Source organism: Pelodiscus sinensis, chromosome 22 (assembly GCF_052426305.1).
Source record: "Pelodiscus sinensis isolate ZL-2025 chromosome 22, ASM5242630v1, whole genome shotgun sequence".
Lineage (NCBI taxonomy): Eukaryota > Metazoa > Chordata > Testudines > Trionychidae > Pelodiscus > Pelodiscus sinensis.
Window position 1 is genome coordinate 885,833 of NC_143073.1, and position 70,296 is coordinate 956,128.

Consider the following 70,296-nt stretch of genomic DNA (forward strand, 5'->3'; position numbering starts at 1 on the left):
TCTAAACCTCCCCTGCTGCACTTTAAGCCCATTACTCCTTGTCCTGTCCTCAGAAACCAAGAGGAACAAATTTTCGCCTTCCTCCTTGTGACACCCTTTTAGATATTTGAAAACCGCTATCATGTCCCCCCTTAATCTTCTTTTTTCCAAACTAAACAAGCCCAGTTCATGAAGCCTGGCTTCATAGGTCATGTTCTCTAGACCTTTAATCATTCTTGTCGCTCTTCTCTGTACCCTTTCCAATTTCTCCACATCTTTCTTGAAATGTGGAGCCCAGAACTGGACACAGTACTCCAGCTGAGGCCTAACTAGTGCAGATATTCTCCGTCTTATTCCCTATCAGGTGCATCAGCTCCTTAGGAACTGAATTTCCCTTTGTTCTGATGGCATTGCCATGAATTCAGCAGGCCAAGGGAGTACCTGTCTTGGCTTGCCTCTCATCGCCAGTCACGGGGCTCAGTCATGCAGCCCTGATCTGCGCTGGGCAGAAGACCTGACTGGTGGTCAGAAGTGTCTCTTCTTGTCTTAAAAATCTGTGCCTCCTGGTCGTCCTTTCTCACTTAAAAAATCAAACAGTATTTCAAGAGTCACTTCTCTTAGGGATTGAGAATCCCGTTTAATTAACTGAACATCTGGTGCCACCGGTTAGCTAATCGATTAAATGGGAGCAGGAAGGGGCTGCTCTGGCCACACTGGAGGGCCCCCACCCCCAGCAGGCCCTCTGGGGCTGGAGCCATAACTGGTAAGGGTGATGTATACCAGTAAACTGCTTAACCATTTACATCCCTCATTTCTTTTTCTACTTTAAAGATTTTGTCCAGAGAATTATTTTAATAAAGGACTTGTCCATAACTGATTATTGTTTTCTATTTTATTATTGTTGAAATTCACAGAGCAAGGAATTACGCATGCAATGCCAGCAACATACACCGAATAACTATAGCTAAGTACAGAGTACATCAACAGCATCACTGTTCCAGTGTATGGTAAAATCCATCCGAGGATATAACTCATGCAGTACAGCATATATGCTTCATTCATTCTCTGCACAATTAATAAGGGAAAGGCACGCATGAAGGTTGATTCTTCTAGAATGAATATGGGTTGGAGTTAATAATCAAGGTCTTTCCCATTATTGCTTGCTGGCTGTGTTTGATTTTTCCAAGATACCAAAACACCATGTAAGTTATTTGTGGACAAAAGGCTCTCTAAAGCTATTTTAGTGGAGAGGGCTTGTAATTCAGTATAGCAGATTTCTAATGGGACTGTAGATATTATAGGAATCTTTGCATCTTCTATACTCTGGGGTAATTGCCAAATGATGAGAAATTTTGGACCATGATTTTGTGGTGTCTGGAAAACCTCTTCTAGTCCACGGAATCATTATCACCCATTATTTGTGTTTCTGTAACACCTGGGTGCCTTAGCCAATGGCTCTAGGCACTGTACAAACATAGAATTAAACCCAGCCTCTGTCCCAAGGAGCTTACAGTCTAAGTAGCTAACAAAGTGCAGGCTGCAGATCCAGAGAGACAGACGTTGGAGCACAAGGTAATGACATCATCATGCTGGACAACAGTCTTGACTTTCATGGTAAAGCCTGAGCATCATTTGGGCATTCCTGGTCCTGCAGCATCACCTGCTCTAGCTCTGGGAGGTTCAAAAGAACTAGGAGAGTGCAATTAAATTAGCACATCAGAGCATCTTTGGTACAATTTCTATCCAATCCAGCATTTTCGAGCAGTGCATGCAAATATATATAACAGAGCCAGAAACACCATGTCACTTATTAACAGAACTATCCTACCATATTGAACCATGGATTGAACAAAGGGGTGGGAAGCTGTGCACCCGTAAGGAGAGAAGGGGATGAGGTAAGATGGCCGATGAGACGCCACAGAAGTGGGCGCTCCGATTTGGCTCACCGCTCTTCCTTCCATGGCACCCATTGTTAGTTGCAGGTTACTTCCTTTTGGGTGGCAGCTGGCCGGGCTGCTTGCTGTGTGGCTGTTCGGTTGACGGGCATGTCTTCACACAAGGGGGGGCTTTCACCGATGAATCCTTGCATGTTGGCTCCCCTGGAACACATGGGGTTGGCTTAGGGCCTCCAGGAGGAATGGTGACTGGTGGTTCCTTGCATGGCCCCTTCCCTGGAGGACATGGGGTTGGAGAAGGAATAGAGATTGGTGGCAACTGGCACTGTTGCTTCCCTTGACAACACGGTGCTGGCTCAGGGAATGCTGGAGGACCAGTGACAGGTGGTTCCTTGCATGGCCTCTTCCCTGCAGGGCATGGTGTTGGTGTAGGAGTTGTAGAAGAAGTGGTGGTTGGTGTTGAGGTAGAGGTCGTAGAAGGAGCGGTGGTTCTTCTTGGTGCAGGGTCTGGAGAAGGACCAGGGACTGGTTTTGGCTCAGGGACTGGAGGAGTAACAGGGACTGGTTTTGGCTCAGGGACTGGAGAAGTAACAGGGACTGGTTTTGGCTCAGGGACTGGAGGAGTAACAGGGACTGGTTTTGGCTCAGGGACTGGAGGAGTAACAGGGACTGGTTTTGGCTCAGGGACTGGAGGAGTAACAGGGACTGGTTTTGGCTCAGGAACTGGAGGAGTAACAGGGACTGGTTTTGGCTCAGGGACTGGAGGAGTAACAGGGACTGGTTTTGGCTCAGGGACTGGAGGAGTAACAGGGACTGGTTTTGGCTCAGGAACTGGAGGAGTAACAGGGACTGGTTTTGGCTCAGGGACTGGAGGAGTAACAGGGACTGGTTTTGGCTCAGGGACTGGAGGAGTAACTGGGACTGGTTTTGGCTCAGGAACTGGAGGAGTAACAGGGACTGGTTTTGGCTCAGGGACTGGAGGAGTAACAGGGACTGGTTTTGGCTCAGGGACTGGAGGAGTAACAGGGACTGGTTTTGGCTCAGGGACTGGAGGAGTAACAGGGACTGGTTTTGGCTCAGGGACTGGTTTTGGCTCAGGGACTGGAGGAGTAACAGGGACTGGTTTTGGCTCAGGGACTGGAGGAGTAACAGGGACTGGTTTTGGCTCAGGGACTGGAGGAGTAACAGGGACTGGTTTTGGCTCAGGGACTGGAGGAGTAACAGGGACTGGTTTTGGCTCAGGGACTGGAGGAGTAACAGGGACTGGTTTTGGCTCAGGGACTGGAGGAGTAACAGGGACTGGTTTTGGCGCAGGGGCTGGAGGAGGATCAGGGTCTCCTCTTGGCGCCGGGGCTGGAGCAGGACCGACGACTGGGGGCCCGGCGCATAGCGGGTTCCCTGAAGGACATGGTGCCGTCTCAGGGCATGTCACTGGCTCTGGACATGCGGCGGTTCCTGGGACGTTTTTCGGCCCCTTGCAGAGTGCCGGCGGCAGCGTGATGCCTTGCTTGCATTGCTGCTGGTCATGGGGATAAGGCATCTTTGTGCAAGACAGGGTAGTCTAAAAGAAGCACCAAAGTGTTATGGAACACGCAATGGAAACGCAGTGCGACCAGAGCCAACCCGCCTGTGTCTTGGGAGACCAATGGTCTCTCAGAACGCACGTCGCTTTACCCTCTCTTCCGCCTTGGGATGCCAACCCACTGCTCATGTCACCTCTGCATCCTGCCTTCTGAGCCCCTCTCTCATCTGCCTCCTCTCTGTTCCGTGCTTCCCGCACAGGCCTTGGCCAGCTCCCACACAGACGCCTCCCAACGAGAGACGATCAAATTGTTTCGGACAAAATTGCCTTTTGTGCCCCCTCCCTAGCGCCGTCTCCAGAAGCATCACTCTGCCCTTTATCTAGTGTCTTCCCGCCAGCACCTTCCCTGTGAAGCTGCTCGTCTCGGTATCTGCCTCTCGCTGCCAACGTCCCGCTGGCGTATTCTAAAGCCCAGGGGAAAGGAGGCTCAGACACTAGAGGGAAATGTCCAGCCCCCGTAATACCGAGTGTCTCCACGGCAAACACGGAGCCCGATGGTTCTCTGATTCTGGGCTGACATCAGTCTCACTCTGTCGGTGCCCCCCAGGATTCCAGATGGTGTTGGTGAAAGGAGAATAGTGCCCATTATATTCACAAGCTGTTGTGCGAAGAATAAGCAACAGCAAGCATGGCGCCATTCGTTCTTGCACTCACCGTGACATGTGCCGGCAGCAGCCTCCCAACGAGATGGCTAATCTTACACTCACTAATAACGCGGCGGCTGGAGGAAGCTAAACTGAATGCGCTCGCCCCTTGTGCTGTAAGGAGCACGGCATACCCAGCCCAGGGGTAGGCGATAAACCAGAGGTGGTTCACCAGGGGTGGCCTCTGGCGCTTTATTTAGTTGCGCGGTGTCTGTAGATAGAGCTGCTCGAAGCACCCGTTGGCTGTGGATCACTGTGCCCAGCCAATGGGAGCTGTGGGAAGCGGCGTGGGCCAGGACACCACTTCCTGCAGATGCCAGTGGCCGGGAGGAGCGATCTGTAGCCAACGGGAGCTGTACCTGGAGACATGCAGATAAATAAAGCGCCAGCAGCCCCCCAGGGCTAACACCGGTGAACCGCGTAGGCCTGTGGGCCACTCATTGCTCACCCCTGCCCTAGTCAAAGCAGACTAGAAGGAAGTTCTCATATAGCCCCCAAGTGTTGCAGTAGGCAACTGCACAGATGGATTATGGGAGATTTCCTGCAACCTATGAAGCATCAAGACCTTCCACCTACAGAAGTTGGGATCCAACAAAAGAAATTCCCTCTCCCACCTGGTCTCTGCCTTATCCTGGGGCCAATAAGGCTGCAACATTGCAAATAATGACAAACTTAGCTAAATCTGTTATCTGCACCAATGGCAAGTCCAGTGTCCATATATTGCTAGGAACAAGCTACACATACCTAGGGAATTGTCATGTATGTAGCAGCTCAGGGTATATTAACACCTAAAGCCAACATTCGTTGGCAGGCGTGAAGTTGGCTTTATCAAGGATATTTTTACTCTTTCTTCTATTCACTACCACCAACATCCACAAATGTCTTTAAAAGTGGCCTCAAGACTCCTTCAGATCGCCAGCCTGCGCTAACCTGAGCGCCCACGGAAAGCAAAGCACAGCTCCAGGACCAGACTTACCCAACTGCCCAAGAAGAAGGACCATGCAGAAGTCAAGCGGCTAGTGGTGCTCGGAGGCGAGAGAACTTTTATATAGTCTGCAAGCCCTGCCTTCTGGAAATGAGACAAGCCCCAGGTATGATGAGCTCACCCTTTGCATCCCACGAGACTCACGTATTTCCTCAGCTGACCTGTTTCTACACTGGCCTGGTAGGACACTCCCTCATGTACCGATGGGTGTTGTATAATTTAGCCTGATCTCCTCCCTGACTAATTGGAATGGCAAAAGTCACCAAAGTGATGAAAACAAGTGATACGTGGGCAGACCCCACCCTCACCCCAGCTGCAGTCCAGTCCTGCTGCAGTCAATGGCCAAGGACATCAACGGGTTTAAATGGACATTCGTTCACTGGAGTCAATGGAGCCAGGTCCCTTGGCCACAGAGCAGGACCTGTCTGGAGTTGTTTAAATGTGGCTGCATTTAGAAGTCTGGGGATTGATTGGGACTCCACTTAGGCCAACCTTCCAGGTGTAGTGCAGACCTGGCCTAAGCTACTAAGCTCGAGTTACATAAATAACGTCTCTGGAGCCGATTTACCATAAGCAGAGCTTGGCACTGTCTCCACAGCAGGAGGTTGATGGGAGAAAATGCTCCCCTCGACTTCCCTTCCTTGTGAATCGAGGAGTACTGGCATAGACCAGGGGCAACTTCAGCGTTTGATTTAGCAGGTCCTTACTAGACCCACTAAATCGAATGCCAGAAGATCGATCTGCAACACGGCACATGGAGAGGTGGCCTTAGCTGGGCCATTTCCCAGTGAATTCATTGAAGAGACTCCTGATTTGGCTCCAACATAAGTGAGAGGAGAATTTTTGTCCTTGGTCTTTTGAGACTGGTCCAAGGAATAGAAGAGTTTGTGAAGTTGAAACGTCCTGCGAAATGCGGCAAAACGGATTGGACGTCAAATAGATGCAAAGGTCTCTGGTTAAGTTATTGGACTGTGAGCCAGGATTCCTGGGTTCATTCCTGCCAAAGGAGCCCCAGGGTTCTGCCAAAGTCTCGCCGAGTGACCTTGGGCATGTCCCATTGCCTGTCTGTTCCTCAGTTTTCCTATATGTAAAATATGAGCACTGGTACTTCTCTGTTTCACAACAGTGGTGCGAGGCTAGGTCATTCATGTCCATGGGCCGGTCAGTTGTTAGGGTGATGATGGAGCATAGAAGTGCCTGGCTAGAATGGAGCTCCCTATAACCGTGTGGATTGATATCACCTTGCACCTGAGAGAAGGGGGCAGAATTCTACCTGTGGAGATGAGAAATTAATTTTCAGAATCTAAAATATAATTTTCCCTTTTTTATAAAGAGGAAGACTATCCTGAAGTCAGATGCTCTTGTGTGCCAGTGATGAACCATCGCATGTTATCTCTCGTTTCCTAAGAAAATCTGTCACGTTAGCCAATCCATTTCTCTTTCTAGACAAGAGTTACATTGGTGCTGATCAGAGCATAAAAGGCCAGATTCTGCTCCTATTTGTAGAGGTAACAATCAATGTTCCTTTGATTGTCTCCGGTGTGATTTGGGGGGGGGGGGGGGAGCGCTGGGTCAGGGCATAGAGCTAATCATGGGCAAAGTGCTGTCAGCTCGTTTGTTTGAGTGTTCACCGGGCAGATGCTTTGAAAATTGTGGCAACGCAACAGGAATTCAGTGGGGGGAGGGGAGGGCATGCAACACGGGAGCAGACTCGGTCAATGGTTTCTTGGCTGGAATGTTTTATCTGTGGAAAACAGCGTCTTGGCACAACGGCAGCGTTCCCTGCAGCACTGCAGGTTCCCACCACAAAATAGGGGTTTTTAAAAGAAAAACGTTTGATGAAAATGAAACATTGTTCATTGGCAGAGCGATATTTTTCACGGTTGGGTGGAAGGGGAGGGACGATTATTTCCCCACCTGCCCTGGAGAAGAGGGATTAATTTCACCATAACTGATCGTCGTATGATAACCACTCCCATCAGTCTTAATCGTTTGATGCAGAGATTCTTATTTGGGCTGCAAGGCCTCCGTGAAGCAATGCTGCGTACTCAAGATGCAATGCCAGCATGGCGGCATTCTTGAGGCATGTGGCAGGAACGGCAGCTCCTAGCGATGGTGTAATTTCCTGTTTGCAATCCTTGTTTTTCTGTTTGTGGGTGGGACCTCTGGGTGGGATGCTGGTTGTTGGGGCTCCTGCAGCTTCCTGGTTTATTTCATCTGCAGGTGAGGCCCTCTCGTTACCTCCCCAGCCCCAGTGGGACAGGAGCAGCTGCTTGGTCTACCCACCTCTGACCTGAAGGGGTGAACGTCAGGTGCCCATCTCCAGGCCTCTGTGCCATTTAAGTCTTATGGGGCAGCCCCTCAGCTGGCAGGGAATGTCACAACCCCACTGGTCAGCAGACACCGGCTCAGCAGTGGCCTTTGGGGAGTTACTGGAAGATTTACCTGGCCTTTCAGTTTGTGTTTTTCTTCATTTCGATCTTTGCTCTGGGGCGGGGCTGCGGAGCGGGGTGCTCAGGATGCAGGAGGGAGGACGACCCCCGCCCTCTGTCACTGCAGCAGCACCTCGCTTTGGCCACTGCAGCTTCATCAGGCACAGCCGGGGGCGGGGTGTATGTTCTCTGGCTGGGGCAGATCCAGATTCATCTTCTTCCTGGGGTCCCCAGCCAGAGTGAGGAATGCAGCAAACTGGGCACTTTCCCCTCGCTCCCTGACAACGGGGGGCAGCCAGCAATGTTCAGCTCCCCCCACCATGAGCACTGGCGGGGGAGACTCAGGGCTGGAACATACCCCAATGGGGGGTGGGATGCACACTCCCACCCAACCCCTGGCACCTGACTGGTGATTCTCTCTCTTTTCTATAAGGTTTCATGAGAAGCAATCCCATTCCAGGCCCATCCCATTGTCCGGCACAGCCAACCCCCTCTCCTTGGGGGGGGGAGCGTATCCAAGGAGGGGGGCGTATCCAAGCTCTTATCATGTAGGAGGAGTTCTTGAATAAACAGCCAGGCAGATGGACAGCAGACAGACAGACAGACAAACTCTCAAAGGGTACGTCTAGACTACAGGCTTTTGTCGACAGAAGTTTTGTCAACAGATACTGTCAACAAAGCTTCTGTCGACAAAGAGTGTCTAGACGACATCCAGTTCTGTCGACAAAGCAAGCCGCTTTGTCGACATGACAGTGTAGATGCAAAGGACAGTGTCGATGCAATAACGCCTTCTGGCGACAGAGCTCTGTTGACAAAAGGCGTTATTCCTCGTAGAATGAGATTAACCGTCGTCGACAAAACTGCCGAGTTCTGTCAACGTTATGTCGACAGAACTCGGCGGTAGTGTAGATGCAGGTATAGTTTTGTTGACAAAAGTCCACTTTTGTCAACAAAACCCTGTAGTCTAGACACACCCAAATATATACACGAGAATTCTGGAATCCTGGCTCATCATCAACAATAATCCTGGCTGGCTTATGGAAAATCTTTCTTGTAAGCAGAGATGCTGGAAAATGTTCCAACCCAAAGTAAGTGTGTGCGTGTGTGTGCATGTGTGTGTGCGTGTGCGTGCGCGCGCGTGTGTGTGCGTGTGTGTGTGCGTGTGCGTGTGCGTGTGCGTGTGCGTGTGCGCGTGTGTGTGCGTGTGCGTGTGTGTGTGTGTGTGCGCGTGTGCGTGTGCGTGTGCGTGTGTGTGTGAAGAGCAGGTTGAGTGGTGCTTCAAAAAAGAGCTAGAGAGATTCATGGAGGTTAGGTCCATCGATGGCTGTTAGCCAGGCTGGGTAGGGATGGTGACCCTACCTCTGTTTGCCGGGAAATGGGTGACAGAAGAAGGATCACATGAGGATTCCCTGGCCACTGTGGGCAGACAGGACACTGGGTTGGATGGACCGTTGGTCTGACCCAGCCTGGTCGCTCTTATGTTCGCGGCCTGCCATATACAAGAGGTCAAGCTACAAGCACTGGTGTCCTTCGTTTCTCTACCTGCAAAGTGAAGATTTTTAAGCTGCCCTCTCCTAGAACAGGCTGTGAGCAGAACGGATTGAAAAACCGGGCCCATTTTTGGGTGAAAACGTTTCAGAAATGGAGTCAAATTTTTAAAAAGTGGTGAACTCTACCAAGAAACCACATGTTGGGGGTTACAGTTTTGGATAATTTTGACCCAGTCAAGCTGTGGGTCTTAATTAATTAGTTACAGTTTTATGACATGCTTTGCCGATGAACAGTAACATCAGAATAAAAGAAACAAAAACAACTGCTTTTCTCTGTTTGGGGATTTAGTTACCTTGTGAGGGATATTTTTCCTTAGACTAAAAAAAAAAACCAAACAAACCCCCAACCCTCCTCCCAAAAAACCCCACTCAACCCAAAAAAACCTCCAAAAACTAAAACCCTTTCCTCTAAGGTGTAAGTACTTTCCCCTCATCTGTAAATTGCATTAATAATAATTTGGCAGCTCTGTGTGGTGAAACTTGTCTTAATCATTATTCAAGGAGCTGTGAAAAACAGCTGGTGGAGTCAAGCTGACGGCCTAAAGAAGTTAATGCCTCAGTTCATCTGGTGATAGTTTGTGGCATCTTTTAGGCAGGGGCTTGGTTCTAGCAATAGATATCAGTTCCATGCCACTGTGATTCCATCAAATCCAATTCGGAGTTACCCTTGCGAATGCAGAATCAAGCCTGGGAGTTGCTGACTGAGAGATGAACCCTTTACGATAATGATTATTAATTATTTGGGACCTGGGCCCCAATGTGGCAGGAGCAGCTCAAAGAGCTAGTGAGAGTCTGTGCATCCTCCCGAGAGTTCACAATCTGCACAAGCAAAGGTTGGGAAATAGATCAGAGATTAGAATATTTGGACCAAGTTCACTCAGGAAGCCTGTGGGGGCTCATGGATTCTGCCTCTAGCCCCTAAATCCCACGTGGACTGAAACATCTCCTGCATAGGAAGGGAAGGGTGAACTTGTGGTTGCCTCTTTTTTTCACCTGGGACAGAGGACCTTGTGTTTTTTCAGCGTAATCCCTTAAGCTCTGTGTTTCATCAAGCACCTGACACTCCTCGAGCTCACACAAACATGCTTGCAAACTGGAACGGCTTCTCCAGACCAACACCTCGCGCTGCAATGTGCCCTGAGCAGTCCTGTAACTCGCTGTGATCATTCCCACCCCAGATAACATCTCCGCTTCCATGGAAGCCTCATCCTGCGCATCGCTTGGGTTGTGTTGTTCCAGCTCAGACATCAATCCATACTGACCAATCCATACCCATTCCTGGTGCTTCCTTCCTCGTCCTGCTCTGACTCCTCATCCCCTGCCATTCAGCCTCCCTCCCCAGACACATCTCCGGACACAATCCTTATCAGGTGCCGATGCTTCAAGGGTCCACAATGATAGACCCAGGCCCCAGGGTTGTCTATGCTCCCACCAGCACCTGCTGAAATTAATGGGCTTCCTGTTCCAGCCCTTATGGAAATCAGAAAATGTGAATTTGACTGAATTATTCCAAGGTGAAAGACTGAAAACTGTGGGGCAGGGTCTCAGCTAGTATAAATCAGCCTTGCTCAATGAATCCTATGAAGGATCTGGCTTTGCATCTGTCAACCTCCCTTCCTGGTCCATCTGAGCCCCTTTTGGCACTCATCCTGCTATGAGCAGACACGCCAAGACTCAGGCCTGGTCTGCACGAAAAGGAAGATCACCGCTGCTGCGACTGATCTTCCGGAGTTTGATTTAGTGAGTCTAGTTAAGACTCGCTAAATCGAACTCAGAGGGCACCTCCACTGGTATCGGCTACTCCTCCTTTTGTGAGGAGTAAAGGAAGCAGCCAGGAGTTTGCTCCCATTGTCCTCCCGCTGTAGGGATGCTGCCACGCTTAGCTTAAGGGAAGTCGACTCCAGCTAAGTACTGTACATTGCTGGCGCTGTGTACCATAGGCCGAACTGCTGGGTCTAATTTAGACCTGACCTCAATAACAAAGTGTGACATCCTTGCTGGAGCTCTTCTGTTTGCCAGCACAATGCAAAGTGAGCGCCATTGCAGTGTTTCCTATGCAGGGTTGAATGAATTCTGCCCATCAGAACATGCCTGCCGCTCGTTACAGGAATGCACCACAGTCATGCGGAAAGATCTCCATTTGGAGGGAACCAGTATTTACTAATCACGCTCAGAACCTGAGAAGCCTTTCTCAGTGACGGCGCGAACATTGACTAGATAGTACTCACTACTCAAGGCAAGAGAAGTAATGGCAGGAGGTATTATTGCCCCCATGTAACAGGTGGGGAAGCTGAGTCAGAGAGAAGTGACCTGCCCAAGATCATGGAGAAAGCCAGTGTCAGAGCTAGAATTACAGCTCAAGAGTTCTTGGGTGCCAGTCCTGTACTCTCTCCTATAGACCATGCACCCTGTGGCATTCAAATTGGTTCAGAAAGGGGCAACCAAAATTATTAGGATTTTGGAACATGTCCCATCTGAAGAGAGATTAAAAAGACTGGGACTTTTCAGCTTAGAAAAGAGGAGACTAAGGGGGGATATGACAGAGGTCTATAAAATCATGACTGGTGTGGAAAAAGTGACTAAGGAAAAGTTACTTTCATATTCCCACAATAAAAGAACTAGGGGTCACCAAATGAAATTAATAGGCAGCAGGTTTAAAACAAACAAAAGGAAGTATTTCTTCATTCAGTGCACAGTCAACTTGTGGAACTCCTTGCCAGAGGATGCGGTGAAGGCTAGAACTTTAACAGAGTTCAAAAAAGAGCTAGAGATTCATGGAGGTTAGGTCCATCCATGGCTATTAGCCAGGTTGGGTAGGAATGGTGTCCCTAGCCTCTGTTTCTCTGGAGGTGGGTGAAAGGGGAGGAATCATGTAAGAATTACCTGTTGTGATCCCTCCCTCTGGGGCATCTGGTGCTGGCCACTGTCGGCAGACAGGACACTGGGCTAGATGGACCTTTGGTCTGACCCAGCCTGGCCGTTCTTATGTTCTTATGTTCTCCTCCGCTGCTCAGTGACCACAGTTTGGAAAAAGCCACGGTTAGCGGTACAGCCCTGAGCAGATGCAACGTTTGTATCCACCTCCACATCTTTATCTTCAAAAATGAGCCACAGATATCTGCATTGGTATCCGCAGATGCGGGTACCTGTGAATAATGGGGCAGATATCTGCAAATTTGCAGGGTCCTAGGTACAAAATGTGCATCCATGGTCTGGCAGGATTTTACTTAGCCAGGTGTCCACTTATCGGGGGCATGGACAAGTTTCCCGTGGTCCTATGTGGTTTGTTTACAGCCAACAGTCCTGGCTCTCGGTGTTCTGCGCGGCTATTTAGCTCTAATTGACCCTAAATGTCTTCTAACAGCCCAGAAAGCCCTGGCAGTATTGGTGATGCTGCCAGACTATATGGACCTCCCATGGTCCAGCAAATTCTCTGGGTCGGCACTGGCCAGGTCCCGAGGGTGCCTGGCTAGAGAGGTTCAACTTGTAGTTATTTGTGCTTCCTTGGGTGCCTGGCAAAGTGGGGGGCTGGAGTGAGGAGAGGGGATGCTGGAGACGAGAGAGAAGGGAAAGTGGCAGACAAGAGGACAGAGAAGCCGGGAGGGGGAAAGATGGCCCCCAAGAAGGGGAGGAAGGGCGGAGAGAAGTGGCAGAGGAGAGGAAGGGATTGTCGATGTTCTGTGGGAACGGTTCATCTCTTCCGATAGGAACACCCTGATCACCTGAGGCCGGCTTTTCAGAGGTGTTGATGCGTTGCTCGGCTCAGCGCTGCCAGGCCTACATGACCCACATGGCCACGCCCCGTTTCCAGGAGGGACCTGGGCACTTGGGAGTTTCATTGACATCTGGAAGGATTCAGGCTGCTGGGTGACGTAGCTGCCTTTGGAAACTTTGCCCCCAGGCTCTGCAATTCCGAGCCTGGCAACATCGAAATGCCTCTAAATATCCCTGTGTTGTGTGCTAGGCATCACAAACGGCGGAAACCAGCCACGCCGGCCCCTGGGCCAGGTGCGGGGAGGACAGCTCTGTGCTGGGACCCTGGGCAGAAGGGGCGAGGCAGCCAGCCCTCCTCACCATCTAGAGGGCCCCATCCGTCCCCCCAGCCCTTGGAGCCCCCGTGAGTGTGACATGCAGCACTTCCGTGGTGATTTAACCGGCCCAGGGATCCAGGTGCCATGGTGGCGAGGAGCCCTGGGCCCCTTAGAATCACTCGACTCTGGGGCAACTGGCCCCCACCCGTCGACAGGCCCGGTGGACGCTAGAGGGTGCCCGGTCTCCTGTAGTCTGAGGACACTGAGCTAGACTGAGGGCTGATTTACTCCCGCGAGGAATGGGCAGCAAACAACGATTCCAAGCTCTAGTCCTGGGGGAGGTGAGCACCACATTTGCTAAAGAATTCTGCACCAAAAAATGAAAAATGCCTCCCGCCGTGGTGTAACGTTCTGCATATCTTGGTTGTGCACGACACAGTAGAACCCACCAGTTCCCACTAGGTTGCTAAGGTATCCGAATGCCCATCCTCAAGTACGTCTGTGACAGCCCTCGACTTCTGGGGGGAACGTTTTGGTGCCGGAATTAAGACAACCCGCTCCGTTTTCCTGGCATGCTTTGGCTGCATGCCTCCGTCAGCGTATGTCACACACGCCAGCTGGGCCCGTCCTGGGGAAAACTGCCCCTCCAGTCTAAGACACCCTGGAGACCAGCTCTGGGACAGCTGCCCAGCCTAGACACCACAGTCCTGACTCCTCAGATCCCTGCCATGGGGCACCTGCATCCCCTGCCCCTCAGAGTCCCGAGAGCTAGAGAGAGAAACAGCCTGAGCCTGGGTCCCAGGCCTGTACAGAGTTTCCTGCATGTTGCCTCCTTCCTACAGGATGTGCTGGGAATTGCAGTTTCCCAGAGCCCCCAGCTCTCACTCGCCGTCCCCTCCTGCGATATCCTGTTTTTGCGAGCTGGGGAGCTGGGCTCCTCTGGATCCAGCAACCCCTCGCGGTGGCCATCAGCTCCGCAGCACCGGTTCTGCGGGGGAAAATGGAATGCTGCACAGCACGGTAATTCCGCGCAAATTCTGCAGTGGTGCAGCCTTCCCCCAGGTGTAAAGACCAGTGTTGAAAGATTAATTGATTAAGCTTCACAAACCATGGAGCAGAGTAACTTGCCGAAGTTCCCACGATGCATTGGGAACAGAATCCAGGATTTCTGGCTCCGAGTTCTGCACCTGAGTCACCAATGCAATCCTTCCCTTGAGGAAAAGCAGGTTTTCATGACGAGTTTGCAAGGAACGCTCTTTTCCAGCACGCAGCGATGTGATTGCAAGATACTTAGTCAACCTTGCTGGAGTCCTTTAAGAAATCAATCTGGTGCTGGGTCAGATAATGGGAGTGTGGCAGGGCAGGCTGACGGGGGAAAGCTTCCGATGGATTTGGTCTGCTCCAGCAGGTAGCGTGATTGCAGGGTTGTCTTTCGGCCTCTTGCCATTTCATCTTGTGTCATTTCCACGTAGGGAGAAAACTCTGGATTTGGAGGAAGCCATCGCCCCTTAGATTTAGTTTTGGCACATTCAGCAGAAGTGGTTGAACCAGCTCCCCAAAGGCCTGGCTCACCACCTCCCGCCCCATGCTTGTTCGCACTCGTCTGTCATTAGTGGGGGCAGACACACCTGGATTCCACACGAGGCGGCTCACCCTGAAAAGCGATGAAAGAGAGAACTGCACAGCTTGAATTTTCTGGGATCGTTCTGCCTGCGCGCCAGTCGAATCTGCCTCATATGTTCACAAGCCCCGTTACTGTCGCATCCCGGGGCTAATTCTACACACTTGTTTTGCACTGGTGTGAAGGATGGCACAGGGGTACAGGGCCACGGAGAATTCGGCCCGTCCGCCACAGAGCAGGAAGGGCAGGTGGAATGCGATTCAGCCTCGACACCCCACATAGCTACGGCCACATGACAGTGAAAGGGTTATTCCCCCGCAGTGGCCATGCGAAACGACAGCGCGACTTTGCATTCCAAGCTTCAAAGTTCATCCCTCATAGTTTTCTTACATTTTCTCTCCTGGTGAGCCTTGAACACAAAGGTTAGCTTCCCTGGGGAAAAGCCCCCACAGGCCGCCCGTGTGCAGAGGTCCCTTCTGCTGACGCCCATCGGCTTTGTGTGATCCATCCCAACGTGATTTTAATGGCTGAGGGGGAACCCTGCTGAGGGGGCATTTCACGTTTTCCCCTCACAAGCGTGGAATGAATTTTTCTTCGTGCACCACCACAGAGGTGACAAAATGCATGTGGTGGGGTGGGGCCAAGGGGGGTCAGCGTGTGTGTGTGTGGGGGGGGGGGGCTCAGGGCTGAGGCAAGGTGTTGGCATGTAGGAGTGTGAGAGCTTCAGCCAGGGGTCCCGGCTCAGGGCTGGGGCAGAGGGTTAGGAGTTGTGCTGGGGGGGAGGTGCAGAAGTGGGGCCAGAATGAGGGATTTGGGGTGCAGGCTTCCTGGGGGGGAAGCCTCCCCCCCTTTCTCTTTTCCCACAGCAGCACCTGGGCTGGGGGTGGGGGGAGGCACCAGGACCAGGCTCAGTTCAGGGCAGGGAAGGGGTGTCCCTCCCCCAGCCATGGCGAGGGTTCATGGGGGTCTGGATGGCGTTTCCCAGGCTGCTGTGGAACTCACTGCCCTGTGACCTGACAAGGGGGTGAAATGAAAGGATGCGGGAGCCTGTTTCTTCTCGGGCCCTCTTGGCGACGCACCCTGCGTTACCGTGACGATGCCTCGTGGGGTTTTGCATGCGATTCGGAGCAGCAGGCAAGCAGGGCCGTGGCCGTAGGACGTGGGAGACGGAACGGGCCCCCGGGGCCTGCCAGGCTAGTCCAACGGAAAGGGCCTTGCAACAGCGCCTAATTGAGCCATCGAGCAAAGCGGCTCTTAGCTCAACGAGGGCGTCAGTGCAGAGCCACACAGGGTGACGCAGCTGCTGTCGGGCTCCCCAGAGGAAGACGTCAGCCACTCCCGAACTCTCCTGCCTCCACACCTGCCGACGGAGCCGGCCAGGCCCGGGGCTCACGCAGCCAGCCCCCACTTTAGTTTCAAGGGCTTAGCATTCAAGTGTCACTTGAAGATTTGGGACCAGCCTTCCCCAGTGGCACTGGGACTGGTTTTGGGGTGGGGGTGCTGAGCTGTGTGCACCCCCTTACTCCTGTCTGTGCCCCTTTCCCCCCTAGAGCCAGGGCTGGCAGCAGGGATCCCACATGCGGGACACAGAGGTGGAGACCCTGGCCATGGGACTGTCAGCTGGGCTGAGTGAGGGGCCACGGCCCGGCGGAAGGGCTGAGTGAGGGGCCATGGGACTGTCAGCAGGGCTGAGTGAGGGGCCACGGGCTGGCGGAAGGGCTGAGTGAGGGGCCACGGGCCGGCGGAAGGGCTGAGTGAGGGGCCACAGGCTGACAGCAGGGCTGAGTGAGGGGCCACAGGCCAGCGGAAGGGCTGAGAGAGGGGCCACGGGCCGGCGGAAGGGCTGAGTGAGGGGCCACGGGCCGGCGGAAGGGCTGAGTGAGGGGCCACAGGCCGGCGGAAGGGCTGAGAGAGGGGCCACGGGCCGGCGGAAGGGCTGAGTGAGGGGCCACAGGCTGACAGCAGGGCTGAGTGAGGGGCCACGGGCTGGTGCAAGGGCTGAGTGAGGGGCCATGGGCCGGTGGAAGGGCTGAGAGAGGGGCCATGGGCCGGTGGAAGGGCTGAGAGAGGGGCCATGGGCCGGTGGAAGGGCTGAGAGAGGGGCCATGGGCCGGCGGAAGGGCTGAGTGAGGGGCCACGGGCCAGCGGAAGGGCTGAGAGAGGGGCCACGGGCCGGTGGAAGGGCTGAGAGAGGGGCCATGGGCCGGTGGAAGGGCTGAGAGAGGGGCCACGGGCCGGTGGAAGGGCTGAGAGAGGGGCCACGGGCCGGTGGAAGGGCTGAGAGAGGGGCCACGGGCCAGTGGAAGGGCTGAGTGAGGGGCCACGGGCCGGTGGAAGGGCTGAGAGAGGGGCCACGGGCCGGCGGAAGGGCTGAGAGGGGGGCCACGGGCCGGCGGAAGGGCTGAGTGAGGGGCCACGGGCCGGCGGAAGGGCTGAGTGAGGGGCCACGGGCCGGCGGAAGGGCTGAGTGAGGGGCTATAGGCTGGTGGTAGAGCCAAGTGGGGTGGGGGAAGCTGGCAGCAGGGCTGGGTAGGGGCCAGTAGCTGAGCCCCCAGGCTGCAGGGGTGGGGGCCAGTGGACAGGACCCTGGGCAGTAGGGGCATGGAGCTGGGATGCCCTAATACTTGGGGGTGCTGAGAACCCCCTGCACTCCTACATCCTGTGCCCCCCCCCCCCCATTGCTAGTAGCTTAAATCTTCCTGCTCCTTTCCCCGGACCTGTGCTACATTTTTTGTTCGCCCAGGGAACCTCTATGTGACACTTATTCCATTCAGGGCCCAGGTCTGCGACATGCACTGGAGGGGGTGTCAGATCCGGCAGGAGACCTAAACAATTCCTTGGAACGAGGGTCCCTCGGCTCCCGACCCCAAGTGCCCCTCCTCCACTCGCGCTACATCGAGGGCATCTTCGCTAGCTGGACTCCCGGGAAGGAGGCCCTTGCAGAATTCCAGCCCCTTCCGCCCCACCATCTACCTCGGCCTGGGCCAGTCCACACAAGAGCCCACTTCCTGGACATGACAGTGGGCACATAGACACCATCCTGTCCTGGAACCCTACAGACTTTCCTCCAGAACACGACACCCGCTCCATCGCCTGCAGCCAAGCCCTGCTCCGGTCCCTCGGGAAGAAACACCCACAGGATCGCTACCAAGCATCCACTACAGTGCCCACCTGGGGAAGTGAGGAGACAGCATGACAGAGCCAGGCGGGAACCCAGAATTCATCCTCTACAGGGCAGAGCCAACAAAGGAAGGAACAGAATGTCACTGGCCCCAGCTGGGACTTCTCCAACCCATCATCACAGATCCCCCCTTTCCCTAGAGGACGTTCCCTCATTCTCACAGGCCGTGGGGCGCCAATCAGCCCCCACTTACCGACAGCCCCCCAGCCGCCAACTACACCCCCAATAGAAACACCCACCCCAGAGCCAATCCCCGCAACAAACCCCATTGCCAGCTCTGCCCACACGTCTACCCTCGTGACCCCATCCTACGACCTAACCACATCAGCTGCATCACCACGGGCGTGTTCTCCTGCATTGGGCAAACAGGCCCTTTGTGCAAAAGAAGAAGCGGACACCAGCCACCGTACAGAAGCCAGAGGAGAGCACCGCCGTCTCCTGGACACACCGACAGACCTGAAAGCTGCCATTCTCGATTGCCGAATGAATGAATTCAAGACCAGACTGCAGCGCGTGAAACCTCGGAGCTGGAATTCACAGGCTAATGTGACGCCATCAGATCAGGGCTGACGAGAGGCTGGGAACGGCTCGCTCATTACAATAAGCCATTTTCCCACCTTCCTATCACTGTTGGAAATGGCCACATCCACTCCCATTAACACTGCAGTAACACTCCCACGGGTACGTCTGTGTACGTATTTCCCGCCGGCTGCCTTTTCACCTCGCGCAGCTGATGCAGTGGGCTGCAGCCCACGAAAGCTCATGCCCTGGCACACTTGTTAGTCATGGCTGGACTCCTCGCTCATTTTGTGGAAACACACTAACGCGGGTGCCTCTCAGAAGCGTGTCAATGGCCCGACGGTGCGTCGGCTTCTCCGCGTGCAGGGGTGGGGCGGGGCCCCGGGCCCTAGCAATTCTCACCTCCTTCTTCTGAGTCACAGAACAATGAATAACAAATGTAAGGAGAAGTGATTTTGATAGGCACATCGGGGCCTGCTCCTCAGTCATGCCCTGAGATCAATGGTGTCCGTGGGTTGGGTCAGTCTAGGGCAGTGTTTCTCAACCTTTTTATGTAAAGTATCCCTTTAAAAATATATACAAGTACCCTCAGCACCTGCAGTTTTCAGACACGCACAATTTTTCTTCCACCATTGCAACAAATTTGTTTAAACAACTTCATCGTAGCCAGGCGGGCGATTATTATGTTTGGACTTTTTACACCCCAAAATGTCAGGTGCTGTAACATTTAACACAAAAATTCAGTTTTCTCCATGTCAGCTGTGTTGACCTGCCCCCCGCACTTCACTGGCTGAGAGGCACTGCTCTCGGGCATTGCCTGGCTCCTGGTGTAGTCAGGGCACCCCCAGCCTGCCCTTTCCCCGCTCCACGATGTCTGGGGGCTCCCTCCACAGTGGGGAACGCTGCACGGAGCCTTCCCGGCCTCTCGAAGGCTCTTCACACTGGAGAAGTGTAACTTGCAATTGTCCTCGGAATCCAGCCCCGGCTCCATTCTCCAGGAGCGAACGCACCTCTCTGCCTACGTGGCCAAGAATGCCATTGCTCGCCCACCCCTCTATTTTTAGAGCACATGCTGCAAGCCGGGAATGTGAGGAATGCTTCCCGAGGAGGGACCGTCGTGCGTCAGGCAGGGCTGACACCCAAATCACCAGGTGCTGACACAAAAAAATGCCCCAGAAAAGGGAGTTTTCTCCCCCAGAGGACACTCAACCCAGTAATTTATCCTTGGGAGGTTGTGAAAGAACAAGGGCCCCAGACCTAGAAATGTCTCGCTTGGCGGGGCCGGGCTTAGGGACCATATAAAGTTTCTTCCATCCCCAAGGGCCTCATCCCCGTCGCACGGAGCCGCTCGCTCTCACCGCTGAACTGGGTAAGTGGGCTGCTCCTGCACCTGCCGGGGTGGGGTGACAGGGCCAGGCCTTGTGCGGGTCGCTCGCTCTGCTCCTGGCCGTCTGCCCTGGCGTCACTCTGATCCCAGCGAGGCAGATTAAGCAGAGGTGGCTGCAAGCTTTAGAAGGGAAGGAGTTTGCTTTCCTCCCGCTGGCCACCTGCCATTAGCTGGCTGGAGTTACTCCTGGCTGGCAAATCAGCTGAGGTGTCTGTGTTCTTTCTGCGGACGATGCCGGTTCTATTGCCTCCGCCGGCATTACCCCGCCTTACGCCCACGTCAGCGAGCAGGGGCAGCCCGGCGGCCGCACCACCCGGCTTTGCAGGCTTAGATGACAAGCAAGCGCCGGCCCCAGCATGCAAAGCGGCGTCATGCGCTGCCATCGCCACAGGACGGCACAAAGCGCCCGGGGTCAGGTGGTGCAGGAGGGCCACGCGGCCCAAAGGTGCTGGGCAAGGCCTTTGGTGTTATGGGAGTATTTGGCCTCGCACAATGGGGCCGTCGTCCGAGGCGAAGGCGCCACATCGTGCGTCCGCAGTGCAAACGCTGACAGTGATGAGCAGGGTCTAGGAGCTGGCAGGGGCAGGGCCCAAAGGAGAGAGCTCTGACGGAAGGAAGGAAGCGCAGAAGGAGGGATGGGCCGGAGGAATCAAAAGGGAAAAGGCAATTGGCAGGGAGGGAATTATTTTGGACCTTGGGCTAGCGATTTAAATCCTGCCTTGACGTCAGCCATTGACAGCCACCTTGTGAACTAGGGCGGGTGGGAAAATGGGTTCTTGACCAAGCCCTTGTCTTAGTTAGGCTACTTTCTTAAAAAAATGGAGAGGGAGAGAGAGCGAGAGAGAGAGCGAGAGAGAGAGCGAGAGAGAGAGAGAGAGATCCTACCCAACAGCCAAAGCCGGGACATTTTCAGCAAAATGCAGATTATAATAATTATTTTTAAAATTGAGAAATTCTGACTTCTGGGGCTGGAAATGTTCAGGTGAGTCCTCGGGTTTCCATTTTCGACCTGCTCCAATGTGAATGCCTGTCCAAGGGGTGGGTCGGCGCAGATGCAGGGCCAGCAGGTTTTCAGCCAGCGTTTAGGACCCGACACTGAACCCACCTCCCATTGCATTGGCATTTGTCTCGCAAAGGTAAAAACCATCCCACATTTCTCCCAGGTCACCTGACTGCAGCAGATGGCTTCGCCGCAGAACCAGCAGCAACGCAGGCAAAGTCTCCCCTTGCCCCCAGCACTGAGCAATGCCGCTCCAGAACCAGAACCCAGCCCAGGTCCAAGAACAGTCAAAGAACCTGAAAATGCACCCCGGGAAGAAGAGAAGCCCCAGAAGGAGCCACTGAAGCAGCCTCTTGGCCCAGTCCCGGAACTGGAACCAGAACCAGAGCCAGAGCCAGAGCCAGCACCAGAACCAAATCCACCAGAAGCTGAAGAAGCAGGATATTTACAGCCAGAGCAGCAGCAATACAAGCAGCCACCCGCCCTACCACCTGCACCGGGAGCAGAAACATCCACGGAATGTGAGGAAGCAAAACCGGAACCAGAACCAGAGCCAGGCCGATGCCCCCCACCCATCAGCGAGCCAGAAGGTCCTGGCCCTGTGCAACCATCCCCACCGGGGGAAGAGAAGCAACAGAAACAACCGTGCCGCTGGCCCCCGGCACGGAAGTAGCTCCCAGCTCCCGAAGGGAGCCCACGCCACGCACGCGAGGCAGGATAGTGACCAAGTCTCTTCCTGGTCCTGTCCGCGGGGGTTAGAAGGCTTTACTGTAGCAGCTTCAGAGCTTTGTCCTGTACGTGTCGGGGCCTGTTCTCCATTAGTATCCTTAACCTGCCACCAGGCTGGTTCCCGCCAGCTTGTCCCTTCTCCTCTGTCGCTCTTCTCCAGGAAACGATTCGCGGCCGGCGCGGCGAGGCTCTGAGCACACGCTCGCACCCGCGGGGGCCCTGCTTCTGAAACCTGCCCAGGCCAGAGTGAGAACTGGGCCGTCTCTGCGTACGCCCAAACTCTACAGCCCTGGGCACGGATTCCGAGGAGAGACGAGACGCCGCAGCCCCCTCGCGAGCACAGACAAGTGGTGCCCACTCTGGCCAGGATGTCCAGCCGCAGGGACGGCTCTTCGCCTGGGTGCGTGAGGGCCTGAACGAGAGAACGACGCGGCTCGGCTGTAGCATGGAATTGCCTGGCCCCCCCGTGCCTGTGCTCCGCGCTCTCGCTGTACGCGACACAATAAAATCTCCAGTTCATGGATGGGCACACCCGCCTGCTGGGATTCTTTGCTCCTCTGCCGGTCCCTCCACCTGGTCCACTGACGGGAGAGCGGGGAGCAACTGCCCTGGGGTCTGCCGGACCCGCCACGTGGCGATGGCGGGAGCCTGGGCCCTTTAAACAGCCCCCGGAGCGGCGGGCAGCGCTCGGGGTGGCACAGTCCCAGCTGCTCCGAGCCCCGCCCCTTCCTCTCTAAGCCCCGCCCCTTCCTCTCTAAGCCCCGCCCTTTCCAGGAGCTCAGAGCCAGCTCCCCCCATCTTGCCCAGAGGCGATTCTATTGGCTGCCCTGCCATCCACCCTGACACACGCTGACTTACGCACGTTATTTGTTCTAGGGGGTTGCAAGAATAATTCTGGCTCGATGCCGTTTGGGGCAGAAGGTGCTTTCCCCTCCAAACATTTCACCAGCCTGCTAACCCTCAGTGCCCCGCGGCGCCTTTGCGCATGCGCCAGTGCAGAACCAGAGCCCCTTCGTCTCTGGGTTGAAAGGCTCCTGGAAATAAAATCATTTGGGACCAGACTGTGGCATCTCGCCCCAGCTCGGGGGCGGGGGGGGCACAGTGCACTTTGGGAGCACCTGAGTGCAGGGGGCAAGCAGTTACCCCCATAGGAGACACAGGGTAACCCACCCACCCCTGCAGTCAGACGTGCTCCGTGTGCACCCAGTACTTGAGGTTGGGGCAGTGGGCGAACTTACGGCTGGGGGAGGCAAGCCCCCCGCCCCACTCTGCCACCCCCACTGCCCACGGCCCCCTGTGGGAGTCAAGCCTCCCCCAGCTGTAGGGCCAGGCCACCCCCCAATGGGAGGCAGGCAGCCCCAGCCTTCCCTGGGCCTGGGAGCACGGGAGGGTGGTAGGGGGTGGCCTCCGTCTCCCCAGCCCCAGGAGGACTGGCAGCACAGCCCTAGCCTTGGCAGGACTGAAGGCCAGGCAGACCCAGGAGATGAAGGGGAGACTCTGGGGGCGGAGTGTGGTGGGGCCAGCCAGGCAGGTTGGGAAGGGAGTGCCTCCCCCGGCCTCTGAGACCCACCCCCCATGCCTGGGGTTCTCCGTTAGAGAGTGCAGACCCATCAGAGCCTCCAGCCTTGCATGCACGTTGGAGACACGTGGAGAGGGGGGCGCATGGCCCGGCCCAGGAGTGTCGCTACCCAGCGTCGAGGTGTCCAGGCCCAGGATGGTCAGCAGAGCGAGGGAGGGAGGGAACCTGTTTCAGGGATCCCAGCAGGTACAACCTGCTTAAAGGCCATCGCTGGAGACGCTGAGCAGGCAATGCTGCCCCCTGGTGGCGTGTCCACCGAAAGGATGAGCCTACACGAACGGGGAAAGTCGAATCACGACCTGCAACTCAGCTAGGTAATTACGCAGCTGGAGTCAACATACCTGGATTCAAGTTTCCCTGCAGCAGGAGGCCCATGGGAGCAAATGCTTCCCTTACTTCTCGCAGGAGCAGGAATACTGGCCGCCGGGGGGGGGGGGGGGGGGGGGGGGAGCACCCTCTGAGTTCGATTTAGCGGGTCTTTGCTAGACCCACTAAATTGAATTCTGGGAGATCAATTGCAACAGTGAAGACCAGGCCTTATACTCCAGGCAGAGGAGGATTTGAATCCCAGCTGTCTGTGTACCTGTGCACACACAGGCATGAGTGTGTGTATTGATTTACAGTTCAAGTGGGAGAATACACAGAGAAGCTGATCAGAACTTCGCTGCAAGGAAACGGAAGCAGTAACTTGTCTAAGGCCACCCTCTCTCCTATGGGCAGGGCTCCTCTCTACAAACCCCACATCTTTTCAAACTTCCTTCCTCTCGGAATCGCTCCGTGTCCTTCATCGCTCTTGCTGCCCACCTGGAAAGCCCAGCAGGGCCTCGTTGTGGCAGGTGCCAAAAGCAGTGTGAGAGCCGGTCCTTGCCTCGTGTTTAGCGCACTGCTGTGGTAGGCAGCAGGGCTTTGGGAACCTGGAGTTCCCCAGTCCAGGTCCAAGAGATGTGGAGTCTACCATGGCTGGGCCTGAGTCTCGCAGCCGTGCTCCTGTGTCCACATCCTGGCCCACACACCCGTAAGTCCCCAGCTGACAGATTCCCTATCCGCTGGGTAAGGACAGATCTCCCGTTCCCTCCATCCCACGGTTCTGTAGCTCCCTCCTGTGGTTAAACGTCATGTGTCATGCCAGGCAGAGATGGATTCTTGAGGCTTTGGCTCACGCGCCTGCATTTCGTTTGCAGTGTCCGTGCTCTTTCCAGTTCCTGTGCGCTTAGCTGGTGGATTCCACAGAGCAGGCTGCCGGGACAGTCGATATCAGGGACCGGCCCGGATCCCAGTGTCATGGGTCTGGTTTTGGTTCTTTGTCATCGGAGGATTCAGCTGCCTACTTAAATCCTGCCCCATTGAGTTTACAGGCTAAGAGCATCTCCTTAGCTTCTAACTTGTCCAGGGATATATGTCTCCCTCTGTGTGTGTCTGTGTCCTTGGGCAACACCCCATGGGGGTAGCAAGATACTTATACATACGAATAGAAGCAAAAAAAAAAAATCTTGGCATTGGAAAAGGTTCAGAAAAAGGCAACAAAATGAAGAGGGGTTCGGAATGGGTGCCATATGAAGAGAGATCAATAACACTGAGACTTTTCAGCTTAGAAAAGAGGAGACAAAAGGGGGATATGAAAATGGTCTATAAAATCATGAGAGGTGTGGAGAAAGTGAACAAGGAAAAGTTATTTACTTGTTCCCATAACTAGAACTAGGGGGTCGCCAAATGAAATTAATAGGAAGCAGGTTTAAAACATACAAAAGGAAGTTTTTCTTCACACAATGTACGGTCAACTTGTGGAACTCCTTGCCAGAGGATGTTGTGAAGACCAGGCCTTTAATAGGCATTGATTAACCTGTCCTCCATGAATTTATCTAGTTCATTTTTGAGCCCCGTTAGTCAGGATGGGTAGAAATAGTGTCCTTTGCCTCTGTTTGTCAGAGGCTGGGAATGTGTGACAGGAAAGATCATTTGATGGTTCCCTGTTCTGTTCACTCCCTTCACGTGTAAATGACAGAGCCGCCGGGGCCCGTACCCCAAGTGCTGAATCTGTGGGAGCTGTGGGGCAGAAGCACCCCTGGAAAAATACAGTGAGTGTGCTGCACCTTCCACTCAGGCTATCTCTACTCAGGCGCAGAATACGCAGCTGCATAGGGCACCTGAAAATGTGGGGCACCGCTGGGTCTTAATGCCCACCCACCCCCCTCTTCCTCCCCCCGTCCTGTGGCCCTGCTCCCTCCGGGGAGGAGCTAGTGAACTGAACAGTGGCACAACCTGCCCGAGCCATGAGCAGCCCCCGAACCTGTGACAGAGCCAGTCACGGTGGAATGAAGCCATGTAACAGGCACGTGCCAGCCCCAGGTACGGCCTGTCGGTTTCTGAATGTACAGGCCTCAAGTTTAACGTTTGTTTTACACGTATGTCATTAGTGTGTCGCTAAAGATGATAAATCACGTCTCTAAAAAACATCCCTCCCCTGGCCACCATTGGGCACAGGGGCACCAGTTTCATAGCACTGCCTAGGGCCCCGTTCGTCCTCAGGACGGCCCTGCCCACCAGACTCAGCTGCTTGGCAGCTCCCCCGAGCAGCTAACGAGGGCACTGGCCCAGTGGGTTACAGCTGCCCCAATCCCCATCTCTGGCCCCTGGCTGCGCCCGTGGCCATTCCACAGCATAACGCCCTCCTACCAGATGCCTCCCTTTCCATGTGATGAGAAACAATCCAATTCCAGGCACGTCCCATTGTCCTGGAACAGCCAAGCCCCGACCTGGCTTTGGGCTCGTCTACACTGGCCCCTTTTCCGGAAGGGGCATGTTAATTTCAGCTATCGTAGTAGGGAAATCCGCGGGGGATTTAAATATCCCCCACGGCATTTAAATAAAAATGTCCGCCGCTTTTTTCCGGCTTTTAGAAAAGCCGGAAAAGAGCGTCTACACTGGCCCCGATCCTCCGGAAAAAGCGCCCTTTTCCGGAGGCTCTTATTCCTACTAGGAATAAGAGTAGGAATAAGAGCCTCCGGAAAAGGGCACTTTTTCCGGAGGATCGGGGCCAGTGTAGATGCTCTTTTCCGGCTTTTCTAAAAGCCGGAAAAAAGCGGCGGACATTTTTATTTAAATGCCGCGGGGGATATTTAAATCCCCCGCGGATTTCCCTACTACGATAGCTGAAATTAACATGCCCCTTCCGGAAAAGGGGCCAGTGTAGACGTAGCCTTTATGTTTGGATTAGAGAAAGCTGCTCCTGAATTTGGTGGCCGTTGCTGTTACTGTTTAGACGGACAGACAGACACATTTCTAAATTCATAGTCAGATAGCTGGTGAGAGCATGTGAGGCTGGCTTGCGCCAGCCGTCCCCAGGCATCGGTGGCAGGGTGCTAGCAATATTGCGCATGGAGCTAAGTCTGGATGGCAGCAAGCAAGGCTGACATTTGTGCTGGGTGTCTCATCCCCTCACATCAGCATGTTCTCTCCACTCAGGCGCTTTAGCCCCCATCAGGGAGCTGGGTAACGCGGCTTTGAACTGAGTCTCTTGAAAGCTATTCCAACGTCCCTGGCTTGCGGGTTTTGCATGAACGATCGGGTCCTGCCCAGCTCTTCGGTGGCCAGGATTTCCTAGCGATTCTTGGGTTTGTCCGCACAGAAAACAAGGCCCCGTGGTGGGAACTGAGTCTCAGAGCTCTGGTCCACAGCCTGCAGCTCCTGTTATGGGGCTAAAAATAGCCACGTGGCCGTTCCAGCTCAGGCTCCGAAGTGATTTTAGGTGTGAGCAGAGTGCAAGTTCTGCAGCCCTGGACACTTTGAGCCATTGGCTTATATGGAAAACAAAACACAACTAAACAAAACAGCCCCCCCAAAAAACTGGGCAGCCAAAATCTCTAGCCACTTGTGAAGCCCTTGGTGCTGCTATGGAAGGGCCTTGTTGCTACTGCCTTGGAGGCCTCGGTGATCACAGGCCTTGAAACCCGAAGGACTCTGACGGAAGGCAGAGCTGCGCTGGCCTTTGGGGCAGGGTGCCACGTACTACAGAGACTGTCTGGGCCGAATTAGCAACATTCCCCACATCCTGCTCAGAGCAACAGACGCTCTACAGGAATAGCCCACAGTGCGACTTTGCTTGCCCTGTAGTGTGCACACACGGTCAGGGAGTGAAGGACAAATCGATAACAAGCTCAAGCTCGGGGTGCTGAATTGTCTTGTGGATAATAAGGCCTAGGAAGGCTTGAGTCTGCCACTGAATTGAAATAGGCATATTTGTGTCTCTCCTGTGCCTTGGTTTCCACATTTGTACATTGGGGATAATAATAGGCAGATGAATTAAAGCTGCAGAGAGATGTGGGGGACGAAAAGATCGACTGTGTCAGAGGACATAAAGCAGATAAGTGAGAAGATGGCACTTGGAAAGGGAATTAGATAGAAGACCAAAAAGCTCTCATGGATGTGGATAACGGAGAAGTGGTGGATGTGATAAACCTAGACATTAGTAAGGCATCTGACACGGTCTCGCATACGGCATGACCTTCTTATCAATAAACTAGGCAAATACAACCTAGATGGGGCTCCTATAAGGTGGGTGCAGAACTGGCTGGATAACCGTACTCAGGGTATGTCTACACTACCCTCCTAGTTCGAACTAGGAGGGTAATGTAGGCATACCGCACTTGCAAATGAAGCCTGGGATTTGAATTTCCCGGGCTTCATTTGCATAAGCGGGGAGCCGCCATTTTTAAAACCCCGCTGGTTCGAACCCCGTGTAGCCGTGGAACGAGGTGTACCGGTAGTTCAGAATAGGAAGCCTAGTTCGAACTACCTAGTTCGAGCCCCGTGTAGCCATGCTGCATGGGGTTCGAACCAGCGGGGTTTTAAAAATGGCGGCTCCCCGCTTATGCAAATGAAGCCTGGGAAATTCAAATCCCGGGCTTCATTTGCAAGTGCGGTATGCCTACATTACCCCGCTAGTTCGAACTAGGAGGGTAGTGTAGACATACCCTCAGAGAGTAGTTATTAATGGTCACTGTCATGCTGGAAGGGCAGAACAAGTGGGGTTCCGCAGGGTCTGTTTTGGGGCCAGTTCTGTTCAGTATCTTCATCAGCGACTTAGCTATCGGCATAGAGAGGACGCTTCTTAAGTCTGCAGGTGATCCCAAGCCGGGAGGGGGTGCGAGTGCTTAGGAGGCTGGGTCAGAATTCAGAATGATCTGGACACACTGGAGAAATGGTCGGAGGGAAACAGGATGAAGTTTCATAAGGACCAATGCAAAGTGCTCCACTGAGGAAGGACCAATCCGTGTCACACGCACGGAAGGGGAAGCGACTGCCTAGGCAGGAGTCCTGCCGAAAGGGATCTAGGGGCCAGAGTGGACCGCAAATTCAAATGAGTCAACAGTGCCACACTGGTGCAAAAAAAGCCAGCATGCCGGGATCAGGAGCATCCATCCTGAGTTCGTTGCACACGTTGCACACGCTGCCACCTAGTGGCTGACGAGCCACATTCCATCACTGCCCCGAGCACCAGTGGGAAGTTCGAGTTGCAGCAGCTCCCCCACCACCGATGTAGTCGCTCTGAGTCGCTTCCGCGCCGTTGCAGAGTGCGGCTGCTCTCTTTCCGGGCAGGCTCCTTTGCACGGCGTCACACGAGCGATTTACAGCGAGCTCATTTGTGCAAGAAACACTTTGAAACGGGTCTTAGGCACCTCCCTGCGACTTTGCACACTCAGGGGTCAGCGGAAGTTTTATTTAAACTCCCCACTGCAGGCTGGACCTCCCTGGGCCGGCACCTGGCTGGTCCCAAATGAGAGAGCTTCAATTCCCTCCCCCTGCCGGTGGGACTCCAGGCTGTCCTAGCGGTGCGCCTCTGCCCCCAGATCGCCACCTACTGGTTGCGCTGGCCCGTCCCGCCGCCACAGCTCTGCTGCCCCAGGGCCACTGGGGCTGCCACGGCCTTTGGGCACCGGACTGCCACAGCTCCGGGGTGCAGGAGCTGCTGTGGTTCTGGGGCCACTGAGACGCTGCTCCCCAGGGATGCTGAGGTCAACCCCGTGGCACCCAGCTCTCTGGACCAGGGGCTGTAAATCGTGGTTCTGCTGGACCAGAGTGTCCCAGAGTGTCACAGGGCAGGCGACGAAGCTCTCCCGATCGGTACCAGCCGCATTCCTGTCTCGGCTGAACGCTGGCTTTGTCATCCCAGCATGCATGAGGTGAGAAAATGACGTCAGAGCTTTGCGTACTAATGTCCTGCAGCACCGAATGACAGGATACACAGGCTGGAGAGGCAGGAATTCTGGGTTCTATTTCTGGCTCTGATGCTGACTCAGTGTGCGTACTTGAGCAAACTACCGCACCTCTGTGTGCCTCAGTTTCCCCATGTTTATAACATGGGATCATAATACATCCCTGCTCCATGAGACATGTAAGACTTTCTCAGGTGAATAGATAGCAAAGCTCTTTACTAATGTTAATTAAAATATCGGAATGACAAATCACAATCCTATCTTGCCAATGTTTTGCTATGCTAGTTGGAAATGGCAGCCTAAGTGTGAGCATCACATTAAGAACATTTCAGTCTGGAGTGGAATCCACAGTGCTATTTCCTCTGGTCATCTCACACCGCAGAGTGAAATACAGCTCAATTATCAAATCCCCAGAGGAAAACAACCGGGCTTTTTAAATACACAGAAAACAGTCTTTAACAGAAATCATTCTTTCCCCAGTTCATTGCCTCTTGGGAAAAAATTACACCTCACCAGGCAATGAATATCTGGTCCTATGACAAATTCTCATTTTAGTAAGATAAAGATGTATTTGAAAAGTTTCAGATTTCATAAAATATTTATTTTATTTTATTATATTTCAAAACTCTGCTTAGATGAAAACAGATTATTTTCTGGCAAAAATTCCATTTAGTTTCCATTTTCTGCCACATTTCAAGCATTTTCTTTCACCATCGGTCATGCCTCTCCAATCTGTTTACATGATACTCTTACGAGCTGTCACCACGCTGAAGGACAGAGGGGTTCCAACATCTCTTTTCTCTAATCAAATAATATTTCCCAAATAATCCCTAAATTCCAATTTAAATTCCCGAATTTAAAAAGTAGCTGTGCCCTGTCCTTGAATACTTATAGGTGAACACATGGACTTGAAATAACATTTTCCAGCTAGTTACAGTGCTCCGGGGCAGCCTGTGAACAGGATCCGGTTCCCCACGGTCAGTCCGTGGTGGGCGGCTGCCTCTGCAGGTACGGGAGTTTGCTGCTCCCATGGGGTGCGGATCGCTGTTCCGAGCCAACGGGCTCTGCAGGGGGCAGTATCCCAGTCTGCATCGCTTCCCGCAGCTTCCATTGGCTCAGTTCCGCTCTCTCTGTAACGGCCGGTGACATTCCTTTGTAGCGGAACGGCTGCTTCCGAACCCGTGGCTGAGGACCCCGGCCGGTGCCAACTGTCTCGGTGTTTCCATTTCTGATGTCTGACGTGTGCCCGTTTATTCTTCGTGGCAGAGACCGGCCAGTTTGGCCAATACCCATTGACATGGTTTCCAGTGGCTTGAATAATGACCCGAATCGGATGGCCCATTATAAAACCTGGTTTCCTTACACTGGCATCAAGAGCTAAGCATGGGCCCTTCCAGGCCTCGCCATGAGCCTCACTAGCACTGGCCCTACAATGGACAGGTACCTGCCCCTCATTTCGCGCCGCTCTGCTCCTCTGAGCCGTGGGTTTGAGCTGAGTGGTCCCGCGGCTGCTCGGAGACAGACAGGGGCCAGCAAACGCCGGTGAAACAGCCTCATTGCCACTCGAAAGGCTCTGCCCCAGGGCCAGGGCTGCCCATGGCTCTGGCACCGGCTTGTCACTACCTCCTCTCCGGAGGCCGCAGGGCCACACAGCACGGGCAGGAAGAGGCGGGCGGGTGGACGTTCAGACCGAGCGGTGCCCCGAGTTTGCGGGTGCCCTATGCAGCGGCGTATCCTGCGCATAGCTACAGGGGCTCTGTAGGTGGCATAGAAGCGCATTAGCCACAACACCAGCCACCCCGAGCCCCCGGTGAACCAGCGGTTTCCCTTTTGCGGTGTGGCGATGGCACCTCTTGCCCACGGTTCCCTGATCTTCCAGCACTGGCCACCCTCCTGGGAGCTGAGCTGTAATCAGCCCATCAAAGGGGTGCGGGGTGATGGCAGATAAGGGAGTGGGACGGGGAGAATACACTTCCCAAGAGTCCTCCCCCGGCTGTGATTTTCTAAGTCACTGAAGGGATTTAGACACAAGGTTCCCATTGAAATGCATGGGATTTAGGCAGCTAAATCCCTTTTCCAACCTCCCCGGACTTGAGAGGGTGGCTGCCCTTAGGGTCTCCCTGAGCTGTGGATTGGGGCGCAGTCACTCGCAGTGGGGTTTGGAGGCTACGTTCATGTCTGTGTGGCCCTTGCTCCCTTGGCATTGGTATACAGAGCTCCCCCCAAATTGCCCCCTTGCTTGTCAAGTGGGAGAACCCGAGGAGGGGGCATTTAGATTCGCTGCCCCTCCACTTCCATGCCAGCTCCTGGAGCGTTGGGGACCAGCGTGCCGTGGGGTGTGGCTGGCTCCGAGCTGACCACAGCCGGACCGAAGCGAACCCTGGTCCTGAGCACATGCTAGTGGCTGTCACCAGCGCCGCACGTGGTCTTGGGAAGGACCATGGAGAGGTTCTCGGTACGTCGCTGTTCCGGCCGCAGCAAGGAGGGTGCTAACAACTGGTGAGGGTGAGTAAAACAGTCAGTCACGGAGTGGCATGTGACTCAGGCTGTGATTGGTGGGTAATTATACCATCATGCAGCAGAGATGCAGTCACCCCTGAGGGCAGCTCCCAGGAGTATAAGTGCTCTGCACAGCAGCGCCACTCTACCGACTGCCATCCAGTTGTGCCCACTCGTGAACCGGGTAAGTCTGATTTCATGGCGCTATTGGAAAGTCACTTCATTGCTGGGTTGCTCAGGTCGGGTTGTATCCTTCCCGGCTATTGGCTGGGAGAAAACTTGTTGTCATTAGCCCAGCTAGGATCCATCCGAGTCTTTGGAACCGCAAGAGGGAAGTGTTTCTAGCTGGACTGAAAATTCCCCAGGGCCGGGGCTGTCTTGTTTCAGGATAACACGGTCACAGTCGCCAAGGAGATGTGGGCGGTAGCTCAGACTAACCACTCCAGTTCAATTCTGTCCTAAACCCTAGGTAAATATTTGGGAAGCCAGCTGGAGTCTCTGTGGTCACACTGTATTTTTATCCTGCCAACGCCATCAGAGCTAATCCTCTGACAGGATAACAAGTCTTGTGGATAAGGGAGAAGCAGTGGACATGGTCTAGACTTTAGTAAGGCATTTGCCATGGTCTCGCATGATCTTCTTATCAATAAACTAGGCAAATGCAACTTAGATGGGGCTACTGTAAAGTGGGTGCACAGCTGGCTGGCTAACCGTTCTCAGAGAGTAGTTATTAACGGTTCAGAGTCATGCTGGAAGGGCAGGACAAGCGGGGTTCCACAGGAGTCTGTTTTGGGACAAGTTCTGTTCCCAACGATTTAGATGATGGCATAGGGAGAACGCTTATTAAGTTGCAGGTGATACCAAGCTGGGAAGGGGTGCGAGTGCTTTGGAGCATGGGTCCTAATTCAAAATGATCTGGACAAACTGGAGAAATGGTCTGAAGTCAATGGGTCTGTCTACACTAGTTCGAACTAGAGGGGTAATGTAGGCATACCGCACTTGCAAATGAAGCCCGGGATTTGAATTTCCCGGGCTTCATTTGCCTAAGCCGGGCGCCGCCATTTTTAAATCCCAGCTAGTTCGAACCCCGTGCAGCGCGGCTACACACGGCACGGAGTAGCTAGTTCGGATTAGGCTTCCTAATCCGAACTAGCTGTACTCCTCATGGAATACATGGAATGAGGAGTACAGCTAATTCGGATTAGGAAGCCTAATCTGAACTAACTACTCTGTGCCGCGTGTAGCTGCGCGGCACGGGGTTCGAACTAGCAGGGATTTAAAAATGGAGGCGCCCGGCTTATGCAAATGAAGCCCGGGAAATTCAAATCCCGGGCTTCATTTGCAAGTGCGGTATGCCTACATTACCCCTCTAGTTCGAACTAGCGGGGTAGTGTAGACATACCCAATAGGATGAAGTTCAATAAGGACAATTGCAAAGTGCTCCGCTTAGAAGGACCAATCCGTGTCACACACACAGGACGGGAAGCGACTGTCTAGGAACGAGTCCTGCCAAAAGGGATCTAGGGATCAGAGTGGACCACCAGTTGGTGTCATCTCGCTCCCTGATGTGGCTATTACACCATTGTCCATTGGCTTGGTAGAATTGATTTTTGGATTTTATCGTTTCAATGGATAATATCAGTGTTTACCTTTACGCAGTTTTGGATATTATTTCTGTATTTAGTCATGTAAATTGTCACAAATGCAGGGAATTGGGGAGGAGTCTGACAACGAGGGGATGATTTAACAACAGTAGACACTGATATTCCAAAAGCTAAGACTTTCTAACCCTTCAGATACATATGGCCAAGGTCACGTGTAAACATCCTCACATCAGATGTTTCTCCAGCAGCATTTTTCTTACTTTGCCCACATGCACCTTTCTGTTACACAGGAGGAATGACTATTTCCTCTGACACTGTGTGTGTTTGGTGCCATTGACATTTGGCAACATTTGCCGATACAAGTGTCATCCTTCCGGCTCTGGTGATGCTCTGTGACCTCTGGGTGGGATTATGGCCGTGGGATTGTTTGAAACAAACTCGGAAGCTACCTCCAGTCGGGTGTGCCCCTGGCTTCGGTCTGCCTGGCATCCCCGTTCCCTAAGGCCTCGCTGAGTCGCTCGCCGAATCAAGCAGGAAGACAAATCACCCAGCCCGGTCTGCCTCAGGAACACCCTCGCTCTCTGTTGCAGAGAGGGGAGACAAGTCCCAGATAGGCAGCCTGGGGGCTGGAGACAAGGAGAGATGAACGATAGCGTCTTCAATGTTTTTTTTCATAGCACCCTAGAATCCCAGGGCTGGCAGACACCTCAGGAGACCTAGGGTACATCTAAACTACATGCCTCTGTCGACGGAGGCATGTAGATTAGCCAGATCGGCAGAGGGAAATGAAGCCGCGATTAAAATAATCGCGGCTTCATTTAAATTTAAATGGCTGCCCCGCTCTGCCGATCAGCTGTTTGTCGGCAGATCGGGGCAGTCTGGACGCGACGCGCCGACAAAGAAGCCTTTCTTGATCAGCACAGGTAAACCTGGTTTCACGAGGCATACCTGTGCCAATCAGGAAAGGCTTCTTTGTCGGCGCGTCGCGTCCAGACTGCCCCGATCTGCCGACAAACAGCTGATCGGCAGAGTGGGGCAGCCATTTAAATTTAAATGAAGCCGCGATTATTTTAATCACGGCTTCATTTCCCTCTGCCGATCTGGCTAATCTACATGCCTCCGTCGACGGAGGCATGTAGTCTAGACACACTCATGGAGTCCAGCCCCTGCTCAAAGCAGGGCCCCACCCATTGCTTATTGTGCCTATTGACATGAAGTGGGACCACGTAAGGACCCTCTCTCATTGCATAGACCTTTGTCTAACCATCTCCTGCCAAAGGTGGATAGTGCTAATCAGTGATGGGCGAATCTCCCTGGGCCCACGCAGATTTCTGCACCCGCTCTATTCTACTCCAGCACAGCGAGGGCCTGGGCGACGGGGCTCCTGTAATGACGGGAAATGAAGAGGTGTCTGAATTAATGTTCTGCCTTCTATTGCTTCTTCCAGGGGTTCCAAGATTGCACAAAGATGACTTACTATGGCCGGAAGCACCAACAGCACTGCCTGCCCTCCCCGGCATGTGTCGCTAAATGCCCACAGCCGTGTCGTCCGCAGTATGAGCAACACTGTGCTCCCAAATGCCAGCCAGTGTATGTGACCAAGTGCCCACCGCTGTATGGACCACAGTATGCCTTCCCTTGTGCTGCACAGTGCCCGCCTCGGTGCGTGACCAAGTGCCCGCCTCAGTGCATGACCAAGTGCCCGCCTCCGTGTGTGACCAAGTGCCCGCCTCAGTGCGTGACCAAGTGCCCGCCTCCGTGTGTGACCAAGTGCCCGCCTCAGTGCGTGACCAAGTGCCCGCCTCCGTGTGTGACCAAGTGCCCGCCTCAGTGCGTGACCAAGTGCCCGCCTCAGTGCGTGACCAAGTGCCCGCCTCCGTGTGTGACCAAGTGCCCGCCTCAGTGCATGACCAAGTGCCCGCCTCCGTGTGTGACCAAGTGCCCGCCTCAGTGCGTGACCAAGTGCCCGCCTCCGTGTGTGACCAAGTGCCCGCCTCAGTGCGTGACCAAGTGCCCGCCTCCGTGTGTGACCAAGTGCCCGCCTCGGTGCGTGACCAAGTGCCCGCCTCGGTGCGTGACTAAGTGCCCCCAGCAATGCGTAACCCAGTACCCGGGTCAATGTCAATCAGGAAATATCAAAATGTCAAGCCAATGCAAAAAGTATTGCTCTGCCCCCAACTGGCCTTGGTAAGGAGAAAAGGAAAACAGCAACAACCATGCAAAAAAGACCCCGCAGCGAATCAAAGTGCCCAGGTGACGTCTCTTCATATTATTCTGCCTCCCCTGCTCCCATTGAATTATGAAGCTGCATCACACTGTTCTCCAGCTTTCCCTGGATTTACAAAGCCCGTTATTGATTGTGGCTGTTACTGCCCTTGCCACGGCTCTGGGCCACTTGTTCGTTGGTTGCTCTTTGACCTGTTATGGAAAATGTCCCCCGGAGAAGTTACTTTGTTCTCCACAGCTGCTTACACCTGGCACTTGAAATAGGAAATATTATTTCAACAACAGTGAAATGTCCCAAGGTTCAAAACCCGTAGCAGAGAGGCATCTATCTTATTAAATGTTATTTATGTTGCTTCCTCATACCTGCCTTTTGGTGTTTCCTTTATCTTCTATGACTTGTTAGATGGAAAGAATAGGCTTTCATGGCCAGGGTGTTAAGAAGCCTGAGTAACAAACGACTCATGCTATTTTCTGTCCATTAGAAATACTCCTGCAGTGAAACCCTGAAGTGACTTACCTTAGTTTAGAATCCCACCAATAATTTTCTGGTTATAAATTCACAATCAAGTGGAAAAGAAAACATAACTCAAAATATTTCTAGCTGGTAGATCCCATAATGGGGAGGGGGGAGGGGGAGCAGAAATCATTTTCTTGCTTGGCTTACAGGGAATCAGGAAGTATTTTTGATTTCCTATTGTAGCTAAGGGACACTTTTTCAAAACCCCAAAGCAAATTTCTTCACGCCAACAACTGTGCACTATTGCATTGCCACAGCATTGCTGGTTGCCTTAAGATACGTTGACACTGCAGATGGGAGTGTGCTTCCCAGCTCAAGCCAGGTCTAGACTTGACACAGAAAGTCGATTTATGGTACGCAACTCCAGCTACATAAATAACGTAAATAACGTTGCTGGAGTCGACGTACCTTAAGCCGAGCTTGGCACCATCTTCCCAGTGGGAGGTTGATAGGAGCAAATGCTTCCATCAGCTTGTCTTACACCTCATTACTGCGAGGAATTCGGGTGCTGACCAGGGGCACCCTCAGCATTTGATTTAGCAGGTCTTTACTAGACCCTCTAAATCGAGCACCAGAAGATCAATCTCTGGCTTGTAAGTATAGACATGGCCTGAACAAGCAGTAGTTTTGCTGGAGCCAGAGGGCTCCTATATCAAAGGAGCCAGGACTTAATTGTGTGGGCCCAGCTGCACAAAGGCAGGAGAGAACAGACATGTTGGGAACGAAAGGGCTGCTGCAAGGCCTGAGTGAACAGACCTTGAGAAGGGGCCCTCACTAACTGAGGAAGGGGCGGGCTAAAGAACAGACTGGAGGGAAGGCCAAGTTCCCTGTCAGAGGAGTGAGAATCAATGGGCACAAGCCCAGTGAGGGGACGGAAACTATCGTGATGGGGGGGTGGCCTGGAACTGGGAGGGGCTCGGGCAGCGGTTTGGATTATCTGCCACCATTGAACCCCAGGGCGGGCAGAGACCTTGGGAGCCACTGAGTCCAGCCCCTGCCCAAAGCAGGACCAGCCCAACTCAGTCAGCCAAGCCAGGGCTCCCTCAGGCTGGGACGTAAACTCCCCTAGGGATGGAGATTCCACCCCTCCCTGGGGAACCCAGCCCAGCGCTTCCCACCCGCCTAGGGAACGAGTTTTTCCTAATATCCAACCTGGACCCCCCCCCACCACAACTTGAGCCCATCGCTCCTTGTTCTGTCACCTGCCCCCACTGAGAACAGCCTCTCGCCAGCCTCTCTGGAACCCCCCTCAGGAAGTTGAAGGCTGCTCTCAAATCCCCCCCCCCCACTCTTTGCTTTTGCAGACTAAATAAGCCCAAATCCCTCGGCCTCTCCTCATAGGTCTTGTGCTCCAGCCCCCTAATCATTTTTGTTGCCTCCGCTGGACCCTCTCCAATGCGCCCACGTCCCTTCTGCAGTGGGAGGCCCAGAACTGGACGCGATACCCTGGAGGTGGCCTCACCAGAGCTGACTAAAGGGGAATAATCACTTCTCTAGATCTGCAGCAGTGCTCCTCCGAACGCACCCCAAGCTGCCATTAGCCACACTGCACCGGGAGCAGAGTGAGTGCGTGTCTGTCTGCAGGCACCGGGAAGTCCGCCCCCCACTGCAGTGGGGATGAACCCCGTGGGGCAAACCAGCCAGGGAGTTAACGCGCAGGCCAGCGCTGGGTTTCCGGCTTGTGGGAAGCTCTAGAGGGGAGGCGGGAGAACGGCAGGAGGTTTGCTCCGGGGGAGGGTTCCCAATGTGCAGGGCTCGCCGCGGCATGCGCAGATCCCGGAACCCGGCTCTTCCGGGTTGTAATCTACTCGCCACGGGCCCTGCCAATGTGGATGTTCAATGTCTTAGAATATTTGGGGAAGGCCCCGAAGGCGGGAGGAAAGCTGATGTGCCAATGTGGGATAAATGGGGTGAGTAGGGTCAGTCAGTCGGCCATTGATCCCAGGTGAGAGAACTGAGTGGCCATGGGTGGCGGGTAACGTAGGCAAAAGGCACCGTGTTATGCTTAAACAAAGCACACATGATCTTGTATAGGGGAAAGGCAGGACGCCGCATTTATTGAGAATACAACAGTAGCAAATGCTTTTCAATCACACACACACACAAACACCACATGCACAGTCCTGCCAGACGATGTTATAGTTACCAGTCCAGTGTCTGGAGCAATCTAGTGGCCAGCTAGATCAATCCCAAAGGGGGAGCAGGGCCTTTTGTCGATTGCGAGCCGATGCTCTCCTGGAGTCAGTGGCTGGTACAAGATTTGATTAATAAAGAAATAAAGCAGGGTAATGTAATTAAAGCAAATCAACATCTATGGAGAATAGCTCCTGTCAAACTAACAAGGCATCATCTTTGGTTGAGAGTAGAAGTTTGTGTCAACACAATTCTCTTTTTCAAACGATCCACTTGGTCCGTAGTCAGGCGTTTGACGTGGTCTAGTTCTTGAATCAAAATGTTGGGTGGTACCAATATGAAATGAAGATGGCACCTGTTAAATGGATTCAAAACTGGATATCGGTTAGGTCGCCGATCTCATCGTCAGGGGGATTGTCAGAGCACGTGTCTCCAGTGGGGGCCCCACGAATTGATTTTTGGCCATAAACTGATTATTTAAAATATTGTTCAATTGCTATTTAACGTTTTTATCAATGAACGGGCAGAAAACACGAAGGCGTCACTGATAAAAGCTGCAGCTGACACATCTGGGGGTGGTAAAACATGAATGGGACAGCTCGCTGATAGAGAGCATGCTGGATCTTCTGTAAACTGGGTGCAAGCAAACAATCCGTGTTTACTACAGCCCGATGACGCTGTGCACTGCGAGGAACAAAGTGTGCAGGCCGATTTACTACAGCCCGATGACGCTGTGCACTGCGAGGAACAAAGTGTGCAGGCCGATTTACTACAGCCCGATGACGCTGTGCACTGCGAGGAACAAAGTGTGCAGGCCGATTTACTACAGCCCGATGACGCTGTGCACTGCTAGGAACAAAGTGTGCAGGCCGATTTACTACAGCCCGATGACGCTGTGCACTGCTAGGAACAAAGTGTGCAGGCCGATTTACTACAGCCCGATGACGCTGTGCACTGCTAGGAACAAAGTGTGCAGGCCGATTTACTACAGCCCGATGACGCTGTGCACTGCTAGGAACAAAGTGTGCAGGCCGATTTACTACAGCCCGATGACGCTGTGCACTGCGAGGAACAAAGTGTGCAGGCCGATTTACTACAGCCCGATGACGCTGTGCACTGCGAGGAACAAAGTGTGCAGGCCGATTTACTACAGCCCGATGACGCTGTGCACTGCTAGGAACAAAGTGTGCAGGCCGATTTACTACAGCCCGATGACGCTGTGCACTGCTAGGAACAAAGTGTGCAGGCCGATTAACTACAGCCCGATGACGCTGTGCACTGCTAGGAACAAAGTGTGCAGGCCGATTTACTACAGCCCGATGACGCTGTGCACTGCTAGGAACAAAGTGTGCAGGCTGATTTACTACAGCCCGATGACGCTGTGCACTGCTAGGAACAAAGTGTGCAGGCCGATTTACTACAGCCCGATGACGCTGTGCACTGCGAGGAACAAAGTGTGCAGGCCGATTTACTACAGCCCGATGACGCTGTGCACTGCGAGGAACAAAGTGTGCAGGCCGATTTACTACAGCCCGATGACGCTGTGCACTGCTAGGAACAAAGTGTGCAGGCCGATTTACTACAGCCCGATGACGCTGTGCACTGCTAGGAACAAAGTGTGCAGGCCGATTTACTACAGCCCGATGACGCTGTGCACTGCTAGGAACAAAGTGTGCAGGCCGATTTACTACAGCCCGATGACGCTGTGCACTGCTAGGAACAAAGTGTGCAGGCCGATTTACTACAGCCCGATGACGCTGTGCACTGCTAGGAACAAAGTGTGCAGGCCGATTTACTACAGCCCGATGACGCTGTGCACTGCTAGGAACAAAGTGTGCAGGACGATTTACTACAGCCCGATGACGCTGTGCACCCCAGGCACGAAGCTTGCAGGCCGTGCTTGCAGGACGAGGGCCCCCTTCCCGGGAAGCAGTGCCTCTGAAAAGGATTTGGGGTCCCAGTGGCCACGTATGGGAACTCCCGTCGTGACGCTGGGCCGCCGAGCTGATGCGAGCCCAGGGCGCATGCAGAGGGGTCTCAAGCCAGAGCAGAGGTCATTTTAGGCCAGTGTTTGCCACTGGTGCGCCCACCGCTGGAGCCCCGTGTCCGCAGCTCAGGGAGCAGGGGGCTGCGCTGGAGAGCTTGCAGAGGAGGGTGCGGGACTGATAAAAAGATGAAGCACCTGCCTTTTAGCTGGGGTGAGAACAGGCGGCCCGCGAGCTGGCTCTGTCTGCCAAGCCGCTGGAGCCAGCCCCCCGACACTCTCACCGTTGGGAGAACGTGAGCAGGGGATCCTCCGTCTCCTCCACACCAGGGCTGGATGATTTACAGTGAGACTGGCCGTGGCTCTAACAGCCCCTCTCCAGGCCCCCCTGGCCTGGGGGTGCAGCTGAGCCGCCCGGCCTCAACTGCATGTGCTGCTCTCGGGCGACCTCTCCGAGGAGTGGGCGTGGGGGGGTGGGGGCAACAGACCTGCCAGGCCCCTGGGCAAGATGGGTGGGGGTGGTGCTGCTCTTCTGAAGGGGGTGGGGCCTCATGTGGAAGGGGCGGGGCTGGGGAAAGAGTTTTCCAGGGTGTGCCCCATGTAAAGGGCCCACGGGGGTCGCCCCTTTTGCCCCCATCAGCTGGCCTGGCCGAGCGCCAGGCTGTGCCCTAGACTGAGCAGTCTGGACTTTTCCCGCGGCCTGCTGCCCAATCAGGTCATTTCTCTGTGCCCTGGTGGCACAAGGCCCCTGGGGTTTCATCCACAGGAGTAACTGGCCATCCCAGTGTCAGGCGGCCAGGGCCTGACCCTTCCCTTCCTGAGCTATGGGAGCCGGCTCCCTTGGGCAAGGGCTGGGAGGAATTCTCGCTCGGCTCTGCTGGCAGCCACTAGAGGGAGGCCGCACGCCGCAGCTGGCAGGCGCGGTGAGGTGGCCAGGTCGGGGCAAGCTGCTCGACCAGCTTCCGCAGCGGCGTGTATCAGTTTGCACGCGGCGGGCTGGGTTCTGGGCGGGTGCAGACTGGCCCAGCGCTGTGGAAATGGAGAGAACTACGTCAGCCGAGGAGCTGGCCTGCTCCCTACAGACAGCTGCCTGGACACAAGGGCTTGTGTTCCTGGCCGGCAGCCCCCCGCAAGCTGACCCCCGCCGCCTGTGCCAGGAATGGGACTCGTTCTCCGCCCCCTAAGTTACTTGAGCCATCAGCACAGTGCCGGAGTGGCGCATTTGCCTTGTACGTGCCCTCCGCACGGGGGCCTCACCCTCGACTTTGTGGATCTCTTACAAATCTCACGTCTCTGCCGGGTTTGGAAAGAAGCTCCAGGGAGTCAGATACCAAACCCGTGTGGCACCCAACTCCCTTGAGAGGAAAAGTTCCTGGCAGTGACAATGTGCTTCCCAAAGCCCTTTAAAGAGAGAGGAGCCCTGCTTTACAGAGGGGGAAACTGAGGCACGGAAGGGCCAGTGACTAGCTTAAGGACACCCCACGGCAGATTTTGGACTAGCTGGGGGGTTGTAGAAGTTTGCACTTGCAACCCACACACCTTGGGGAGGGGTGCATGCTCACTTGAACCCTCCTTCGCCCTCGCTGGACGTGGTCTGAGTGTTAAAGGCGACACAGGCCCGCAGCGGCCCGGCAGAACGCTTGGGCAGGGCTCAGCTGTAGCAATGAGAGATGGACTTATTCCATCTTTGCGACTTCGGTAGGGTGGGAACTCTCACGTGCCAGGAATCAGCCGCCCTCTAACCGGAAACCCAGGAGCTTTCCCTGCATGTCGGCTGTTCCCTAGTTGCCCACGACACGGTTTTGCGCACGTCCCTCTACCAGGGCTAGCTACTGCTGGAGAGAAGTCCCGGGCCGGAAGGACCACTGACCCGAGCAATGCCTATAGCCAAGAGGCGTGAGGGCTTTTTTAAAGGGCCTGTTTCTATTCCCTGTGCTACCAAGAGCGTGTCGCTCCCCTCAGTGCAGAACATGGCACCGCTGCCTCCCAGAGGTGGATGCTTTGGAGAGAGGCTGCAAGGGCAATCCGACTGGCAATGGCATCCCAGCACCACTCGCGGTGCAATCGGGAGCAAGTGCTTCCTCCTAGCTCCATTTCTTCATCTGCGCGAGGGGTACGACACTACTGCCCCGAGTCGCAAGGGAGGGCCGAGGAACTCGCCCACCTTACGCCGCAGTCTGAGCCTCCAACACGCTGCACCCGCTGGCCCAGGAACTGGAATTTCCCTTGTGCAGTCAATGCCGCGTTTCAAAATCTCCTTGCGTGCTGACACAGCAGGCATCCCAAGCCGTCACGACTCGCCTATCCACGCCAAGAGGCCGGTGATAAGATGAAGAGACGCCCACGTCCTGAGTAACAGCATCGTTTCAAAATAGGCAGAGCAAGGCCCCTTCTGGCAGTCCCATAAACACGACATGGTCGACTGCCCCAGAATTCAGGGATTATTGAGCTTCATTAAACTGCACATCCGATTTCCATTGGTTTCCATACTCAGCCGTTTTCACAGCTCAGGCCCCAGCTGTCTTTCAACATTCCAGCTGGATCACTGATGGGACAGACTCTTACTGGTCCAAATCAGCAAAGCTCCATGAACTTCAATGATGCTATGCCGATTTCGACCAACTGAAGATAGGCCCTACCTGTACGTACCCGCTGAATGGGGGGGAGAGGGGGGGCTTCACCCTAGATTTTGTTGATCTCTTATAACTCACGTGTCTCTGCCAAGATTTGGAAAGAAGCTCCAGGGAGTCAGATACTCAAATACTATTTCTTAGATCTCTCCATGGCTTGGTTTGCCCGCTATGTGGTAGGTTTAATCAGATATGTGTGTAAATGTTTAATCTACAGCTTGAGGATTTCTTAATTTCATGTTTTCTGTTACTTCCCTATGGATCTAGACATGTCTGCATGGATGTCTACCCTCCATCTCATTCTTCATCGGGAGGCTCTCTTGATTTTCCTTTATCCCCAATTTCCCCTGTGGATTTTGCTTTGACATAGAAAAGGAAGGCGAGGAAGGAGGTCTATTCAAGTCTGGACACCTGAAGACCAAGATTTTCAAAAGCAACTAACAATTTTCAAAGGCCACCTTCAAGAGATGCTTGCAACGGGGTTGCTTTCCAACGGGCTGGATCTCAGCACTTCCATGAAAATCAGACTCTTTTAAGGCCCCTGAAGTTGTCACCAAATGCTCTAGTGACACCCAGAAAAGTTGACTTTGGGGTTTGTCCTGTATGACTGTGGGCAGATCAATAACTTCCTCTCTTCAGTCTCCCCATATGTTAAGTAGGGGATGGTGATCTGTTGCTGATTCTCAGAGGGGACCAATCTCTTGTAGGGTTTTCCAGGTTGGTGCTGGTGACTACTAGAGATGGATGCTGGACCAGAGGGGCCACAGGTTCAATCCAATTTGGCAAGTCCTAGGGTCCTAGAGCTACCCCAAACTTCATAGAGTCTTCTGCTCTATGTCCCCATTGGAAGCTCTCTATGGGGTGCATATAATAAATCAAAAAGCATTCCAGGGAGCTGGGATGGCTTCCCCAAAGAGGACGATCTTGCATCCTGTGCTGATTCCATTCCACAAACCTCCCCCGTCCCCCTGCCCAAGAAGGCTTTATCTCCATCGCTCATGGATTTTGCCAGATGAGTTGTGCGAGAGACTCCACCGTCTTGCCGGATCATAGATGGAGATGGGGGTTCAAGAGTTTAGTTCAAAACCTTTCCACCCCACTGCTCTGTCTCCTTTCACCAATGCTACTTTGAACCTCAGCCTGCCAACAGGGAGCCCTGTGATGTCTTACGATGACGCCCGCCAAACTTGGACCCCAAATCATTATTAGCCGAGCCCAGTCCCACAGAGTGATGTGCGCCTTACACCCTGGAAGGTCGCTGGAATCTTAAGTCTTCTGGGCCAAATTCATCCCCACTGAGTTAAAAGTGGAATTTCTGACAATATTACAGGGAAATTCATTCTTGGGCACAGGGAAGGTACAAGATCCCCTCCTTCACTCTGAATTATGCTCTATTGATGTGGGACTTAGTCTTATGCCCTGCGGGATGTGATTTCTACTCCTGCCAGGGGACTGGTACCAGATCTCTGCACTGCCTAACATTTAGAACTCATTGGAAAGCCACGACTGGGTTTTACTAGGCATTGGGCCAGACTGATAGTAGTTAAGTGAGGGGGGGGAGTGTAGCATGCAGAATAATGCCTCCCCCACAAGGAGTTACAAGAGAAAATTCCTCAGTGTTCCCATTTAGGTACCAACCTTGACTGAAATGGACAGAATTGTATCTTCCTGATACCACGTACCACCAGGCCGTCAGAGTCAGAACGGGAATTAGCCCTTGCAGGCTGTAATGTGCCTGTCACTCCATGCGGGAATGGACTTGACTAAGAATCACTAGCCGGCAGCAAAGGGCTCACTGCAAGTAGAGGAGCTGCACGTGCAGAAACGTCAGTGAGGTAACTGCGAGGAACTGATGAATAAAGGGTGTCTCACAGCCCTCCGTGCTCAAGGAAAGTGTATAAAAGTGCTCTTAACTCAGGGGTCTTCTAAACACTCCTCTTGACTTCTGCTCAGAGAACTGGCTGAGTTCGGCAGATCTCAATCTAGACAGAACTAACAATAGGCTGCTGGTGTTTTTAAATAGAGCCTGGATCCAGCACAGAGTCTGTGCTTCTTAGCAATGTCGGGGTTCCTTTGCATGCCAGGGGTCTTTGTGAGGTTGTTTGCAGAATTGTTGTAGCCAAGTGGGTCTCAGACCGACAAGAGCGGGGAACGGGGCGGCCCGTCTGTAGAGGCGAGCTAGACAGTCGCCTAGGGGGCCGAAGTTAAATGGCGTCGAGGGGTTTGGGGGTGGGGCGCCAATCACACATTTCACTTAGGGCACCAGTTGCTGGCAGCTCTTCTAGGGCTGCTCCTGGCGGGGATGCGATATTTTATTGGACCAGCTTCTCCTGGGGGAAGGTGCAAGCCATTGAGTTACACCGAGCTCTTCTGGAGGAGGAAGCCAGCCCGGCCCGGCACGCTTCAATGTACTCACATGGGAAAAGGATAAAAGATAACAAAATCCCACTCTCGTTGGTGAGCAAACGCTCTTCACAAAACGACCCCCCAGGCCTGACCTCTCAGTGCTCTGCCTCCGGGGAAACCAGCGCGCCACCGGCAAAGCTGAGCCCAGGAACTGACCTTCGTAAGTGGGCTTGACACCGAAAACCATTGACCCCACTGGGATGCTCCTTTGGGGGCCCGTTTACAACAGCCTGAGACACACAGCACCAGGATTAGGCAGGACTGTTCCACGGGTGGCGGGGGGGGGGGATGAGTTTTTAGAGGTGGGGATTTATAATCGTCAGCAGCACCCCACTGAAAGAGTCTGAATTTACCGTGTCGGTCAACAGGACCCTTGTTTAAAATGTAGAGAGGGGGTATGTCTACACTACCCTCCTAGTTCGAACTAGCGGGGTAGTGTAGACATACCCAGGGACAGTCTGTACCTGGGACTGGCAAATGCCTGTGAAATGGTTTCATTGCCCATGACTGGCTCTGTCCCAGGTTGGGTACCTGTACATGGCTCAGGCTGGCTGGCCCCGTTCAGCTCACTAGCCCCTCTCCGGAGGACGTGGGGCAGGAAGAGGCAGACGGGTGGGCATTAAGACCCAGTGGTGCCTCAAAAGTTCAGGTGCCCTGCACAGCTGCGTATTCTGCGTCTGGGTAAGGCCAGTTCTGCGCACACTGCCTGCTACCTTACCTGCCCACTTCCAACCCCTGTTGCATAAGGACTGAGCCATCAGCTGTCCACTTCAAGTCAGACCCTACAAAATGCTTTAGCCCGTACGCTGAACCATCTGACCCCCTGGGATTTAGTTCAGCCTCTCTGCTTTCCTTCCCTAGAGCGGCCGGCGAGCTGGGTGGAGCTTGTACCTGACGGTGGAATCAGCCACAGATGTTGCCTCACTCGCCTTGTGTCTTGTTTCTGAGTTAGTTACCTTCAGGCACCGGCGTGGTCAGTCTTTAACGAGAGGGTTGGCCGTTTTAAAGCTTACAGAGAGCACCCAGTTCCCATTAATCTTAATTGTGGGCATCCGAATCCCGAACAGACTCTCACCCGCAAACCACTCTGGAGTGAGACAGGATTGCGCTGGCACTTCTGCAGGGGCCAGATCCTCAGCTGACTTCCAGAGGGTTGCAGCAGTTTAACCCATTGAGGGTCTGACCTTCTTAATCATCCTCCTTCTGCAGAGATCACCTTCCCTACATAGCCCCTGAGGTCTAACCTCTTTCCATGCTCAGTTTGTTTCTTCAGGAACAGGCGTTCTCCAGAGTTTGGAGGGGTGAGATGCACTGTCCTTCTTCTTCTCCAGGCCAACGCCCCTCTTCAACATAGTGGTGTTAGGAAAGAATAAACACTTCTTCCGCTCCACTCTGCACTGAGTAGGCCTCGACTGGAGTATTGTGTCCAGTTCTGGGCACCACATTTCAGGAAAGTCCCACTCAGAAACAGGATCCTGGACTAGATGGATGGTTGGTCTCATCCAGGGTGGCGTTTCCTAAATTGTTACATATGCTAAGGCAACAAATTCCATTTTGCCTTTTGTGTAGCATGAGCAATTTTAGATCTAAGTCAACACAGCTCCTTTGAAATAGAGAATGGTTCTGATCTACACCATCAGATTTACACCATAATTTGCGTGCAGTCTGCACTACACTTTTCTAAAAGCATTTGAACATTCCAAATGCCCACAGTGCCATATGGTGTGTTTCGAGGTTACACTAGGGGTTCTTAATTTGGACTGGGGAAAAGAGATGGACTTGTGGCTAGAGAAGGCAAGGACTTTTTGATTTTTATTGTTGTTGGAAAAAACCAGCTGGTTAAAGCCAAAACTGTGTACACAAGAAGGTTGGCATTGACAAATTTCACATAGTTGTGAAACTTCGTTTCAATTTTTTTAAATCAGAGAATGTTCTGTTCTGACATTTCCTAAACAAAAATGCTCCATTTCTCAGTCTGAACTTTTCATTTTGCAAATTAATTTAATTAAGAGGAAAACTTGCAATTAGTTTTAAAAAGTCAAAATTGAAATGAAACAATCAATCTGGTTTTGATTTTGTTTTCTTTTCATTTTGCATTGTTTTAAATTTGAGTTTTTATCTCGAATTCGGAAGGGACATTTTTCAAAATCTTGAGAATTCTCCTGAGCTGAGAAAACCATTTCCTGCTGAACTGGGTTTGTGATTCAATCTCTGGCTTGAAAGTGATGATACAAACTGGGCCTCTGAAGCTTTTGTGCATCACCTCTGCAGCGTTAAAACCGGACAATGGCCATTCCTTCCCGCCTTGGTCTGTGTTGTCTGTAAACTCACAGCATGTCTCCTCCCCTGCACGTCTGTTAGCTCCCGGCAAATGCACCTAGATTTCCCCTTAATGGTTCAGTAAGTACAGCCCAGCGTGGACACAACATTTAGCATCTGTATCCACATCTGTATCTGCAAAAACAAGCCGTGGCTAGCCGTAGCCACAGATACAAAGCGGAGAGCTGCGGATTTGCAGGGCTCTCAGTCAGGCACCCAGCTGTCTACCTGGTGTCTTTTTGGGATGGAGAATTTCCCTCCTGGTCAGGGGATTTTCAGACTCAACTGTTTCACAGTGTCAGTCCCAGCAAAGGACAGTCTGTCCAGGCCGGCCTGCTTTGTTTATCACCTCTGATACTGCACGGTATAGTCGCCAAGGGCCACAAACGCTTCCTCACCAGCTTATTTGAGTCCCAAGGGAAAGGCACTGCAAAGGGAGCGTTACAAACAAGAGAAGATCCTGTATGACCGCCAAGAAGCCAAGTGCCATGGCGTGCGCTGGCCGGCGACTCTTCAACCGCCTTGCCCCAAAAGGGATCCCAGCCTTTGTTCTGCCAGCACGCTCATGAGGCCATTGGGGCATAGGAACATGAGAACGACCAGGCTGGGTCAGGCCAAAGGCCGATCCATCCCAGTGTCCCGTCTGCCCACAGTGGCCAATGCCAGGTGCCCCAGCGGGAAGGAACAGAACCGGGAATCTGTCACCCGTTTCCAGCTTCTGACAAACACCATCCTTGCCCCACCTGGCTAATAGCCATGGATGGACCGAACCTCCATGAACTTATCTCGCTCTTTTTTTAAGAAGTCCCTTGCACTGTTTAGAGGCCTCTGAACTGGAGTTTTCAGGAGCGGGTAATCTGGAGGCAGTTCAAAGTGGGTCGTTTGCATTTCCATCACCCCTCGCCAAGGAAATGTACTTCACACGTGTTGTCCCCCAAAGTCCTCGGAAGTTTCTACTGCCTTGATCCTGCCTTCCTGCTCAAGAAATCCCAAAGGATCCCACAGGAGTGCACAACATTTGCATTTCTCAGGCAATGAACTTCCAAGTTAGTCAGCTTCATTGCATAAGGCTTAATTGAATGCAGTGAGGTTTGCTCGGCTCCTGTCAGATCTGTGACAACTACTCAGAACAAGGCGCCCACTGTCTTCGTTGCGGAATCGAAGAGATCCTGGAACTCAAATGATAAACAATAGGAGTGCCCAGGTTCTACTCCCAGTTCGCCCACTGACTCACCGAGTGAAACTGGGCAGGTCACGGAGCTGCGGGTCTTCAATTATCCATTCCGCCGAACACTTAGTAACTTTCTCATCTGAATGTGTTGTGCAGCTCTGCAGCTGCGTGAAGCAACATCGAGGAGCGTTGTTCTGTAAGGGACAGGCACCAATGTGATCAGGATTCTTCAAGAGAAATCAAAAAGAGATTGGTAGTGGCAGGGGAACTGGGTCATCGAAAACTGGTGTAAGTTCAAAGCTAGGGGCAAGTCTACACTACAAGGACAGGTCGGTTTAAGCTATGCAATTTGAGTTATGTTAGTAATGCAACTTAGATCAATGGAGCTTAGATTTCCTGACTGCAGGGTCCACACTACGGGGAGTGGAAACAAAAAAACTCTCATGTTGACTCCCCTTACTCATCTTGTTCTGCTGGAGTACTGAAGTACTGAAGTTGACAAGAGAGTGATTGGCGGTTGATTTAGTGGGTCTTTCCTAGACTTGCTAAATCCACTGCTAGTGGATCAATTGCCACAGAGTTGATCCACCCCATCATGGAGACAAGGCCTAGGAAAGTACATTAATACTGACAATGTGCACTTTGTCTGACTCAAAATCAAAATAGATGTTGGGAGGAGAACAGAGCAAGACACGTTCAGATGGGTTGGTTCAGAAGAAGACCCCAGTGCTAGTAGAGCAAAATGCATAGAAAGAGGAAATAGGAGCAGAAAATTGGCCAGAAATGAAGGAGCCAAGCCACTACCATGCTTCTCTCTCTCACTCCTTTTCTATATGCTCCCATTGACCTAGCATGAGTTTTGCTCCCATCATTCCGCTGACACTTGTGCTGTATGTTGAATCTACTCCTCTACTGTCTAGTTCAGGTTTGCCTCCATCTCTGAAGACGTCTTTCAATGGAGAGCCCTGCACTGACCGGTGCCACAACCCATATGAGGTCACATGCCTACAACCCATTGGGAACAGCAGCAACCAGCCATGTGTTGTGGCATGTGGTGATTCAAGGGTGGTGGTCTGCCCTCCACTGGTGGTTGTGACCTGCCCGGGACCAATTCTCAGCACGTGCCCTCAAGACAGTATCGTGGGATCCTCGATACCATCTGGCTCCAGGATATTTGGGTCCACTTCTGTGATTTCTTGGCATCAGGAGTCTCTGGGAACTCAAAGCCACATGCAGGGAGAGTCATCGTGAGCCCAGGTACATGCCGAAATACTCAAAAGACTTTTTCTTCTCCTGGGATCCATCCCTGCTGTCGTGAATCACGTTTCTATTCTAACGGTTTGGTGGAGCAATTCTTCTCAGAGACGTCTGGCTGCAACAGCGTGTGGCTGCAAAAGCAGCAAAAGGGAGGAACTAACATCAGTCAAAACTTGTAACTTGAGAAGTGCCCCTGCTCTAAAGGATATTTATTTGGGGCTTCGCCAGGATGGCCCTCCACGGATCATCGACTACGATGTTCCGCTTTGTTAGAACAGCCTCTAATGTGGGTCAGTGCTACGTCCTGGAATAAAAGCTAACCGCCTTTTTAGCTGAATTGTGAATTTTCACAGACAGTCACTTCGCTGATATGCTCTAATTACATGATTGGTTTTTTGCATCCCCCTGGAATTTTACTGCCCTCCCCCCGGAATTTCTGCAAATCCTTTGGACCAGGCTGCTCTGTGAGCACATGGGGTTTCTGTTTGCATTCAGGGTCAGCACTTCGGGGAGGCTCAAGCCCCTTTGTAAGTCTTTGTAAGCAGAGACCCAGGTTTGCATTAGCAAAAGCAAATCCAGGGCCGAAGCCTTGACATAGCTGTCAGGTTGCCCCACCCTGCTCATCGGCTTCCCAATGTGGCTAAACTTCTAAAAACCAGACAGTAAAAAGTCGGGGTGCTAGCTGCCGCAGAACCCCCCCCCCCACCCCCCCCCATGGGAAGAGCTGACAAGGGAGAGTGCAGATGTGGAGGAAGTCTCTTTGCAATTGTGCAATTGGCCTGATGTCATGGTGTCATGTAACGCACTCACAGGCACATGGAATGGCTCTCACTGGCGGACCCAGAAGCTGAGGTTCTGCTGGGAATATCAGGAAGAAAAGGATTATTCTAAGAGGGGTGGATGAGATTCTGTGGCCTGCATTGTGCAGGGGGTCAGACTAGATGATCATAATGGTCCCTTCTGACCTTAAAGTCTATGAGTCTATGAAATTGAAGAGAACTAAGCCTCCTTCTAACAACTCCTTCCACGTCCCAGCAGGGACGAGAGCACCACATCTGCCCTGGCTTTCCTACACCCCCGAGTCTCTGTTACTGCTCCAATGAGGGGGTAGCAAGCTTCACTGTGCTCCAGAGGAAAGGGAAGGTGCGTCCAAGAGGGATTCCTTAGGTCAAGGATGAAGGGTGAAAACTCCTGGGGAGAGAGGGTTATCATCAGTGGGAAAAGTGGGTGAATTTAGTGCAAGCATAGCAAGCGTCTTCCTAGTCAAGGCCAAAGGGTTTACTCAACACTCCTTTTGCTGCTTGCACCAGAAAGGACGCGGCACCATAATCGCTCATCACAGACTCTCATCAGGGTGTTGCCCAACGAGATAAGGGCGCATGGGAGCCATCAGCCATGTGAATTTGAAACCACTTTGAATTCTGCCGTCGCATGGAAATATTGCCACACAGCCTCTCCCATCTTTGAGGGAGCGCCAAAGTCTTTCTTGCTGAGATTAGCATGTGCCCTACTTTATTGATCCAGAAAGTAGGTTTAATTAATAGCTTTGTTATTCTGACATTATTGAGGGTGGATCTTGGTGGCACTCCTGAGATAAGCTAAACACTAAACTAGAAGGTAACATTGATCGTGCCCATAAATCTTTGCGTTGGTGTGGTGAAAAGCTGCATGAGGACATTGTAGACTATGGCCATGTCTAGACTATGGAAAAGAAGATTGATGCTGCGGCAGTCGATCTTCTGGTGTTTGATTTACTGGGTCTAGTAAAGACCCACTAAATCGAATACTGAGGGCGTCCCCGTCAATGCCAGAACGCCTACTCCTTGCAAGGAGTAAGTGAAGTTAAAGGGGAAGCATTTCTCCCTGCTGTGAGGAGAGTGCCAAAGCTCAGGTTAAGGTACATCGACTCTAGCTACGTTTTTTACATAGCTGCAATTGCGAACCGTAAGCTGCCCTTCAGCCGTAGTGTACAGCTGGCCTATGGACATGTGGTAGGAGATTCTTAGGAATCTCTAGACCATAGGAACCCATAGTCTGTTCTTTAACCCCACCCTATCCTCTTAACTGGTTTGGTACTTTTAAAGTCAAGCTGACTATGAAAGTATCATTCAGAGCAAATTTACACCAGCTAAGGATTCGGTTCAGAAACTTCAAAAAGTTCATTCTTAATTATTATTATTATTACATTAAAGCAACAGCTTTTTAAATAACCACTGTGAGACCCCCCCCCCCATCCTTGAGCACCTTGTTGAATGACTGTAAGGCAGAAGCACTCCAAGGACGCTGTGCTTGAATCCCACTTGGAAAGTTGTGTTCTCCACCCGTTCCTTACGTAGTTGCTCTCCCGGCCTGCCTTCTACTAGGTGGAAGGGCATGTAATTGGATTCTTCCAAGCAATGTGAGCGGTGCCTAGAAATTGGAGGAAGACCCCAAGAGTTCACACCCACCTGCCTGACTCCTGCTCTGCATCACTTTGGCAGACTGCGCGAGGAGAAGGAAGCACCTCCTGAAATGAGCATAGCACCCTCGCTTCTCAGGGATTGAGCTGCAGGCTGTATTTGTCTGAAAGGGGTGTTCTCATTCAACCGAACACATCCCATTGAGAAATATGGGCCCTTGCGCACCTCTGCGAGACTCCTTGCTTCCGTGGGCGCTCACGCTAGGCCCGGATGTGGAGTAGGGACTTTGAGAGACTTGGCTTGTCATCCTGCAGACACATTTATCAATGGATTTGTCTCCACGCGACTAGCCTGACTGAGCTGCAACCCTTCCTCTTTTGCACCAAAGAACAGCACATCAGCAAAGAGCATTTGAACCAGCTGGTGTCACGCCCGCTGAGCGTGACGGGACGGGTGGGAGCAGATGGCTCTGGGCTTCCCAAAAGTCGTGCCCATGATCTCACATGTGACTCCTGCGTTTCATCTCCTGGCTGGTCCTTGTTTCTGTGGCTAGTCCTGCCCAGTTTCACATGTGCCTCAGGGTTCAGAGCTGCACCACTGGCCCCTGCCTTTCTTTGGAAAGTTGGCACATTTTATATTTTTCATCAACATTTCAGGGAGTTTTTTCAAAAATCTAAATTTTTATCTAGAGTTTGACATTTTCAGCCAGCGCGACACAGCTCCTGTTTTCGCCTGCGGTCTTCTTGCTCTTTCCCCCTTACCCTCCCTCCTAGACAACTTCTCTGAACCTTCCTCGTCCTCCTTGTCTTCCTGTGAGCCGCACCAGGCAGCCTCCCCTTCTCTTTGCACCTGCCACTGAAACACTTTTCTTCCGTAAAGAGTGAACTCGTGAATCGGGTAGAGGGCTCCTGGCTTTCAACAGACACCTCAGGCCTGTTTTTGAGCCTCCCCCCCCAGAGTCTAACCCCCCTTCCCTGTGCTAGACAAGGGCCTAGCATTTTCCTAGCGAATGGAGGTTTCACAGGTTCATGGAACCGTGGATTTTCTCAACACCCAGCTTAAGCCGGTAACAATCTTCTAATTAGCGAATGATGGGATAAATGATGCCCAGAGTCAGACTGAGTTGCTCAAGCTAGTGGAACAGCTGGAACTAGTCCTCACACACACCTAATTATCGTTATTACTTCTAATTGGAATTTCAGTAGTTCCCTGTTGCCACACTGCTGCTGAGCAATGTACAAACACCAGGGAGCGACAGCCCCGTCACGAAGAGCCAGGCCCAATGGGTGCAGCCCGAGCAGCAGCCCCGTCGTGTCCCGTGGTGGAGGGAGCTGGTGCACAGAGGAATGGAAGGGCCATTGTCAGTGGTGCTGAGCGTGCGGAGGGCTGAGCCGTTCTAAGTACTTGGCCCTAACTGGCTTGGCAGTGGGAGAATTCAGATTTCCTGTAAGAACATGGGAATGGCCAAGCTGAGTCAGAACCATGTAGCCCAGAGTCCTGGCTCCCGCGGTGGCTTGAGCGGAAATGAACAGAGCAGGCCTAGTGATCCACGTCAGACCCGTCCTTACCCAGGTGCAGAATACGCAGCTGCGTAGGGCACCTGAAAATGTGGGGCACCGCTGGGTCTGAATGCCCACCCCCTGCCTCTTCCTACCCCTGTTTTGTGGCCCTGCGTCCTCTGGGGAGGAGCTAGTGAACTTGCCAGAGGCACAGCCTGCCCGAGCCGTGCGCAGCCACTGAGCCTGGGACAGAGCCTGTCAAGGGCAATGAAACCATTCCGCAGGCATCCCCTTGGGGTGCTGCTGAAGATGATAAAGTCCCATCTCCAAAAGACCATGCCCCCAGCTGCTGTCAGACTTGGAGGCACCAGTCTAATAGCTCTGCTGGGCCCCATAAATCCGAAGGGCGGCCCTACAGCCCACGTGGTCCAGTTCCAGGTTTTGGATGTCATGGATCTAAGGCCGTACAGAGCAGGGGTTGCATTCCTGGCCATTTTGGCTAATGGACATCAGGGGATTGATCCTCCATGAACTTATCTACTTCTTTTTTGAATCCATTATTCTTTTAGCCTTCCCTGCACCCCTGGCAGCGAGTCCCCTGGCTGACTGTGTGCTGTGGGGAGTACGTTTGTTCCGAAAACGCAGCCTAATGATTTCATTGGGCGACCCTGTGGTCCTGTGGTATGTGCAGGGGTACATAACCCTCCCCGATTCACTTCCTCCACACCAGGCATGATTTCCTGTGGTCCAGCACGAGGCCTCAACCACAAGACCATTCTCTTCTCTCCCATGTCCCGGTGATGCTTTTGTTCGTTACTCCTTTTCCAACCCCATTTGATGCCCGAGAACTATTCTGACAAAGCCCCCGGAATACGGAACGCTAAGGATGATGGTCTGGTTAAAACCCGTGAGGATCATAGGTCAGCACTTTGCATACAAAACTTCCATCCTCGACATGAAGAGCCACAAGAAGAATGAGACGAGTCGAAAACAAACCTTCAAATAAGACACAAAGAGCTCAGCCTATGCCACTTAATAAAGACAGTGTTAAGGGTGACTTGATCATTGTTATAATTACTGAGACAAGAACATACAAACAGCAGACGGGGTCAGACCAAAGGTCCCTCCAGCCCAGTGTCCTGTCTGCCCACAGTGGCCAGTGCCAGGTGTCCCAGAGGGAATGAACAGAACCAGGAATCATCATGTGATCCTTCCCCTGTCACCAATTCCCAGCCTCTGACACAAAGAAGTTAGGGATACCATCGCTGTCCAGCCTGCCTCATAACCATTGAATTTGATGGACCTGTCCTTCATGAATTTATCTAGCTCTTTTTTGAACCTGTCTTGGTCTTCACAAAATCCTCTGGCAAGGAGTTTCACAGGTTGACTGCACAGCCCCTGGAATGGAGTAAATAACTGTAGTCACTTTCTCCACACCAGTCATGATTTTATAGGCTTCTACCATATCCCCCTTAGTTGTGTCTTTCCCTAGCTGAAAAGTCCCACTCCTATTAAACTCTCCTCATGTTGCACCCATTCCAAACCCCTCATCGTTTTGTTACCCTTCTCTGACAATGGGTGTGTCAGTCTAGCTGACAAAGTTATAAAATGATCCAACGGCTGGAAGCTGAAGCAAGACAAATTCAGACTGGAAATGGGTGTAAAATGTAAGGGGTGAGGGTAATTGTCCATTGACGGCTTCACCGTGGGCCACCTTGGATTCTCCATCGCTGGCAGTTATTGAGCCAAGCCTTGGCTTCACGCCAGCGGTAGCTCAGAAGGCATTAGGCTGGGGGAAGACTGGTGATGTGCCAAGAAGTCAGCTGAGCTGATCACAGTGGTTCCTTCTGGCTTTGGAATCGGAGCACTTGCTGTCCGCCCTTCTCAAACCGGTTTACAAAATTACAGGGCAGAGTCGGGCGGAGGCAGCGCCAGCCCCTCATTAAGATTTAATCTCCGCCTGCAAACCTGTTGGGTGCCGCCCCAGAGCCCGGCGCGCTGGTTTCTAAAGCTGGCGAGTCAGCAGAGCAGGCAAACGAGCAAGCAGAACCCAGTCTGGGGTGTAAAGGAAGCCCCCAGACGGTGCAAATCCGGGGTGGGCAAGCTGGGCCCATCGCCACCCCGCGGGCGGCCCCCGGGGCTTGTTTTTTCCCGTTGCCCACGCGCAGGGCAAGCAGTTTCCGCCGGCTGGGTTTTCCCTCCTGGTCACTGAAGTGACAGGCACGTGAAGCCAGGGCGTGGGGAGTGGGGTGCACGCTGATCACACCCCACACTGGCTGTGAGAGCCAGGCGCTCCCCCAGCAGCCAATCCCAGCGCTGCTCCAGTTTGTCCCCCCCATTGTGGGGACCCGCCCTCTCCCACCCGACCGCTTTGGTGACGAAGGAGGCCGCTCGTGGGGCCTCGCATTGGCCTGGTTGCCCCTCGCTGATGTAAAGGGTCAGAATTCCTGGTCCTTCAGGGAGCTGCATTGACTTACACTCGCTGAGCGGCAGCATCTGAACATGTGAATTATACACGAGAACTCAAGAATTTCTAGCCCACATTTCCAGCGAGTGCTTTATGAGATCGCTCCTCGCCTGAAGGACCAGATACTGCAGAAGAAATGACAGGAATCCGGAAGTAGCCCGATCTGCCCATAGGGGGAATTGGTTCCTGCGAAGCCGAGCTTTCTCCCCCCAAAAGCAGGACCTGCACACTTTGGATCCTAGCCAGCCACCTGCTCCCACCCCAGAGGGTGTTTACAAAAGCTGATCACCGGCCGGATGGAAAATTCCTCTGCTGGTGTATTTTGCCCTGTTGGACAATGTGGCTAGGGAGCTATTCTGAAAGAGCCAAGCTCAGGCTAACCAGAGCTCATAGGGCCTGGAGCACAGCTCCGCTGCTTGAAGGCCTGTCTCTCTCAGCAGCGGAAGTTAGTCCAGTAAAAGATTTTACCTCCCCAGCGCGGCACTTTACTATCCTGGGACAAACATGGCCACAGCCGTGCTCTCGCTAGCAGGTCAGCCGAGGGGCTGGCCATTTGTGGGTGGGTTTAAAAACGGTGAGGTAATGCTGCCTTGGGACTGGCCGTCTGTCCGGCTGAGAGTCTGGAAAACTGCCCAAGGCTTCTGAAGGGCCAGTTTGAATGTAGCCAAAATGAGGAGCCCCGGTTCCTTCGGTGGCTTTGAAATGCTGGAATCAAGAACCCACCAAGCCTGCAACTGGCTGGGCAACATGTTTCGGACGAATTGTTTAATCAGCGTGTAAGACCGAGAGACTGGGGTCAAACTGGGGAACCTTATGGGGTAAACCCAGGAGCCACTGCCGCACCAGTCAGAAGGCCATAAGCTCTGTGCTAAGGCTATAAAGCAGTGTCTCTCTCTCTCACAGCAGTCTCCGGGTGTGTCTAGACTACATGCCTCTGCCGACCGAGGCATGGAAAATAGGCTATCCGACATAGTCAATGAAGCGGGGATTTAAATATCCCCGCTTCAGTAGAAAAAAATGGCCGCCACGCTGGGTCGGCTCAGCTGATCGTCGGCACGGCACAGCAGTCAAGATGTGGATCGGTCGACAGGGAACACCTTTGTCAACTGCTCCTGCAAACCTTGTTTCACGAGGCATAAGGGAGTGGTCGGCAAAGGCGTTCCCTGTCGACCAATCTGTGTCTTGACTGTCGCTTTGTGCCAACGAACAGCTGAGCCGGCACAACGCGGCGGCCATTTTTATTCTAATGAAGAGGGATATTTAAATCCCCGCTTCATTGATTATGTCGGTATGTCTAATTTACATGCCTCTGTCTGGACCACAAATGAATTTGGGGTTGACTGAAGCTATTTGGGGTGCAGCTTGCAGATCATTTCAGCTGAAAAAAATACAAAAGTATTTTGAAAAAGGCATGACCATGTCTCATTTTAAAACGTGTTTTGTTTCAAGCTATAGCAAGATTTAATTTTTAAAAAGGGCAAACCACACTCCAAACCAAATCAAGAATCTAATTATTCACTCAGCTTTAAAAAAACCAGCTCTTATACGGAAGAAAACTCCCTGACATATCACAGAATGCGTGTGCAGGTTTCAATCCTATGTTAAAACTGACAGGAAAGCAACATTTTAATAGTAATAAGCACATTGGGAAAAATAACCCCAACTATAGGTACAGTATGATGGGGGCTAATTTAGCTACAACAAATCAGGAAAGAAATATTGGAGTTATTGTGGATAGTTTCCTGAAAACTTCCACACAGTGTGCAGCGGCGGTCAAAAAGGCAAATAGGATGCTAGGAATTATTAAGAAAGGGATAGAAAATAAGACCCAGAATATCTTACTGCCCCTGTATAAAACTATGGTACGCCCACATCTTGAGTACTGTGTACAGATGTGGTCTCCTCACCTCAAAAAAGATATTTTGGCCTTGGAAAGGGTTCAGAAAAGGGCAACTAAAATGATTACGGGTTTGGAACGGGTCCCATATGAGGAGAGGTTAAAGCGACTGGGACTTTTCAGCTTAGAAAAGAGGAGACTGAGGGGGGATATGATAGAGGTCTATAAAATCATGAGTGGTGTGGAGAGGGCTGATAAAGAAAAGTTATTTATTAGTTCCCATAATAGAAGAACTAGAGGACACCAAATGAAATTAATGGGTAGCAGGTTTAAAACTAATAAAAGAAAGTTCTTCTTCACACAGCGTGTAGTCAACCTGTGGAACTCCTTGCCAGAGGAGGCTGTGAAGGCTAGGACTAGAACAGAGTTTAAAGAGAAGCTAGATAATTTCATGGAGGTTAGGTCCATAAAAGGCTATTAGCCAGGGGATAAAATGGTGTCCTTGGCCTCTGTTTGTCAGAGGCTGGAGAGGGATGGCAGGAGACAAATCGCTTGATCATTGTCTTCGGTCCGCCCTCTGTGGGGTACCTGGTGCTGGCCACTGTCGACAGACAGGGTACTGGGCTAGCTGGACCTTTGGTCTGACCTAGTCCGGCTGTTCTTATGTTCTTATGTTCTTATGAGTTCTGAGTCCCACCATTTTTACCCATTTCACTGAGGAAAATAAGTTACAGAGAAGTGGTTAGCTGAGCTCTGAGTGCAGGACACTTTATTATACTTTCGTTAGGCCACTAGGTGGACATGAGAAGCCCTTTGTGAAAGAAGTTCTTGGCACTTGCCAAATTAAAAATTTCACATGGGTAACGCCTCTAATTGAGGCAATTGTTTTAATCATTGTTTATGGTTATTAGGCATTCCCAGATTGTAGGATACGCACATTGTACCCTGCAAACTGCTTTCCTCATGCCTTGTTATGCACCGTGTTCCTCCCTGCTTTCATTCCACTGAAAGTAGCCGCGCTGCACGGGGTTCGAAGCAGCGGGGATTTAAAAATGGCGGCTCCCCGCTTATGCTAATGAAGCCCGGGAAATTCAAATCCCGGGCTTCATTAGCAAGTGCGGTATGCATACATTACCCTCCTAGTTCGAACTAGCGGGGTAGTGTAGACATACCCCCAGACAGAGCCCTGGGGCAGGCGCAGGCGCCATTTCCATCCCTGTGTAACTTTCGCAACGGCTGCCACGGGACGGACGCATGGACCTCGGGGGCCCTGCCCGGAGCCAATTCCACGGCAAAAGGACGAGACAATCAGCCCTGAAGGCCCCTCAGTCCCATGGCTCATTGCCTGACGCTACCAGGGCAGGGAACAGCTGGTTTTCTGCTCAGTGGCAGCTCAGAAAAGGAAACACCTTGAAGAAGAAGAGGAGAAGCAAATAACATTGTTCGTGAACCAGCTGTTGGTGAGAGAGACAACTTCTGAGACACACGGCGAATTTAAGAGCGGCCGGACCGGGTCAGACCAAAGGTCCCTGCAGCCCAGTGCCCTGGCTGCCCACAGCGGCCAGTGCCAGGTGCCCCAGAGCAGTGACCAGAACCGGGAACCATCAAGCGATCCCGCCCGTCGCCCATTCCCAGCTTCTGGCAAACAGGGCCAGGCCTGAGCTCTTCCTCGGGTCTGGAAATGGTGCTCGGAGGGTCATATGCTAAATGATCCATCCCACCTTCCATTGAGCTAAGTCCAGGGAGAACGTCTCTAGTCCGGCGCCCTCAGGACCTGACCGGTGCTGACCCAGACAATGTGTTGGACACAGGAGGTCCGTATTGTCTGGCAGCGTTACCAACCCTGCCATGGCTCGCTGGGCTCTGAGAAGACGTTTAGAGGTAAATGGGAGCTGAATAACAGCCCCAGCACTGAGAGCCAGGCCTGGTGGCTGCAAACGAACATTAGAGGACTGAGGGAAACTAGGCCAGGCCCATGACAAGTAGACGTCCAGCTGACTACAGTCACACCGGAGCACGGATGTTGCCAGGGCAGAGCGTGCTGGACCAGAGCAATTCAACCGGTAGCTAACTTTGTGAGACACTGAACCCCACAGATTTAAGGAAGACACCTCATTCAGCCATGGTTCCTAAATCATGAATCCCCCTTTTGTTGCCCGGTGGCTGCAGAGTTCAACCAGCCCTTCCCCGGGATTGTCTTTTGGAATACAAGTTAACTACTCGCACTAAACGATTTGCTGTGGCCCCCCGGGGCCCTTTCCCAGAATGGCAGAAGAGCTCGGCCTAGCTGGAAAGTTTGCCCCTCTCCCCAGAGAAGTTGCTTCAGCAAAAGGCACCGCCTCCCTCAGCTGGTCTGCCTCATGCCGTGGGCCAGGGGGCCACAAGAGCAGTGCACACGTCCAAACCGATGGGGGTCCAACCCGAAGGGTAAATTGTCCGGCGTTTGCGGGGAACACCTGTCGTGAGAGGCTTTCCCTCTGGCCGCGAGAGGTTGCCGAGAAGGGATTTGAACCGGTGTCTGGGGGGACTGACAGAATTGGCAAGGGCGGGAGTGGGGCTCCTTGTGCCCAGGAGAGGCAGGGCCTCGGGTCACCGGTGGAAATGGCAGGACTGGGGGCTAGTCTCCCCTGGCCAGCCCTTCTGGGCCCAGCACTCTGGGCCTAGAGCTCCGAGTCTCTAGGCCCCAGGGCAGTGGCACCCTTTGCCCTCCCCGTCCCCGACGATGGCCTGCCTGTGTCTAAGGGAAGTGCCCCATCGCCCAGGCGAAAGGTTATACGGGGCCAGGCACCTCCACCTCCTCCTCCAGCCACTCCGGCCACAGCGGGAACCATTTGTGCTTGGGGGCGACCGAAATGGCGTTTTTCACGGAAGAAAACCCTGGCTCTGGAGCCTTTTATTCCGCACGGCACGAGGGCACCACCAGAGGCGCCGGTGCTAAGCGCGAAGTCGCTCGGCGAGGCCGGGGGCCCTTCTTCCTTGTGGTACAACCAGCTGCCATGTCTTGAGGCGCCTCTGTCGATCTGCTTTGCAGGCGCTCTGCGCCGTCGGTAGCAACCTGGGGAAACGAAAGCCGAGAGCAGCTGGTCTGACCGGCTGGATTAGAATACACCCTGCTCTAATGAGCCACAGTCAGGGTTTAATGAATGCCCTGGGAACAATTTGGTTTTGAAGCTGGAAATTGGTACCACGCCCTGGCTGAGCTGTGGGGCGGTGCTGAGATAGAGGGTTGCATTGACACGACCCACAGATTCCTGCGATCGAAAGGTGTCACGTGGACGGGGGCAGCACAAACAGGGCCCATGGGGGGGGTGCAACTCGTGGGAGCCTCCAGCCCACACGACACTACGGACGCGGTTCACTAGCTCCCATCCGGCCCCGACGCGGTGCAGGCCTTTCTCGGACAAGCCAGGAGCCTGCGGCCGCGGCGCTGGCCCGTCACTTCTAACAAGTATTTCTTTTAAATGAAAATGCTGATAAAATACTAATGAGACTCAAACAGCCACTGGGCAACTCTGTCTCCTCAGGAAACCGTTGGTGAGCGAGTCGTGGTCCCCGGGCTAGCTACATCGCCTGCGCTCAGATCCCTCTCGCCGGTGACGGGCCTTGCTCCCACCACACAGGCCCACCGACGGGGCGGGGAGGGAAGGGGCCACTGCCCCGGGGCCTGGTGATTCAACGGGGCCTGGAGCTCCCCAGCAGCAGCCGTGGCCGGAGCTCGGGGCCCCTATGAACAGCCGTTGGCGCGTTGCCGCGCCGGGGTCTCCTCGAATCTCTAACCCAGGGCAGGGGGCCTGTTTGGGGCTGGGGGCTGCTACCCACAAACAAACAAACAACCCCCCCTGAGGCGGCCCCTGACTGTGGAGAAAGACTCTCCCCACATTCCCCTCCTGGGGCCCCCAGGTCAGTAGATTTCGTGTGGAGGAAACCGTGGGGGGGCTGGAGAGCCAGCATGGGCTCCCCAGTGCTGTGGGGGAGCCCTGAGCCTCAGGAGCCAGATCCAGGCCAGCTGGGCCTTAGGCTCCACTCCCCTGCTGAGGGCTGGTGCAGGGATGCACCACACTCTGGGGGTGGCTAAGAGCTGACTGCCCTTGGCCCCGCCTCTTCCAGCTGAGTCCTGGCCCCTTCTGGGGGTGCAGAGCCGCCCCCCACTGCCCCGGGCCCGCAGTGGCTCTCAGTCCCGCTGCCTCCATCTCTCTCTCCCCCACCCCCTGCGCTTTAGGTCCCAGCTGTGTTTTGGCCCCTCCTGCCGCCTTCCCCTTGGGACCGAGGTGAGGGGAGATTTCCGCGCGTGCTTCCAGCAAAGGGGGCCCCGCCAGCGGCCTTTGGGATACGCCTTGGAGCCCCCTTGAAGCACTGCGCGGAACCAGGCCTCCCCGAGTCTTCGCCGCTCGGCACTCCTGCCCTCCGGGGCCAAGCAGAGCCGGGAGCTAGACAAGTCCCAGCTGGAAACCTGCTCGGCGGGGCGGGAGGGAGCAGGCGGCGCAGGGCTGTGCAGGGTTCTCCGCACCTCGGGTTGAACTATTCTGTGTCCCGAGACAGGCGGGAAGTCAGGCGAGATGATACTGGCAGGGGGGAGACATGGGGGGGGACGAGGGGCACACGTCCCCAAACAGTGGGTGGGAGGAGAATTAATGGGGGGAGGGTTGCACACACAAGGGAGGTCTGCCCCCTCCTCACTCACCAGCAGCCGCAGGGAAAGCGGAACAAGGGGACCCCGCTGCTTTGCTCCCCAACCCCATGGCCCCGGGAGAGGGGGAGGAGCGCCCCGCATGCTCCCACAGGAGCAGAGCAACACAGTGGCGGGGGTGGGGGGGGTTGAACCACGGGGCCACCCTGTTCTGCTTCCAGTGAGTGTGAGGGAGGGGAGTGGGCCCCGTGGCCCGCACAGGAGAGAGTCTCACCAAACGGTATGTAAATAAGGACTGCAGGGGGAAGGAAACCCGGAAGGCTGATCTTACAATGCAACAGGATTTTAATGCAAATGAGAAGTCAAGTCTGTACTCCCAGGACAAAGTGGTGCAGAGCAGAGAGAATTCGTTTCCTGTTTCACTGCCGGCTATAATCATCCTCGTACTCTAGATGGCTGCATTTCTCAGGAGGTCCTTCGTGCGTGGTTGTGTCTGTGGCGTTTGAGAATTATGTTCTATTTTCAATCTTTTTTGATACTCGTTTCACCTCACTTGGTGTGAAAAACGGAGAAGCTACAAGATATGCAGGGGCCGCAGCTGAGACGCTATAAAACAAAATAGCCATTCACGTAAGGAAAAGCACAGCAAGGGAAAACACATGTAGATCTGACTTAAAGAAGTGCATGTTTCCATCCATGCGTGGAATACATTTTTTCTGTGCACCAAAGTATGTGCAGATGTGCACCACCCATAGAAGCACTGGCTGTGGGCACTGGGGGCGCTCTGCTAATCACCTGGGCAGCATTTGAATTTCTCCCGGGTGGCCGCCCAAGTGCTCAGTGCGTAGGGAACACTGTGAGCCTTTCTGGCTTACTTTGATTCCCTCAGAGTTCGGATTTTCGGCACTTCTGCAAGCCCTTCCCGCACGCTCCCTTGCGACCCTGCATCTTGCTGTACATTGCCGGCTGCCTGTTGCCTTGTTCTGGGCATGTTTCCTCTGGCTCTGACACAGCCCAGCCTCATGATCCTCTGGGGCTGTAGGGACACCAGAGGGGCCACAACCCAGCCCCCCATGACCCAGCTGGCCTGTGCACCCCCCTCCTGCCCCAAGCCCAGCCTGGGAGCAGCACTGGGGCTGACCTGTGTGGCTCCTCCCCTCTGACCCTTGGACCAGGACCAGGACCAGGACCAGGACCAGAGTAGTAGTCTGAATGCTCCGCGGTCGACATCAAAGGCATTTGTCGACCTCCCTGGTAAACCTCATCCCACGAGGTATACCAGGGAGGTCGACGAATGCCTTTGATGTCCACCGTGGAGTGTCCAGACTACTGCGCTGAGCTGGCAAACAGCTGATCGGCACAGCGCGGAAGCCATTTTAATTTAAATGAAGTAGCGATTGTTCAAATCGCCGCTTCGTTTCCCTATGCCGGGTAGCTTAATCTGCATGCCTCTGTCGCCAGAGGCATGTAGTCTAGACACACCCACTGAGTGGGCCCTGAACCGAAGTTAAGGCTGGCTGGACCCAGTGCCGGCAGGGCTTCAGGTTAGGACTTCGTGTGTGGGGCTGCTGCCTGAGGCTAACTGAGCTCTGTGCTTAAAGGGACCCTACCCCCACCCCGGACAGACAGTTCTCAGGGTTCCCCGCTTGCTTGTCTAACTCGATGAGGGACAGCAAAGCAGTCCTGTCTTGGAGTGCCCTGAGTGCCCTCACTCGGGACACCACAGCACTCGATCACATGGAGCCAGAGCTGCCCCTGGGCACGCCGGTGCGTCTCGTGGGGTCATTGCCATCAGCCCGGCTGCACTTGCTGCAGGCTGCCATTTGGGGGTCCATTGGGGGGCTGTCAGGATCCAGGAGGCCCTGAGGGAGAGCGTCCACCCCGAGGAGCCCTCACAGCCTCCTGATTGTCCCCACTGGGGGCTCGTGCCCCATTCCTCCCTCACGTCCTTCCACTTACCCCTCCCTAGCCCCCCTTCCTGATGTCAAATAAAAGACACGTATGTTCAAAAATAGAAACTGGGTTTATTGAACAAAACTGGGAGGGGGGATGAACCTCTGGGGAGACTGGGAAAAGGAGGTGGGAGAGGGGAACGGAGAGAGTGGGAGAGGGGAGGGGGAAACCTGGGAGGAGGAAGCTGGAAGGGGGAAGCAAGGGGAAGAAGGGGGAGGGGAAGCTCAGGTCTCAGGGTTGGGGGTCTCGCTGGACCAACTTGACTTTCATGCAAACCTGCTCCTGGGTTCGCATGTGGCCTTTGGTGGCCAGGCTGGCAGCGTTCCTGCCCTTGATGGCGGCATTCCTCTGTCTAGTGCGGAGATCATGGAAGTTGGGGCATCCCCCCAAACCTGAATAAGGTCCATGATCTCCACCCTGGACCAGGAAGGGGCCCGCTCCTGGGGAGCAGTGGAGGGCTGGCTTCCAGTGGCTTGCTGGCTCTTGTTTTGAGGCCACTGGGTCAGGGGCCCTGGTGACCACTGCAGGCTCTGGGCTGGCAGGCTTGGAGCTGGCACAGGCACTGTGGCCAGGGTCTACCCCTTTAATGGCTCCGGGGCTGGGGGAGAGGAGAGGAAGTTTTCCTGGTTGTGCCCAGAGTGGCCACCAGGGCTCCCTGGGAAGGGCTGGAGGTCCCCTATTTTGAATTAAGTGTCTACACAGCGCTTCATTCCAAATAGCTATTTGAATTTGGTGTTACTCCTCGTAGAACGCGGTTTACCAAATTCAAAATAAGGGCTCCACTATTTCAAATTCATTTCAAAATAGCAGTTTGCATGTGTAGACGCTATTAAAGTTAATTCGTAATAACTGCTGTTATTTCGAATTAACTTTGCAGTGTAGACATACCCTGACTCTTTCCCCAAAACAACCTTCTAAGCAACCTCTTTTGAACCCTTCACGCCTCCCCACCGCCTCCCCTTCCCAACACCTTTGTCTCTGGGACCTCCCCCGAAATGCAGGGGTTTTGCCAAGCCTTTTGCTGAGGACCCTTTGGAGACACCCCACAGCTTTGACCTTCCACCATCACGGCGCCAGGCAATAAAAAGAAGTGGGACTATCACGTTCATAGCCGCTTATGTTTTCACCCTCTATGGCCACATTCACTCTCCCAGCAGGCGCACGCAGGAGGCAATTACCGTTTCATTGCTTAGGAAGGGATCCTCGCTGCACGAAGCCTGAGTTGCCCATCAGTGGAAAGACTGGAACTGCAGCACAGCCCTGCCTAATGACTGTTCATCTGATTATGTGTATTGGAATTCTAGGATGTTCTGCAGGCAGACCCCCACGGGAGTCTGAGACAGTCCCCATCTTGAAGAGTTGACAGCGAACAAGACATGCCAGAGAAGTCGGGCCGACACTCTCAGCCCCCGTCTGCAGATGGGAGGTGACGGTCTCACTTGTCCCAGGGCCCCCAGGATGTTTTCTGAGAGACATGCCTGGGATATGCGTTGGAGACATTCAATGGCCTGTCTTAGGCGAGTGGTCACCAGAATGTCCACAGGGGCCCTAAACCTATGAACCGTGCTCCCATCTGAATGAAGGGGCGGTCACGACTAGAGAGAGCAAGGGAAGGTTTTGAATGCAGTTGGTGATCCAACAGCTTGAGCTCCATTGTAAGATGGCCCCATGAGATGCATTTCTCCTCCCTCCCCCCCCAGGAAAGGGCCAGCGAAAGGCAGAGGCTCCGTTTGGCGCTCTTGAATGCGTACACAGGGCTGACGTCTGACTGAAGAGATGCAGAGGCCTCTGTGAAGTCTGCTATTTGATCCTATGGTGACTGGTGAACTGGGATAAATTCATCAAGAGGGAACTGAATAGAGACAAGTGCAAAGTGCTCCATTTAGGAAGGACCAGCCCAATGCAAACTGATTTACAGGATCTGGGAGCTCTAGAGGATCCCAAACAGAATAGGAGCCAACACTGCGACACAGTTGTGAAAAAGGATAATACCCTCCTAGGGCATGTGTGGGCAATAACAGAGCGGTAATTTGATAGGCCACCACCATGATCTTTATCTGCAAGACCACAGGTAGTGGCGATCACAGCTCCCATTGGCTGTGGATCACTGTTCCCGGCCAATGGGAGCAACAGGAAGTGGCACAAACCGGGACATTGCTCCCTGTAGCTCCCATTGGCTGGGACTGGTGATCCATGGCCAATGGGAGCTGTGATTGCCAGGACCTGTGGCCATGCAGGTAAATATAGGGTTGCCAGCCCACCAGGAGCTAACCCTGGCAGACGGGGTCCAGCCCATTCTAGGGTGTATTAATAGGGGTGTCACTTGCAAGGCACAGGCGTTAACTATCCCACTCCACTCAGCACGGGTGAGGCCTCTCTGAAATGCTGGGTCCAATTCTGGGCCCCGAACTTGAGCATTAAACATGTGAACCCATTGGCGGGAGTCCTGAGGCAGAAACAAAACTGACAACAGGTTTAGAAAACCGGACCTATGAAAACCCTGGCTTGTTTAGTCTTGAGGGCAAAAAAGATGGAGAGGTGACCTGATAAAAGCCTCCAGCCACGGTCGGGGTAGAGATGATCAACGGGTCTCCGTGTCCACTGAGGAGAAGAGAAGAAGTCATGAGCTTAATCCGACGTCTGGGGAATGTGGCTTTGACATTAGGCAATCTTTCTAGCTCTAGCGGTAGTTTAGCTTGGTGTGGGTGTGTAATCACCATCACTGGAGGATTTTATGAGAAGGTTGGACCAACCGCTCCCTGGGGAGACCTAGGTTTACTTAGTCCTGCCTCAGTTCAGGGGGTTAAATTTGAGGACTTCCTTTCCAGCTGCACATTTTTATGATTCTGTCTTTACAAAGTCATCTCCACAGGGACTCCAGTCATGTGAGTCTTGAGTCAACGTCAGTGGTAATGTTCCAGTTTGCACCAGCTGAAGATTTGGCCCTAAATTTCAAGTAATGTTTTCCTCTGTCACGCGAGGTCTGCTAGCGATGTGCGCGCCCCTTGCTAGGAGAAGCATAGTCTGTCTCTGGAGGCGTGGCTACACATTTCTTGCTCAGGCTGGGTCTTCAAGGCATCTCGGGTTGGGCCCTTGCATATGGTCACTTTTGAAATACATGGCCTCATATTTAGCCTCAGCCATTTGTATGATCTTTGCTAAATTAATTACCTGTCTCCTCTACCTTTTCCCCAGGCATAAAAAGGGAGCGTGATAACTTATTTATTCTGGAGATATGACAATCTACTTCTCTATTGGACATTGTGCCACTCGCATTGTATCTAAACCTTCCTGGGTGAATTTCTTTGCAAGGGGCCCTACTTAGTTCTACTGAATGACTGACCAATCCCCCAGTTCCTGACAAGAGAGCCGCATTAAGCTTCATCGAATCGTTTGTTCTTTCTTCTTCCTGGCGCTAGGAAGCTCTGTTTGGAGTATATATTAGGAAGACACGGAGAGTAAGGTCATACCTTTTATTTGTCACTGGGAGAGATGATGTCTAGAACTACTTCTTCAGCTCATGGTCCAGGGAACAGCGTAGGCACGGCCAGGCGGGGTCAGACCAAAGGTCCATCCCGCCCAGTGTCCTGTCTGCCCACAGGGTCCAGTTGCCCCAGAGGGAGGGAACAGAGCAGGGAATCCTCCCTCTCCTGTCACCTATTCCCGGCGTCTGGCAGACAGATTGGCACGGCAGCTGTCTGAAAAAGGAAGACCGTGCATCCTGTGCTGAAGTGGGTAATACATGGGATCAATCGACTTTCCTCGGCAACATTTAATTCCTCGGCCATCTCCCTCACAATCGAGTAGGCTTTTCTTCGATTGCTCATTTGATTCTTCCTATTTTGGCGGGTACATTTTCCCAGAAACATAACAAGCTGGCGGTGTCGTGTTAGAAGTTCGAGGATGGATACACACCTGGCCACAGCATGGCGCTCTTTCCTGTCACCTACGGCCATGCTTCATTGCAACCCAGGAACAAGCCGGCCGGAGTAGCCTTTGGGTTTCCTGACGGGCTCAGCACCTGTGTTCCTGTCCTTAAACCAATGGCTGCTTCTCTGGGCATCGCCTCCGACCGGAATGTCTAACGAAGAGGTCTCACTCTCAATCCCCCTCATGGGCCAGTGGGCACCTCTTGTGGCAGGGCTGTGGTGGGGAAGGTGTGGCGTTCCGCATGCTTTCACCCCTGCGCATCCCCCGGCCCCACGTGCTGCCCCGGGCAGTTAAAAACCTCCTGCCCCCCTGGCAGTGCAGCAGGTCTAGAGCAGCTTCTGGATGCTAGCTCCGCCCTGCCGCTGGGTGTCCCTGTGGCCTGGGGGGGGGGGGGGTGCAGAGCCTTCCCATCTGTGGCAATTCCCCTGGGCTCCGCACTCTGGGCACATGGCTCAGGGCAGCCGCCCCACCATCCTCCTGTGGGGAAGCGGAGCCCAGTCCTAGGGCAAGGCAAGCAAAGGCCCCACACTGCTGAATATTCACCATCCACCGGCCGGGCCTGGGGCCCCACTCCCAGCTTCCTGCTTTGGGCCCCACAAGCCCTTTGGCCAGGTCTGTGCCCCCTCACCTCCCCAGGGCTGCAGGGACTCACCTGCCGTCAACCATGTACAGGCCACACTGTGCAACTGCTCAGGCTGTAGATGGCTCCTGGGCCATGAATCTCAGCCCCCCTCCAACAGCAAGAGGCTGAGAGTCGCAATGGAAAAGAGCGAGCACAAAAGATAACGCAACAGTTCGATCCTGCTTCAGCTCGACCTTGACGACTGTGGAGTCACGTGGGGATACGTCATGCACATCAGAATGGCCTTCAGGGTTAGAACAATGGCCCCCATAGCCCAGTGGCCTGGCTGCCAACAGGCACAGGGGCAAATGGTTCAGAGAGAGAGAACAGAACTGGGCAGTTGGCCACCCAGTCCCAGGTATTAGCAATCACTGGTTCCAGGACATCCCGAGCTGGGCTAATGCCTGGGCTAATTACCACTGGTGGATCTGTCCTCTAGCAACTTCTCTAGTTCTTTTGGGATCTAGTTGTATGTTTGGGTTTCACAATGGTTTTGGGGGACAAGTTACACAAGTTTCATGAGTTGCCTGAAGAAGGATTTCCTCACATTTGTTTCAAACCTGTTCTCTCATAGTTTCTTTGGGTGACCCCTGGTTCACGAGCTGTGAAAAACACTTCCCTGTGCGCTCCCATTACACGATTTTAGGCACAACCAGCATCTCCCTACTTACTCATCTCTGTTGCCAGCTGAACACTCCCCGCCTGTTAAGCCTGGCCTCCTCTGCAGGTTGCCCAATACCCCATCTCATCCACATTGCCCTTCTCTGCTCTTGCTTTCAGACTGACCAGAAGGGCGAGCAGGAGTCCGGGGGCAGTGCACTGTGGATTTGCAGAGCGGCGCTGTAATATTGTTCTCTCTTCTGATCCGACCCGTGTCCGAATTGTTCTGA

General features: G+C 53.4%; 2 protein-coding genes and 1 long non-coding RNA gene across 3 annotated transcripts; 2 read left to right on the forward strand and 1 right to left on the reverse strand.

The window, feature by feature from the left end:
- Positions 1-853: 853 nt before the first annotated feature.
- Positions 854-5,231, reverse strand: LOC112545116 (uncharacterized). Its single transcript, XM_025182589.3, has 2 exons — positions 5,077-5,231; positions 854-3,435 (listed from the first exon to the last, which is right to left on the reverse strand). The coding sequence occupies exon 2, from the start codon at positions 3,412-3,414 to the stop codon at positions 1,963-1,965; it is 1,452 nt and encodes a 483-aa protein (XP_025038374.3). The 5' UTR covers positions 3,415-3,435; positions 5,077-5,231; the 3' UTR covers positions 854-1,962.
- Positions 5,232-18,096: 12,865 nt separating this feature from the next.
- LOC102452884 (uncharacterized) lies at positions 18,097-22,064 on the forward strand. The gene is made up of 2 exons (XR_012897466.2): positions 18,097-19,788; positions 20,970-22,064. It is a non-coding gene; the product is annotated as an uncharacterized LOC102452884 (long non-coding RNA).
- A 9,846-nt stretch (positions 22,065-31,910) lies between these two features.
- Positions 31,911-36,009, forward strand: LOC149521758 (uncharacterized). Its single transcript, XM_089772665.1, has 2 exons — positions 31,911-32,009; positions 34,877-36,009. The coding sequence occupies exons 1-2, from the start codon at positions 31,911-31,913 to the stop codon at positions 35,618-35,620; spliced, it is 843 nt and encodes a 280-aa protein (XP_089628791.1). The 3' UTR covers positions 35,621-36,009.
- Positions 36,010-70,296: the final 34,287 nt, after the last annotated feature.

Coding starts and splice junctions, on each gene's coding strand:
- LOC112545116 (XM_025182589.3), bottom strand. CDS start 3,414: ATGCCTTATCCCCATGACCAGCAGCAATGCAAGCAAGGCATCACGCTG.
- LOC149521758 (XM_089772665.1), top strand. CDS start 31,911: ATGCAGTCACCCCTGAGGGCAGCTCCCAGGAGTATAAGTGCTCTGCAC. Junction 32,010..34,876: donor TGTGCCCACTCGTGAACCGG/GTAAGTCTGATT, acceptor TGCTTCTTCCAG/GGGTTCCAAGATTGCACAAA.